This window comes from Moschus berezovskii, chromosome 16 (genome assembly GCF_049115385.1).
Source record: "Moschus berezovskii isolate FMDL1 chromosome 16, NW_MosBer_1.0, whole genome shotgun sequence".
NCBI lineage: Eukaryota > Metazoa > Chordata > Mammalia > Artiodactyla > Moschidae > Moschus > Moschus berezovskii.
Genome location: NC_142475.1, coordinates 11,359,654 through 11,431,742, shown reverse-complemented (window position 1 = coordinate 11,431,742; position 72,089 = coordinate 11,359,654). Strand labels below are relative to the sequence as shown.

Below are 72,089 nucleotides of genomic sequence, written 5' to 3'. Positions count from 1 at the left end.
CGCTCAGTCAAGTTCGACCCTTTGCGACCCCATGGACTGCACCACCCCAGGCCTCCCTGTCCATCACCAACTCCCGGAGCTTGTTCATACTCATGTCCATTGAGTCGGTGATGCCATCCAACCATCTCCTCCTCTGTCGTCCCCTGCTCCTCCTGCCTTCACTCTTTCCCAGCATCAGGGTCTTTTCTAATGAGTCAGCTCTTTGTATCAGGTGGTCAAAGTATTGGAGTTTCAGCTTTAGCATCAGTCCTTCCAATGAATATTCAGGACTGGTTTCCTTTAGGATGGACTGGTTGGATCTCCTTGAAGTCCAAGGGACTCTCAAGAGTCTTCTCCAACTCCACAGTTCAAAAGCATCAATTCTTTGGTGCTCAGCTTTCTTTATAGTCCAACTCTTGCATCCATACATGACTACCGGAAAAACCATGCTGCTGCTAAGTCACCTCAGTCGTGTCCGACTCTGTGCCACCCCACAGATGGCAGCCAACCAGGCTCCCCCATCCCTGGGATTCTCCAGGCAAGAACACTGGAGCGGGTTGCCATTTCCTTCTCCAGGAAAAACCATAGCCTTGATGAAAGTGAAAGAGGAGAGTGAAAAAGTTGACTTGAAGCTCAACATTCAGAAAACTAAGATCATGGCATCTGGTCCCATCACTTCATGGCAAATAGATGGGGAAACAGTGGAAACAGTGGCTGACTACTTTTCTGGGCTCCAAAATCACTGCAGATAGTGACTGCAGCCATGAAATTAAAAGACACTTACTCCTTGGAAGGAGAGTTATGACCAACCTAGACAGCATATTAAAAAGCAGAGACATTAATTTGCCAACAAAGGTCCATCTAGTCAAAACTATGATTTTTCCAGTAGTCATGTATGGATGCAAGAGTTGGACTATAAAGAAAGCTGAGCGCTGAAGAATAGATGCATTTGAACTGTGGTGTTGGAGAAGACTCTTGAGAGTCCCTTGGACTGCAAGGAGATCCAACCAGTCTATCCTAGAGGAGCTCAGTCCTGAATATTCACTGGAAGGACTGATGTTGAAGCTGAAGCTCCAATACTTTGGCTGCTGCTGCTAAGTCACTTCAGTCGTGTCCGATTCTGTGTGACCCCATAGACGGAAGACCACCAGGCTCCCCCGTCCCTGGGATTCTCCAGGCAAGAACACTGGAGTGGGTTGCCATTTCCTTCTCCGTGATGCAAATAACTGACTTATTTGAAAAGACCCTGATGCTGGGAAAGATTGAAGGTGGGAGGAGAAGGGGACTAGAGGATGAGATGGCTGGATGGCATCACCGACTCAATGGACACGAGTTTGATTAAACTTCAGGAGTTGGTGATGGACAGGGAGGCCTGGCGTGCTGCAGCCCATGGGGTCGCAAAGAGTCGGACACGACTGAGCGACTGAACTGAGCTGAACTGACTAGACGGACCTTTGTTGGCAAAGCAATGTCTCTGCTTTTAATATGCTGTCTAGGTTGGTCATAACTTTCCTTCCAAGGAGTAAGCGTCTTTTAATATCATGGCTGCAGTCACCATCGGCAGTGATTCTGGAGCCTCCCCCAAAAAAGGGAGTTATGCATCTCAGAAGCGTAAGAGGGAGTTCAGTTCAGTTCAGTTACGCATCTCAAAAGCTGAAGTGGAGGTTTGAGGACGAGGTGAGGGAGTCGAGGAGAGGCAGACTTACGGGTAAAGAGCCAGAAGCGGGCACAGAGGAGGCCCGCGCACCGGCGCTCCCGCCGCTTCCCAGCGGCGAGCTCTTCGAAGGCCCAAGGCCTGGGAGGAAACAGATGCGCCCTCCGGCGCCACCTTCTGGTCACCGCGAGCGTGTGCGCCATACCGTTTTCTGCTCACAGACTCCGCTTGCTCTTCTAAACGGTTAGAAGACCTAGCGAAGGAATTATTACAGAAAATAACCAAAAGGTTCAACAGCGGAAGAGACTGAGATTTTTGCCTGGAAGACTGTTGCAGATGAAGGAAAGTAATTTTCCTTTTACTCTTCTAAGCCCTTAGCTGAGATCCCTGTAAAAAAGACATGAACAAGAGAAAAACAAACATTTTATTAACATGTATTATATGTTATATAATATATTATATATATTATAATATATAGCATGTATTATATGTCATGTATGAGGCTTCCCTGGTGGCTCAGTTGTAAGGAAACCGCCTGCTAGTGCAGGAGACTGCGGTTCAGTCCCTGCATGGGGAAGATCACCTGAAGAAGGAAATGGCAACCCTTCCGAACCACTCATATTCTTGCCTAGGAAATCCCAAGGACAGAGGAGCCTGGAGGGCTACAGTCCATGGGGTCACAAAAGAGTCCGACACGACTGAGCGACTGAACGACTACATATGTTGTGTGTGCATGGTAGGTGCCCAGGGGAAAGTAAGTGACTCCTTGAGGTGGCTCTTGGAACTCAGACTTAAACGCCATTTGAATAGAGAAAGGGGAAAGGAATGTAGCCCTCTTAGCAAGCAGTGAATGATTTTTAGGAGCGATGACTAGGCACTTAGAAGAGCCTAGTATGATGGTTTGTGACAAAGCTTGTCTGGTCTTCCTTCCTGTGTAAAAGTCAATCTTCCTTGGTTGATGAAACTCCTGGGGTGGGGACTTCTCACAGCTGAGTTCCTTTTGGAGGCTCTGTCTTTAGGCAGATAAAGGGAGTTCAGAGAAAGTGTCTCCTTGCATTTGTGGCTTTTCCAGTCCTTGCAGCTGAAAATAATCAACATTCAAAGTGGCATGTTGCGGGGGTGGCATATTCTGCCTTTCACTATTTATTAACATGAGATGACATTACAATATGTAGTTGAGTGAAAGAAAGCAGATTACCAAAAACATGTGCATGTTTGCATGTGTCATTTCACGGCTGTAAAAACAGCAACATGCATGTCGTATATTGTAAGTAGGCAGTCACAAACATGGAAAAAAAATAGGAAACGGTACCCTTTCAGGTGTTAGCAGAGTTCTAGGCACCGGGGTTAGATTCTGCAGCAAATAGGACAGACAAGGCTCCTGCTGATGGACATTTCATTCTTGTGAAGAAATGTATAACTTAAAAAATAAGCTTCTAATTAAGAAATAAATTTAAAAAAATATGTGCTGCCAACTGTCATCAGCTTGTGCAACTGTGTGTACAAGATGGGCCGGTGCGGCCCCTGTCCGGGCAGAAGCCTCAGTCTTTCCGAGGAGGCAGAGCTGAAGACAGGTTTGGTCCATACTATGGTCTGTGGAAGGGGAAGTGAGGATGCTGTCGGGGTGAGGGGAAGTGATGCCTGACCTGGTCGTGGGGGTCAGGGGAAGCTTCCTGAGGAGGGAAGTCCAAGCTGGCAGCTGAAAGATGAGATAGGATTTAGTTGAAATATGGAGGAGCTTTCCAGAAAGGGGCCATTGCAGGTTGGAGGCCTCAAGGCTGCAGGGGAGGTGGGAGAACAGAGAGACAGATGGGCTGGATGGTGGACTGAGGCGTTCTGAGAACCGAATCTGGAGTCTCCGGTGCTGAGAATTTGAGCTTGGACAGAGCAATGAGAAGAGAAGAAAATGGAGAGGCAAATAAGGGAAGACCGTGAAACCCTGTAAAGGGGCGTTAGGACTTGACCTTGCCTTTCCTCTCAAAGATAACATCATCAGTAATTCAAGGGATCGGTAAATGAGGTTAGCCCTAGCATGTTTCTCTTCAGTAGGAAAACATCATTTTAAATAATGAGGTTGTTGAAATCAATTTCTGAAGAATATTTAATCACATTTATTCAAGGTAGTCTTTAAAAAAGTAGACTACAAAGCAATATGTAGCATATAATCTCATTACAGCAAAAGGTATAAATATGGTATCTTTTATTTAAAATACAAAGAAAAATGTCTAGGGAAATAAAACTGAAAATTTTTATTTGCAACTCATGGACTGTAACCTGCTAGGCTCCTCTGTTCTGGAATTCCTCTTGTCTCTCCAGGCAAGAATACTGGCGTGGGTTGCCCTTTCCTTCTCTAGGGGATCTTCCCAACCCAGGGATCGAACCTGGGTCTCCTACATTGCAGGCAGATTCTCTACCACCTGAGCCACCAGGGAAGCCCTTCTAGGGAAATATGTGTGTGTGCTTAGTCACTCAGTCGTGTCCAACTCTTCTCGATCCCTGGAACTGCAGTCCACCAGGCTCCTCTGTCCATGGGGATTCTCCAGGCAAGAATACTGGAGTGGGTTGCTGTGCCCTCCTCCAGGGGATCTTCCCAACCCAGGGATTGAACCCAGGTCTCTTGCATCGCAGGCGGATTCTTTACCATCTGAGCCCCTAGGGAAACGTGCTATGGTTAAATTGTAATCTGTGCTTATCTCTGGTGATAGAATGTCAGGTAGTTTTTGCTTTCCTATCTCTATGCTTTTCTCTACTGCCCAAAGTTTAAGAAACAGGTATTATTTTTATGATCAGAAAAAAAAAATTTAAATGCATTAGAAATATGATTTGGAATTAGAGAGCAGTATCCTAAGGGTCAGAAATCTCCAAGCATCCTAATGATGTGAAAGAGATATGGGCAGTGGGAAAAACTCAGGCTCACCACTGAGGGTCCATGTGATTTTACTCTCATTTTTTGGGTAGCAATTTGAATTGTAATCTGAGCAGCCCTAAAGGAAGGTGTTTATCTTTTGGCAATATAACAGAAAATTCACTATTGGCAGATAAACTTCACCTGTACAACAATCTATATATGCATATTTTTGCATGTCTAATAATACCATTTGCATGAAGTTTAAAACCATAAGTCGTGCTTGTAAGAATTTGAGCCTTAGTGGTTGTACTCAACAAGCAAGGGAAACAAATTATATTCTGTCTCCATCTAAATTATTATCCAACAGTGGATGTTCTCTGTGCATGCCGTGCTAGGTCACTTCAGACTTCTGTCATGTCCGACTCTTTTCAACTCTATGGACTGTGGCCCACCAGGCTCCCCCACCCATGGGATTCTCCAGGCAAGAATACTGGAGTGAGTTGCTGTGTCCTCTTCCAGGGGATCTTCCTGACCCAGGGATCAAACACGCAGCTCTTAGGTCTTCTGCATTGACAGACATGTTCTTTACCACTAGCAACACCTGGGAAGTCCTGAGGAGGCTTTAATCTCAGCTCTCCATTGAGGGGCTTGCCAGTGACCTTGAGTCTACCACAGAACTCCTTAGGCTTCAGTTTTCTGATCCACAGATGAAGGAAGTGAGTTACTACAGCTAAGGTCTTCCAAGTATACCTGGAGGGGGCTTTTGGGTTATAAAAGGTGGACTCTGAAAGGCATATTCTGGAAAGAGGTATTTTGACAGAGAATCTAAAGTAGAGAGATTGTGGATTTGCAGTGTAAAATGAGTGTGACTGTCAACAGAAGTGGCTTCAGCTGTTATCCTATAATCTCCAGTGAAAGTGAAGGTTGCTTAGCTGTGTCCGACACTTTGTGACCCCATGGACTATACAGTCCATAGAATTCTCCAGGCCAGAATACTGGAGTGGGTAGACTTTCCCTTCTCCATGGAATCTTCCGGACCCAGGGATTGATCCCAGGTCTCCTGCATTGCAGGTGGATTCTTTACCAGCTGAGCCACAAGGGTAGACCCTCCAGTCTACTCCGAGTAACATATAACAAAGGATGCTTGGGCAGAGAGCCTTTAGCCCTCACCTCCAATCCAATTTTTCTCCCTAACCTCTTCGTCCATATAGTCTGAGAGTCACCACCAGCCGAAGAAAAAGGTTTAGGAACGCTGGGGACTCCAAGAAGAAGATAAACAGGAGAAAAGTCAGGGTGGAGAGGGAGGTAGGTCCCAGCAGCACACAGCAGGCCAGGGCCTGAAGTTAGGACAACAATGTAAATTCCCCCCAGTGGGGAGCTGGCTGAAGGACTCTGAGAACGACAAGGCCTGATATTCAACTTGAAGTTGTTTTCTGATCCATGCTATGCTGTAGCCTCTGCTATTCCAGACCTTCAGCAAAGTGTTAAAACACACAGTTGTCTAGCAGGGATCAAATGGACGCAGAAAGGTATTAACAGATATAATCAAAGAACGAAAATCCTCAAATCAAAGCTTTGAATCTTCAGAACTCTAAAATACACATTCTACTTAAAGAAAATTAATATCAGTATGTTTAACTCTAGGGTAAGTAACTGAACTTTAAAGATACAATTCTTTGAGCATCCAGGCAAGAAAAAAGTCACCCACAAAAGAAGGAAGTTAAACTGCCCTCAGATTTCTCTACAGCATTACTAACTGTCCAGACATAATGGAAGCGACTCCAAAATTTGGAAATAAAATTTGACTTGAGGATGTTAGACCGAAGTAACCTGTCTTGAATTCAAAGTTTGAGACAAACATCTCCAGACATGAAGGAACTCCATGTATATGACATTCACAATCCTCTTTGAAGAAACAAAAAAAACTAAAAATTATTCAATAATGAAATTCAGCCAAGATAATGCAAATGATGAAAATATGATAAAAAGGATTAATGTAAGGTTCAATTATAAACAATAATGTCTCTTGGTCCTGAACAAAACTAAATATAATTCAGTAATTTTGTATGTAGTCAGACTTTTCTTGAGTCTAAAGAGAACAAATATTATAAAACATGGAAGCAATCAAGGAATGGATCATCCATGAGACTTTTCTAGAAAGTACAATTTGCTAACGGAATTAATTCAGCTGACAGACATATAGCATGTAGACATTAAGAGATTTTGAGTATTAGAAATACTGCAGAATCATGGGGGAGTTTCACACTTTTTAAGTGGAGCTTAAATTAGTAAAATTGTTCTCGGTAATAACTTTAAAAATAGATCTGAATATTTCTATCCTCTGTTCCAATAATTCACTTCTAGTCATTTATTCTGATGACATTATTAAGGATTTGAAAAAATATGCTGATGAAATACAGCAATGTCAACACCACTCATGAAAGGGTAAAATTCTCTTTGGATCTTCTAAGACAAGAATAGTTACAGAACACCTACAGTATTACACATAAAATTTCTGAAAATATATGCCTTGCAGTTTTTTATTAGCGTAAATTATGTTCTTTCTGGATATAGAAACAGTCTCAGGGGCTTTCCTGGTGGTGCAGTGGTTAAGAATCTGCCATGCAGTACAAGGGACACAGGCCCGACTCCTGGTCCAGGAAGATCCCACATGCAGGGGCCAACCAAGCCCAAGCGCCACAGCTATTGAGCCTGTATTCTGGAGCCTGTGAGCAGCAACTACTGAAGCCCGTGTGCCCTAGAGCTCATCTTTCACAACAAGAGAAGCCGCCGCAATGAGAAGGCTACACACACTAGAGAAAGCCCCACACAGCAACGAAGACCCAGCACAGCAAAAAAAACCCAAACATTAAAAAAATAGAAATAGTCTCACACTGGATAGGTAGATAAATAGATAGATGACTGATCTGAGAAACCCAGACATGTAGATGAGACCCCCCAAACTGGCGATCACACACTCAACAATTAGATGTATAGGGTAATAAACTAGTCTTTGAAATTTGAAATAGAGAAATGAAAACAACTTTTCTATCCTGGTGAATTCTTTTAGATATTTTATTTAAGTAATATAAATCTGCCTGTAGTATAGTTGTTAGCCCAAATTTGTCGTCAGTTTGAGTTACTGGAATGAAATAAACAGCTAAGGAAATTTATGAGTAAATTTATTTTTAACATATTTTCAAAAAATAGTTTGAATGTATTTTGTGTTTACAAAATGTCAAAGGGCGAAAAAGGAACTCATGCGTAAATTTAGTTGCTATGTGAACTTTGATGTTGTTGTTCAGTTGCTCGGTCCTGTCCGACTCTTTGCGACCCCATGGACTGCAGCACGCCAGGCTTCCCTGTCCATCACCAACTCCAGGAGTTTATTCAAACTCATGTCCATGGAGTCGGTGATGCCATCCAACCATCTCATCCTCTGTCATCCCCTTCTCCTCCCGCCTTCAATCTCTTCCAGCATCAGGGTCTTATGTGAACTAGTTGACTTAATAAAAAGGCTGGCAAATAAAACACTTGGAAATAGAAAATACAGATGTCTAGTGTTACTAGTACTTGAGGAAAGTTTGGAAGAGGGGTGGGGTGTCCAGAAGGGAGAAGTGATGGGGGCGAGACTTGAAGCTGCGGGAGGCGAGGGCAGGAGCAGAACTGGGCAGGAGCAGGACTGCAGCAGAGCCGCGGAGGGGCTGGGCTGGGAGTGCTCCCACTCCCACGGCTCCGCCTCGCCACGCGCTCCAGGCCCTCACCCGCGCACACACGCAGGCACACAGAAGGAGCGCCCGGCCCACCCCACAGGCCGCCTCCCCGAATCGCCACTGCTGTCTTCATTTAAATGATTGAGTTTTAGTATTGGATGCTCTGTGTACTCCCCATTCAGCGTATGTTAAACCAGGAACACTTAACATGTGACTCTAACAGAAGTAAACATACGAGAGGTTACTTGGATCTTGAGAGTCTTTTTATCTGGTTTGCTCTGAGTCAGCTGAAGAAAAATGAACAACCTCAAAGCTGCCAGTTAAATTCTGTTTGGGGCCTTTACTGATGACTGTAGTCTGGGAGACAGGCTCTCAGATGGCTCTGAGGAACTGTTCTGAAGAGATAAGTGAGGAGCCAGTATATATAGGAATTTTTACTGTTAAAAAAAAAACGTAGTTAAACATCAAAAGATTACTGCTAATCACAAAAAAACCAGACATCTCAAGTTAATGATTTCAGGGCTTCTCCATGCACGGGAAGATGCGAGAGTCTGGGCTCATTGAATGATTCCTTAGCGAGGCATCTTAACGATTTAGGGCCAGTGTCCAGAGCCCAGAACGTTTCTTGTGGCTTTCTCCTTCCTGAATTCCCCTCAGGGCACACCGTCAGGGCGCAGCTGCCATGGCTGATGACTTGCTGGTGGGAAACATGTGTTGTTTCTTTGGGATGGCAGAGGACATTCCATCTCCACATCTGTTAGCTTCCATGACAACCGCAAGCTAGAGAAAGATCCAAACCCTCTGTCTGTACTCTTATTGTCCTTGTAAAAACCAAGGTTAAAGGACAAGACCATGAAGCCGTTCTGTGAAACAGAACATTCTTTGGTTATCCATGAACATATGTGAGCAAATGCCCTTCGGGTGTGATGGTCATAAGTGTCACAATAGGAAAGGAAAATTCTATTAGCCACTGATGCAATTCCCCTCCCAGGGAGAGCTTGCTTTTTCCTTTAGGAAAATGCCATTCTTGCCCGAAGTAAAAGCTGAGTCTAGGGTGGTGCGGGTTTGTCTTGCTTTTCTGCAAGAAGCCCCTTGGGAGGGGTGTGGGGAGAGAAAGGGAGAAGCGCAGAGACAAAGTTAAGGAGGAGCTGCTGGGTGCTGTGCCACGATCAGAACCTCCTGAGTGCTCAGAAAGCTGAAAGGAACCCACACACAGAAGGCTTGGTGTGGTTGCATTTTTCGTGGAAACTCTCGGTGGGACTGAGATGCCAATGAGCTGGCATGCAGGCAGTCACCATCAGAGCCCCTGAGCAGGTGACAGACAGGGTTGGCCTGCGAGGGATTGGGGGAGACAGAGGAGGAAGCTTGGAGAACAGAAGGGAAGGTCTGCGGCGGGCGTGCGTACTTAGGACACAAGCTGAGAAGGTTGGTGAAAAGACACACAGAACAGAAGAAGGAAATGCTACCATTTTCAGGGAAGGCGTGAGTGGGAGAGCTCGTCCTGTTCAGAATGGACAGAGGAGCCCAGTCCTTAGAGGAAGAAGAAGAATATGCCTACTGTATGCTCCTACTGGAATGCAGGCATTCCTGGAAACTGAGGCATAAAGTGGAATACTACGAAACAGAATCTATTTCCCCCCTAGGAAAATGATTAAAATAGAGGAGCATTCTGAGAACTCAGCATTATACAAACCAGACAACCAACACATATCATGAACAGATACACATACAGTTCAGTTCAGTTCAGTTCAGTCGCTCAGTCGTGTCCAACTCTCTGCGACCCCATGAATCACAGCACGCCAGGCCTCCCGGCGTTCACCAACTCCCGGAGTTCACTCAAACTCATGTCCATTGAGTCGGTGATGCCATCCAGTCATCTCATTCTCTGTCGTCCCCTTCTCCTCCTGCCCCCAACCTTTCCCAGCATCAGAGTCTTTTCCAGTGAGTCAAATCTTCACATGAGGTGGCCAAAGTATTGGAGTTTCAGCTTCAGCATCAGTCCTTCCAATGAGCACCCAGGATTGATCTCCTTTAGAATGGACTGGTTGGATCTCCTTACTTGAGCTTTAAAAACTGCAATGTTATTCTTGAGTTCATTAAAACAGGCATAAATGTAAGATACAGAGAATTTTATAAAAGACTCCAATAAGCTATCAAATGAATAACTGTAAAAACAACTAGTGTAACCAATTTAACATAACATGTGCTGGTTATACAGGAAGGCATAGCAACCCACTCCAGTATTCTTGCCTGGAGAATCCCATGAACAGAGAAGCCTGGAGGGCTACAGTCCATGGGGTTGCACAGAGTTGGACACGACTGATGCAACTTAGCATGCATGCACACATCGGTTATAATAAAAAAAGCAATTAATACTACTGTGTTTGTCTTCTTAGCACTGAAAAGTAGTTTTATGGAAATTTGTAAGCCTTAAAGGAGTTATTCAAGAAAGTTTGAGCTAGTGCCTTCTTTTCTCTGTTAAATATCCCTGAATTAAGCAATGCTGCTGGCAGTCAGTCGGTCAGTCAGTCAAAAGTTGCTTAAGGAACAGAGTTGATACCACTTATTTACTAAGGGGCTTCCCAGTTGGCACAGTGGTAAAGAATCCACCTGCCAATGCAGAAAATGTAAGAGACACAGGTTCAATCCCTGGGTCAGGAAGATCCCCTGGAGAAGAAATGGCAACCCACTCCAGCCTTCTTGCCTGGAGAATTACAAGTACAGGGGAGCCCGGTGGGCTACAGCCCACAGTGACGCAGAGTCGGACACGACTGATCACACACACTTGTTTGCTATTCTTTTTGCTGAGGGTTATGCTGATGATGGTCTCTTGTTAAAAAACACTGAATAGAATATTTAGAAGAAAGAAGCAAGGTGTAAGAGGAGGATTCTCCAGTGTTTCACTGAGTTGATTGGGCTGCAGGTGGTTGCATACACTTGTAGGAGGCAGAGATTGTGGAGGGTATCGAGTGAAATTCCTCCTGTGGTTTAGTTAGTGTGGGATGACCGGGAAGAAGTTTAGGGGTGTTTTATCAGCAGCATTGGATTAGGTTGCGTGTAATGAATTCAGTTCAGTTCAGTTCAGAAGCTCAGTCGTGTCCGACTCTTTGTGACTCCATGGACTGCAGCACGTCAGGCCTCCCTGTCCATCACCAACTCCCGGAGTTTACTCAAACTCGTGTCCATTGAGTCGGTGATGCCATCCAACCATCTCATCCTCTGTCGTCCCCTTCTCCTCCTGCCTTCAGTCTTTCCCAGCATCAGAGTCTTTTCCAATGAGTTGGTTCTTCACATCAGGTGGTCAAAGTATTGGAGCTTCAGCTTCAGCATCAGTCCTTCCAATGAATATTCAGGGTTGATTTCCTTTAGGATTGGCTTGATTTCCTTGAAGTCCAAGGGACTCTCAAGAGCCTTCTCCAGCACCACAGTTTGAAAGCATCAGTTCTTCAGTGCTCCACATTCTTTATGGTCAAACTCTCACATCCATACATGACTACTGGAAAACCATAACTTTGACTAGATGGACTTTTGTCAACAAAGTGATGCCTATACCTTTTAATATGCTGCTTAGGTTTGTCATAGCTTTTCTTCCAAGGAGCAAATGTCTTTTATTTTCATGGCTGCACTCACCATCCAGATTGTTGAGATTATCATCTACCATTTAATACATATATAATTCTCAAGAATCTTCTCCAACACCACATTTCAAAAGCATCAACTCTTCGGCGATCAGCTTTCTTCACAGTCCAACTCTCACATCCATACATGACCACTGGAAGAACCATAACCTTGACTCAACAGACCTTGGTTGGCAAAGTAATGTCTCTGCTTTTTAATATGCTATCTAGGTTGGTCATAATTTCCCTTCCAAGGAGTAAGCGTCTTTTAATTTTACGGCTGCAATCAGCATCCGCAGTGATTTTGGAGCCCCCAAAAATAAAGTCTGACACTGTTTCCACTGTTTCCCCATCTAATTCCCATGAAGTGATGGGACCAGATGCCATGATCTTTGTTTTCTGAATGTTGAGCTTTAAGCCAACTTTTTCCCTCTCCTCTTTCACTTTCATCAAGAGGCTTTTGAGTTCCTCTTCACTTTCTGCCGTAAGGGTGGTGGCATCTGCATATCTGAGGTTATTGATATTTTTCCCGGCAATCTTGATTCCAGCTTGTACTTATTCCAGCCCAGCGTTCCTCATGATGTACTCTGCATATAAATTAAATAAGCAGGGTGACAATATACAGCCTTGATGTACTCCTTTTCCTATTTGGAACCAGTCTGTTGTTCCATGTCCAGTTCTAACTGTTGCTTCCTGACCTGCATACAGGTTTCTCAAGAGGCAGGTCAGGTGGTCTGGTTGGAGAAGACTCTTGAGAGTCCCTTGGACTGTAAGGAGATCCAACCAGTCCATTTTAAAGGAGATCAGTCCTGGGTGTTTATTGGAAGGACTGATGCTAAAGCTGAAACTCCAATACTTTGGCCACCTCATGCCAAGAGTTGACTTACTGGAAAAGACTCTGATGCTGGGAGGGATTGGGGGCAGGAGGAGAAGGGGACGACAGAGAATCAGATGGCTGGATGGCATCACCGACTCGAAGGACATGAGTTTGAATGAACTCCAGGAGTTTGTGATGGACAGAGAGGCCTGGAGTGCTGTGATGCATGGGGTCACAAAGAGTTGGACACGACTGAGCGACTGAACTGAACTGAACTGAATTTTAGGCTAGGTGGCTCACCCAAGGACAAGCAAGCTCGATACTCTTTATCCAGCATTTTACATGGAGAAAGTTATCAACTGGGGATCTTGTACTTAGAGATAGAAGGGGCCCTGGAGATTACTAGGAGTACAGATGAGGGAACGGAAGTCCAGAGGGCATAACTGGTTTAGTCAAGGGCTGGTTACCAACAAAGAGAACTAAACACAAACCTTTAAAATTTTTTTTTCTATTTATTTTTGGCCACACTGGGTCTCTTGCTGCACACACACCTCCTCTAGTTGCAGAGAGCAGGGTGCTCATCGGCTGCCGAGGACGGCCTCTCACTGTGGCAGCCCCTCCTGCTGTGGGGTGAGGCTCTGAGCGCCTGCCGGCTCAGTGCTGGGGTGCGTGGGCTTCGTTGTCCTGCGGCACGCAGGGGCTTCCCAGACCAGGAATCAGACTCACGCTTCCTGTGCTGGCAGATGGACTCTTAACCCTGGACCACCAGGGAAGTCCAAACCCAAACCTTTGGACCTCAGTCTCACATACTTTCCAAGATCTGCCTGATAAATATTCATCTAACCTTTGAGCGCCTTTCTTTTGTGAGGAAGAAGAAATGAGTTTCAGACCTTTCATTTGCTCTTCCTCCATTTCAGACCCTCCTAAACCGCTTCTTGTTTACAGAGCCCCCTCCAAGACAACCCTAAGAGCAAGGCTTGTTACTTTACGGACTTAGACACATACATCATGGGATAAATTCTACTTCCCAAAGCGGTAGGACTATATAAATAAGAGCCTGGTATAATCCGGTCAGTCTCTTACCCTTGAGCTTATGCTGTATGCAAGAGTAACTGTTCTTTAGTCTTTTAGTTCTCAAGGTCACTAACCAATGAGCCAAAGAAACAACCTCCTTTGATGTGATGATTTTGTCTGGGAAGGCCTTTTTTAAAAATTAATTTTTCCTGGTGTATAGTTGATTTACAATGTTGTATTAGTTTCTGCTACATAGCACAGTAATATACATATTATTACTACAGTTATATATATACATATATCCACTTGGTTTTAGATTCTATTCCATTGAGCAGAGTTCTCTGTGCTATATACCAGGTTCATGTTAATTATCTATTTTATATACACTAGCATCTATATGTTAATATCAATCCCTCAATTTACCCACCCCCGCCTGGGAAGGTTTTGTGTGCACACACAGACGTGGCAGACTGGGAAAGGACCGTGGAATCCACGTGGTCCATACTTTTCCCAAGGAAGGTAATCTCTCCCTGCATCCCAGACTATTGCCATAGGCGCGTGCAAGAAGACCTGAATGATGAGAAACTACTGCTATTCAGGCGGTTCCAAATTATCTGAAAGTTCTTCCCTCGCTTAAGCTGAAATCCACTGTTTCATGGCTTCCATTCACTGATTTCAAGTCAGCGGTTGAAAGCTAAATGGACGTTAACTCCATCTTCCATGGGATAAGTATTTGAAGAAGTATTTCACCGTGGTCCTGGTTAATCTTTTTCAGTTCCTTCCTGGGGCATTTCTAGATCCTTCATCATCCTAATCACCAGCCTCCAAATAAAATCCAGTTTGTCAGGGTCCATCTAGTCAAGGCTATGGTTTTTCCCGTGGTCATGTATGGATGTGAGAGTTGGACTGTGAAGAAAGCTGATCACCGAAGAATTGATGCTTTTGAACTGTGGTGTTGGAGAAGACTCTTGAGAGTCCCTTGGACTGCAGGGAGATCCAACCAGTCCATTCTAAAGGAGATCAATCCTGGGTGTTCATTGGAAGGACTTATGCTAAAGCTGAAACTCCAATACTTTGGCCACCTCATGTGAAGATTTGACTCACTGGAAAAGACTCTGATGCTGGGAAAGGTTGGGGGCAGGAGGAGAAGGGGACGACAGAGAATGAGATGGCTGGATGGCATCACCGACTCAATGGACATGAGTTTGGGTGAACTCCGGGAGTTGGTGATGGACAGGGAGGCCTGGCGTGCTGTGAATCATGGGGTCGCAAAGAGTCGGTCATGACTGAGTGACTGAACTGAAGAACCAGGTACATTTAGAACTAGACACCATGGAGAAGATGAGTGGCACCTAGTAGGGCCACTTCCTCCTTCCTTTTGGATACTCAGTTGCAGCGGCCAGAACCTGCATCAAACACCTCCTCCTAGTGTTGCTGCCTCTGGAGCTTGCTGGTCCAAAAGAGCGCTTCCTCCTTCTCTGGAGTACCATTGTGTGGCCAGGTCTTGCCCTCCGGATTGTCGTCTCTGCTCACCTTAGATACACACAGAGGCACTCAGAGAAGTGAGCACGTCACATCGATTTGTCTTGAGGCTGTCAAGACAATGATTCGGTCTCGGTGATGTACACTCACTGTGCACTTACCTGTTCCGGGCTCTGTGCTAACTTGGCATCTGTTACCTCCTTTGATCCTCACAGTGACCCTCCTGAGACAGTGATCATCGAGTCTGACAGATGCAGAACAGACCCAAAGGGTCTCCCTGTGATCCCACACAAAGGAAATGGAGTGGGGAGTTCAGATTCAGATCGCTCAGAATTCAAAGCTTTTGCTCTTTGCTACAATTCTATTCTGCCTCTTTATGCTAGGCACACACACACACACACACAAAGGATTAAATGAGCGCTCTTTCTATAGCTTTATAAAAACCAAAGAGAGAGGACATGATAAGAAAAATAGGTTTGAAGTTCTGGTTTTTTTAGTATCCAGGATAGACAGATACTCTGGTCCTAATATCTCCTAATCCTCTACACACTAGGGATTAGAGCTCCAGTGGTCTAGTAAGTTACAGAAGTTTTGAAAATGTCAATTTAATGAGTTTCCCTGGCAGCTGGCAGTGCTGTGCTCATATATGAGGCAGCTAAAAAGGATACATGGAATGACATCCAAATATTAATTAAAATATGGGAATCAAAATGTCATGCAAACACCGGTTATAATTATTCCCAATGAGAGCTGGCTTGAGAAAAGTTCAATAGGGACATAAGGGGGAAAAGAGCTCTATGATTTAAAATTATTTTTTAAATGCCCTGGTCTACTAATAGCTGTTTTTTTCCTGCTGTGTCAATTCTGTCCTTCAGAGACAGAGAATGGCTGCAAAAAGAAAACTGCCCACATGAAAACATGATTAGAATAATAGACCCCCAGCAAGGAGCAGACCATCCCCAAGTAGGACTGGGGCCTTGGCTTTGGCTTTGTGACCTTGGTCTCTCTCACTTTTAAGTAACAACAAACTTTGAAACTGCATAATGATGGCTTCAAGAAAGGCTCCAGAAAACCAGAACTGTCCAGTGGATGGAACCACATTTACCTAGTTAAAACAAAAGACCTGAAATCTTGTGCTGGTTTCTGCAATGGGAAAGTAGATGGAATCTAGAACTTAGTTTTTTCTTCTTGGACTCTAAGCAAATCCTCTCTCTACTGTCGGTCAGTTCCATCAAATGGCCAACCTGAGCTTCTGTAAACAGAGTTACTCCTACCTCAGGGCCTTTGCTGAAGCTCTATACAGTCACCAAAAACAAAACTGGGAGCTGACTGTAGTTCAGATCATGAGCTTCTTATAGCAAAATTCAGACTTAAATTACAGACATTAGGGAAAACCACTAGGCCAATCAGGTATGACCTAAATTGAATCCCTTATGATCATACAGTAGAAGTGACAAATAGATTCAAGGGATTTGATCTGATAGAGTGTCTGAAGGACTATGAACAAAGGTTTGTAACATTGTATGGGAGGCAGCAATGAAAGCCATCTCCAAGGGGAAAAAAAAAATGCAACAAAGCAAAATGACTGTCTGATGAGGCCCTACAAATGGCTGAGAAAAGAAGAGAAGCAGAATGCAAAGGAGAAAAGGAAAGATACACCCATCTAAATGGAGTTTCTGAGAACAGCAAGGAGAGATATGAAAGCCTTCTTAAGCGAGCAATGCAAAGAAACAGAGGAAAACAATAGAATGTGAAAGCCTAGAGATGTCTTCAAGAAAATTGGAGATACCAAGGGAACATTTCATGCAAAGATGGGCACAATAAAGAACAGAAAAGGTAAGGACCTAACAAAGCAGAAGAGATTGAGAAGAGGTGGCAAGAATACAAAAAAGAGCTGTATAGAAAAGGTCTTAATAACCTGGATAACCACGATGGTGTGGTCACTCACCAAGAGTCAGACATCCTGGAGTGTGAAGTCAAGTGGGCCTTAGGAATCACTACTAGGAACAAAGCTAGTGGAGATGATGCAATTCCAACTGAGCTATTTCAAATCCAAAAAGATGATGCTGTTAAAGTGTTGCACTCAATATGCCAGCAAATTTGGAAAACTCAGCAGTGACCACAGGAATGGAAAAGGTCAGTTTTCATTCCAGTCCCAAAGAAGGGCAATGCCAAAGAATGTTCAAACTGCCATACAATTGCACTCATTTCACATGCTAGCAAGGAAATACTCAGAATCCTTCAAACTAGGCTTCAATAGGTTGTGAAACAAGAACTTCCAAATGTTCAAGTTGGGTTTAGAAAAGGCAGAGGAACCAGAGATCAAATTACCAACATCCATTAGATCATAGAAAAAGCAAAAGAATTCAAGAAAAACATCTACTTCTGCTTCATTGACTATGTCAGAGCCTTTGTGTGGATCACAACAAACTGTGGAAAATTCTTAAGAGATGGGAATACCAGACTACCTTACCTGTCTCTTGAGAAATCTGTATGCAGGACAAGAAGCAACAGTTAGAACCAGACATCGAACAACAGACTGGCTCAAAATTGGGAAGGAGTAAGTCAAGGCTGTATATTTTCACCCTGCTTATTTAACTTATATGCAGAGTACATCATGTGAAATGCCGGGCTGGAGGAATCACAAGTTGGAATTAAGATTGCCAGGAGAAATATCAAACAAACTCAGATATGCAGATGATACCACCCTAATGGCAGAAAGTGAAGAGGAACTAAAGGAGCCTCTTGATGAGGGTGAAAGTGATGAGACTGAAAAAGCTGGCTTAAAAGTCAACATTCAGTAAACTAAGATCATGGCCTCTGGTTCCGCCACTTCATGGCAAATAGATGGGGGAAAAATGAAAACAGTGACAGACTTAATTTTCTTGGGCTCCAAAATCACTGTGGACAGTGACTGAAGCCATGAAATTAAAAGACACTTCCTCCTTGGAAGAAAAGCTATGACATAACTAGACAGTGTATTTAAAAGCAGAGACATTACTTTGCTGACAAAGGTCCATATGGTCAAAGCTATGGTTTTTCCAGTAGTCGTGTATGCAGGTGAGAATTGGACTATAAAGAAAGCTGAGTTCTGAAGAACTAATGCTTTTGAACCGTGGTGTTGGAGAAGACTCTTGAGAGTCCCTTGGACTGCAAGGAGATCTAACCAGTCAATCCTAAAGGAAATCAGTCCTGAATATTCATTGGAAGGACTGATGCTGAAATTTCAATACTTTTGGCCACCTGATATGAAGAACAGACTCAGAGTTTGAGAAAACTCTGGGAGATAGTGAAGGACAGGGAAGCGTAGCATGCTGCAGTCCATGGGGTTACGAGTCAGGCTCAACTGAGGTACTGAAGAACAACAGGTCCTTTGCTCATGTTCCTTCTCTGCAAATTTTCACCGTCATTCCCACCCCATCATCCTGGCTGATTCCTGCTCATTGTTTAGGTCAAAGTTAAAATATTCCTCCTACACAAGGCCTTCAGTTCAGTTCAGTTCAGTTCAGTTCAGTCGCTCAGTCGTGTCCAACTCTCCGCAACCCCATGAATCACAGCACGCCAGGCCTCCCTGTCTATCACCAACTCCCGGAGTTCACTCAAACTCATGTCCACAGAGTCGGTGATGCCATCCAGACATCTCATTCTCTGTCGTCTCCTTCTCCTCCTGCCCCCAACCTTTCCCAGCATCAGAGTCTTTTCCAGTGAGTCAACTCGTCGCATGAGGTGGCCAAAGTATTGCAGTTTCAGCTTTAGCATCAGTCCTTCCAATGAACACCCAGGATTCTACAAAACAATTTTAGGTACTTTAACTTCTATGTTCTTGTACCCTATAGATTTAATTGTTTGTGGTAGGCAGAATAATGCCACCTGCCCCCAAAGATAGTCACATTCTAATCCCTAGAATCTCTGAATACATGACCTTACATGGTAAAAGGGACTCTGAAGATATGATTGGGTTAAGGACCTTATGATGGGAATTATCTGGTGGGCCCAATAATCACAGGAGTCCTTATAAGTGAAAGAAGGAGGCAGGAGATTCAGAGTCCTAGAGGGATTTGAAGATGCTATGCTGGTGGCCTTGAAGACAGAGGAAGGAGCCAAGAGGCCAAGAATACAGGTGGCATTCCAGAAGCTGGAAAAGGCAAGGAAGCAGAGTGCACGCTTGAGTCTCCACAAGGAACACAGCCCTGCTGACAACTTTGTTTTAGCCTGGTGAGACCCACTTCAGCCTTCTGCTGTCTAGAACTGTGACATCATAAGTTTATGTTGTTTTAAGCCACTAAATTGTGGTGATTTGTTACAGCTGCTATAGGAGACTAAGAGAACACTTATTTCAGTTGTATTTTTTTGTTATTATGCCTTTTTTGTTCACCTTTAAGTTTTATAAAAGTAGAGCCTAGTATCTGGCATATATAAGCACTGGCTAAATACTTGAAAATTGACTTTGCTCCACAGGGGCAAGCAGTGATGGCGTTGTGAGATCTCCCCCGGTCTTTGTGACAACAGACAGTAGCCCTGAGCAGAACACCCACTCACTCACTCATCCTCCCATTTTCATCCCTTCACACATTTGCTGTTATTTTTGAGGTGCGATGTCAGACAACTAGAATAAGAAAGTAATCAAAACAGACCTGACCTTTCACTTAAGATGAATTTAAGTGGTGCCTCTTGCTACCCAAGAGCTTTCTTTTATGTCTCACGGTTGTGACCAAGTAGCCAAAATAACTGATTGTTGGCGGGGAGGTAGTCCAAATCTTTGGTGAAAAAGCTTGTTTATATTTGCTATGTCATTTAAACGTGGATTTGTAATTGGAAGATGTGTATAAGAAAGTTGTTTGTAAGTTCATACAGGTATGGGATATAGTTTTAGTGAATGCAGTAAAATTACATCAATTCTATATTGATGTAAATTCCACTATTCTCTCCCCATGGAAAAGAAACAGGTACAAGTTAAAGATGATCAAATTGGTAGAGACTAGGCCCAGTGGAGGAGCCTGGTAGGCTGCAGTCCGTGGGGTCGCTAAGGGTCGGACACAACTGAGCGACTTCACTTTCACTTTTCACTTTCCCACATTGGAGAAGGAAATGGCAACCCACTCCAGTGTTCTTGCCCGGAGAATCCCAGGGACAGAGGAGCCTGGTGGGCTGTTGTCTATGGGGTCGCACGGAGTCGGACACGACTGAAGCGACTGAGCAGCAGCAGCAGCTTGTTATCTTGCTTAATATAGGGGCCTCACGTAAAGAGAGTGGGCTTCACGGTTTTGGAAACTATATTGCCTTTTGCTGAAGGTTTAAAGTAGCCACAATTAAAGTATATAAAATATATTATTAACATGTCATATTTTACGTTGTGATATATCATCTATCATAGCATACAAGGAAAATACCATAGTCTCATTTGATGAGATTGTATGTATAAAAGAGACCTTACGTACTCTGGAAAATGGTTTGATTTTAAGATTTTAATGTGAAGGTGTAGCTTATTAAAAATGGTGGGAGGGGGATTCCATAATCATTAAATGAGCTCTTTTTTTCTCCCCGGAACATAAGCTGTTTTGTGAGTCTCTCGCTTCTGTTTCTATTTTTAGCACCCAGTTCCTAACCCTGGGTTGGGGAAAACCTCAGCGTCACGTATACAGGGGGGACAGTAGACGTGAGGAGCGGCAACGAGGTCGAGGTCGTGCAGCCGGCGGCGGGGAGCGCAGCCCCGCAGCCCCGCAGCGCGGAGGGCAGAGGGCGGCCGGCGGGCCCAGCGTGCGCTCTGCCGCCACCTGCGGGCGGCGGGGCTCAGTCAACCGGCAGAGACGTCGAGTCTCCACAAACAGTCCAGCCCAGTAAGAGAAATCCTCTCACTTTATATAACAAACACAGTATCAACGGTCATTCGCTCCACTTCCTTACCCTGCCTGTTATTTTAAGGCTTAACCATTTTGGTGGCCTGGTAGTCAGTGGTACCTTGACTTTATTTTGCCTTCTCACGATGACTAAGGCTGAGCCCTGTCCCTATGTGCCTGAAACCCCTCTTTCGGGAGATGCATACTTGTTTTTTTTACCCATTTTTCCATTGGGTTGTCTGTTTTTTCCTTACTGGTTTGAGTTCTTTAATTCTGAATGGGAGCTCTTTGTCAGATATAAGTTAAAAATTTTTTTTTCCTCATACTTGAAGTTTCTCTTTTCATTCTTATAAGGGTATCTTTTGATGAACAGAGCTCCTAATTTCAATGTAAATAGAAATTTCACATTTATTGTAAATATGCACAATTGTAAACTTACTGTAAATTGTCAAGTCCAACTTACCAGTGTTTCTTCACGGGCAGTCTTTTCTGGGTCTTGTTAAGAAATCTTGGCCTATGCCAATGTTATGAACAATTTTCCAGTGCTGTTTTCTAGAAGCTTTATCATTTAACCTTTCACATGCTATTTTCGAGAAACTTTACCATTTAACCTTTCACATTTAGATCTACCATCTACCTGAGACTGATTTTTGTGTAAGTGTGACATGGGTAAAGATTCATTTTTTCTGCTGCACTGTTCAGCTGACCATTGAGAAACCACCCTTTCCTCGCCGACTGCCCTTGTCATAAATCAGGTGGCTGTCTGTGTGCCTGTGGCTGTTTCCAGTCTCCATCCCACTGTGATTTGTTTATCCTCGGGCCACAGACACGTATTTCTTTTGGAATGTAACTATAATAGAAGCAAAGTTATTTTTTAAGATCCACAGTCTGTCTGCTGTTACTTCTAGCATTCCAGCACTGTGTCTTAATGGAGACTCCTGAGGGACTAATCTAGGTCTTTCTTTCAGAATTAAATATTAGTGGGATTCACTACTTACTAAAGAGCTAAAGAGCCTCTTGATGAAAGTGGAAGAGGAGAGTGAAAAGGTTGGCTTAAAACTCAACATTCAGAAAACTAAGATCATGGTATCCGGTCCCATCACTTCATGGCAAATAGATGGAGAAACAATGCAAACAGTGAGAGACTTTATTTTTTGGGGGGCTCCAAAATCACTGCAGATGGTGACTGCAGCCATGAGATTAAAAGACGCTTGCTCCTTGGAAGAAAAGCTATGACAAACCTGGGCAATGTATTAAAAAGCAGAGACATCACTTTGCCAACAAAGGTCCTCATAGTCAAAGCTATGGTTTTTCCAGTAGCCACATATGGATGTGAGATTTGGACCGTAAAGAAGGCTGAGTGCTGAAGAATTGATGCTTTTGAACTGTGGTGTTGGAGAAGACTCTTGAGAGTCCCTTGGACTGCAAGGAGATCCAACCAGTCAATCATAAAGAAAAAAAGTCCTGAATATTCATTGGAAGGAAGGACTGATGTTGAAGCTGAAACTCCAATACTTTGGCCACCTGATGCAAAGAACTGACTCATTTGAAAAGACCCTGAGGCTGGGATAGACTGAAGGCAGGAGGAGAAGGGGACAACAGAGGATGAGATGGCTGGATGGCATCACTGACTCGGACATGAGTCTGAGCAGACTCCGGGAGTTGTGATAACAGGGAAGCCTGGCGTGCTGCAGTCCGTGGGGTCGCAGAGTGGGACGTGACTGAGCGGCTGAACTGATTGACTGCGACTACACAGAATTTACTGTGTGCCAGGCACTCTGCTAAGCACCGCACACATTAAACCCTTTTAATCTTCCCAAGAGCCCTATGAAATAGGTAGAGATGAGGATGAGATGGTTGGATGGCATCACGGACTCGATGGACAGGAGTCTGAGCAGACTCTGGGAGATAAGTGAAGGACAGGGAGGCCTGGCGTGCTGCAGTTCGTGGAGTCACAAAGAGTCAGACACGACTGAGCGACTGAACAACAGCTGAGGAAGCCATCCCAAATTACCCAACTAGTAAGCGGTGGAGCCAGGACTTGAACACCAGCAGTAGGCCCCAGAGTCCGTATTCTCAACCACTAACTACCCTTCACTGCCTTACCGCCTCTCTTAGGCAATATATTTTCTTGTTAACATGCAGCCAGGCAACAAAGGGGCAGGAGCACCAACGTCCCAGCCCCAGAGCCTCAATACCAGAGCAAGCTGACTGTGGAAGGCCCTCTCTCGCCCCATCCATTCACTCATTCGCTGGGGTACTGAATATTCATTTGAAGGCAGACCGGGAAACTTAGCTTGGCTAACCCTCCACACACTGGGGCTTGACACAAAGACCTTTAGAGATACGGCTCCTGTTTTCCTTTCTGACCATCTCCCTCCAAAACCCCCAAATGTGCTGTCCTGGGTTCTTTTACAGGAATCAGTCAGATTCAGCCCCAAGAGGAGACACGGGAGAGGCTCAGGAAAACAGAGTTTATTATACTCACAGGTCCTAGGAATAGGACCCACGCCACACAGAGCCACGTGGGGAAGCACCCGTGTTGGTCAGAAGGCAAGAGACAGGAGCGAGGGGTGAGCCTGGGTCCTGGCCTTTATCAGTTTCTGCATTCTGCAGGAAAGGCAAGGCAGGGCATGGTAACAACTTGGGTCTGGCTAGCTCGAATCATTCCAGCAGGCCCTAGGCTAAAAGAGTTCCCTGATTGCCTGGGTGATGAAGGCGGAGGGATGCTGCTTTCTGGGGGATTAGGGCCAGATGGTGCAGGTATGGCTCTGGATTGGTGAGTTTTGCTATCAGAGGCCCGCTTCTGGCTGAGCCCTTTGCTACCTCTAAGAATTGGCTAGTCCCTACAGGGCAGTCTCTCCCTAGCCAGGAAAAAAAAAATTAAGATGTTAAAATATAATATACAGAGTATTTGTAAAAAGCATAAATATACCTATTCAAACTACCCATAGTACTCAATGGCCACGCGCTTCATCTCAGAGCTTACACTTTGCCTTTGACTGCACTTGTCTAAACCTTAGATCAAACACCACTCTGTCAGGTCAAAGCCCTGAGACCAGACACCTAAGGGCTTTCGGCACATCACAGCCTGGTGGCTGCAGCACTTCGCAGATCACTGTCATCACTAGCTGACATGCCTGCTTCCTCTGCTCACTGTCTTGCCCTCTGAGCACCTCCAGGGCAGGAACAGGAAAAACGTTGCGTGAATGAGCGTGTAAGAGAGAAGCCCTCCCTCCCAGAGACGATCCTCTCTGCTCCTTGGTTCTAATGTGTACCACAAAGCACACTTACAACACGGTGTCAAAGCTCCTTCTTGCCTCCTTTCATTAAAGGCTTGACATCAACCGAGGCCTCTTCCTCACTGAGGCTGGGGTGACTGAAGCAGAAGGCCCAGCATCTTCATTGGCTAACTACTGAAATCAGTAACCACAGTTTTAATATCATAGAATTTATTAGCAAGAAGGCACAAATTTCAAACTAAAGTATATAAAAATTCCAGTGTTTATGGTTTACTATTTTAAGTCTATTCTAATGAACTAATCGTCACAAGTGGTAAGCAAAGGATATCATTTCCATTGTAACGATGTGGAATGAAACTCAAAGATGCCAAATGACTTGGTGTAAAGTCACAAAGCTAGTGAGTGACAAAGGGCAAAATTTTAATTCAAATACATAGCTTCTGCTATTAAATTTGAAGCACTTTACATTAAGCCACACTGCTCTTTCATGTACATTGATTTCCTCTCAGCTTTTGTTGTCAATGTTTACAGACAACAAAAAAAGTACCTGTTTACCTGTTTCATGCCTGCAAGCACTTAATTAATGGGTACTTTGAATGCTTCTCAATGTAGATAAGCAGCAGAACCTTCTCAAAAGGCAGTTTGATAGGGAAGCAATACAAGAAATAAGCAAACATAAACATCACAATAATAGAGACTGATCTGCAGACTTATTTTAAGGGCCTGTGCATTTCTAAGAAGGGTACAAAGCACATAGCAGCTTGTAAAGGACCTCTAGGTGAAGCTAGGGTTGTTTCATTATAAAATGACCAAGAGATTTACCAAATGTTTCTATGTAATCAGAAAAATTAGGGATATAAGATACAAGGTACAGTGGGTGGGGAGCTTCCCAAGAATCTGCCTGCCAACGCAAGAGACACAGGAGACGCAGGCTCAATCCCTGGGTAGAGAAGATTCCCTTGAGGAGGTAATGGCAACCCACTCCAGTATTCTTGCCTGGATAATGCTGTGGACAGATGAGCCTGGCAGGGTACAGTCCATAGGGTCGCAAAAGAGCTAGACACGACCGAGCGACTGAGCACACACGCACAGTGGGTTGGTGTTACAGAAACAGACAAAAGACTGCAGGTCTAGCAGAGAATTAAGCACGTGATCCCAAAGTTTAAATCATGCAGTGTGAACACAGGAGTCAATAATACAGGAAAACCCGAACGTACTCTTATGTACCTAACCAAAGTAAAAATAATACTGTACAAAACTACTTCAAATGTCTTTCCTCTGCCTTAATTTATCAGCAGATGAGCCAATTGACCTGTTTTTTTAAATTTCCACTTACAAACATTCACATGAATATTAACTTCTCATATGTGGAACAAGAGCTGTTATTTTTTTCATAAGCTTCTGAGTAGGTGGCTTTACAAATCCAGGCGGGTATGTTTACTTATCTCTGAGCCTTTTAGAAAGGCATCTCTGTACGCTGACCCTTAAGAAAGCGGAGTTTCAGATCCTCAACTTATTAGCTTCCCCTCTTTCTCCTCAGTCATCCTCAAGGTTCCAGTAACGCTTTTAAAGGATTTGACTCCAGCAGTGGCCAGGGACACCAGATCCAGTAGAGTTGTATTTCTGAATGCTATTTCACAAAATACATATTAAATAAAACAGGAAAGAGAAATACTAAATGCTTTATTCTATATTTTCAATTTAGTAATATAAACAATATTTACATAGCAATACATTTAAGTATTTACACAGCATTAACCAGAAGGCAGAAAGAAATGTTGCTTTGGGCATTAATGACCATTATACTTGAATAAGGTGACTTTCAAGTTCATAGTACACAATGAAAAGGATTATTAAAGAGTATTTTGAAAAAAATGATATCATGAAGAATTATTGGCTACGTGGCTCAGGCCTAAGTTTGCTTTCAATAAACCACTTTCACATAACATGATAACTTACAGTTCATTTGTTATTTATAATCTTTAAACACAATTGAAGAGCAAAAGTTTGGAAGTGCTTTTAAAATGTTGAGTAATTAAAATGTATAAACTATTTTGGAGAAAATGTCATATATTGCAGCTCAATAATATAAATGATATTTATATATTATAGATATAAATATACTTCAAGGAAACAGGATATTGACCTAATAATGCAGGTAAACAAAGGAATGAGAATGCACCATTTCACAAACTTCCTATTAATCCAATAGTGAATCAGTTCACTGCCAGAGAGAGCAATTGAGTCAGCCCACATATAATTTCAAATATCTAAGTAAACTTGAAAATATTTTCAACATTTATTTAACCATAAAATATGTAAAACAAAATGAACTGAAAACTAGGCTTGAACTGGAATCAATTTTTTTTTCAGTGTGAGAAAATATACACAAATCTAGTTTATAAAATAATCTTACAGACACAAATGATGGGGACTGTTTTGATTATCATTTTAAAAATGTTATGCTGAAAGCAATTTAGAGTGTTTTTTTTGGTCGCATTGTCAGAGCTATCTAGTTTACGAGCTGGTGAATTAAATACCATGCGTAACAGGAAAACAGTATTTTTCACTGTATCATATTACATATTCACAAAGCAAGTTTATGTTTCTACGAGTTATAAAAATAAATCTTCCTGTAGATTAAAAAACAAATAAAAATAGAATAATTTGTATTACAAGTTTTAAAAAATATGGCAAACTAACTTGATAATCATGACCATTTTTTGCCATGATTATAATTATCTTTATCTATTCAATAATTAAATTAGGAATCTTTGATCCACCAGTGTTTTGGATGCCAAATTCTTCTGTCCTACTGCATTACGAATAAATCTAAAAATCTGAAAAAAAGAAAAGTAAAAACAATTCAGAGGGAAAATACATATAAAGGAAATTAAATGTGTATGTCAGTTAAAATATCTAAATTAAACTAGCCATCTAAATTAAACTAGCCAATTCTTGCAACTATTTATTTTCATGTGTCAGACAAATGATTTCCATGGTGATACACAGAACTATTTCAAGACTATCATCTTTCATAATACTGAAGCAGTATATGTCCCTATTCAGAATATGTTTTATTACATTAATACAAATTCCCTTATGTTCATAGGAATATACTTTTAAATATTTGGCAAGACAAATTCCCCCTAGCTCTAAAATCTATGGAAATATCAAAAGAACTGTTAGGAACAAAATTTTTCATAATTCTAGATCTCTATCAAGAACTAACCCATCATACCACTAACTCATACGGTACTTTGACCTAAGTGGGGAATATATGGGTGATATGAACGCTAACATTTCTAGAACAAACTTGGCTTTTCTTGAAGTCTCCATTTCAGGTTCCACGCTGATCCACGCAGCTGTTTTTTCATCCAAGCAGGTAGGTGATGTGCGAATTGAAAGTGACACAGGTTGAGCCCTGAGCTAGATCTCAGAGTTTGCCTTTTTGTTATGGTAACATCTGGGGCAGATGGTAAATGGGATTCTAATTCTGCTCAATGCTGGCATCTAAGAGAGAAGGGTAACTTAAATGTCTTCCTACTGGATTTCTTTGACATTTGCTCAAGCAACTTATGCCTTCCACAAGTCCTTGGTATTTCACTGACTCTGAAGGACAGTGTAGAATGAACTTGGTTGAAATGTTTTTCCTTTCTTTGCCACGGCTAATCAAATTCTAAATCTTTATAAATTCTGAGTGAAAGTAGACAGTTACTCTCTGCAATAAAAATAAATATCTACTTCTCACATATTACTCTTCAAAGAAATTCACAAAAAATTCTTAAATTTACCTCTTGTTGTAGGTATGTAAGGAAGGCTGCTAAAGTAAAATTCTGGCAAGCCAAATCCACAACACAGAAGAACATCAGATCATAAATAAGAAGAGTAGCTTCATTTCCATAATACAGAACACTGCTGAAAGAATATCCTTCATCTATTAAAAAAAAAAGCAATTTAGAAGATATAAATTAAATTTAAAAATAGAATAATAAACATGTGATAAATTTCTGGTGATAAAACTTGGACATTTAAAAACAACTAGTTACTATAATAACTATATATACTATACTATATACTATAATAACTGCTTTATTGACTATGCCAAAGACTTTGACTGTGTGGATCACAATAAACTGGAAAATTCTGAAAGAGATGGGAATACCAGACCACCTGACCTGCCTCTTGAGAAACCTATATGCAGGTCAGGAAGCAACAGTTAGAACTGGACATGGAACAACAGACTGGTTCCAAATAGGAAAAGGAGTACGTCAAGGCTGTATATTGTCCCCCTGCTTATTTAACTTATACGCAGAGTACATCATGAGAAATGCTGGGCTGGAAGAAGCACAAGCTGGAATCAAGATTTCCGGAAGAAATATCAATAACCTCATATATGCAGATGACACCACCCTTATGGCAGAAAGTGAAGAGGAACTAAAGAGCTCTTGATGAAAGTGAATGAGAAAAAGTGAATTGGAAAAAGTTGGCTTAAAGCTCAACATTCAGAAAACTAAGATCATGGCATCTGGTTCCATCACTTCATGGGAAATAGATGGGGAAACAGTGGAAACAGTGTCAGACTTTATTATTTTGGGCTCCAGAATCACTGCAGATGGTGATTGCAGCCATGAAATTAAAAGACGCTTACTCCTTGAAAGAAAAGTTATGACCAACCTAGATAGCATATTAAAAAGCAGAGACATTACTTTGCCAACCAAGGTCTGTCGAGTCAAGGCTATGGTTTTTCCAGTGGTCATGTATGGATGTGAGAGTTGGACTGTGAAGAAAGCTAAGCACCGAAGAATTGATGCCTTTGAACTGTGGTGTTGGAGAAGACTCTTGAGAGTCCCTTAGACTGCAAGGAGGTCCAACCAGTCCATCCTAAAGGAGATCAGTCCTGGGTATTCATTGGAAGGACTGATGCTAAAGCTGAAACTGCAATACTTTGGCCACCTCATGCGAAGAGTTGACTCACTGGAAGAGACTTTGATGCTGGGAGGGATTGGGGGCAGGAGGAGAAGGGGACGACAGAGAATGACATGGCTGGATGGCATCACCGACTCTATGCATATGAGTTTGGGTGAACTTCGGGAGTTGGTGATGGACAGGGAGGCCTGGTGTGCTGTAATTCATGGGGTCACAAAGAGTCGGACACGACTGAGTGACTGAACTGAACTGAGTTACTATAATACTCCGTGGCTATCATTAATGTAAATTATACTTGAATTTAAAAAAAAGAAAAAATACTTCATGACTTATAAAAAATAAACAAGGGGTATTAAATTTGCTAATCTAAAAGGTTAACCAAGGAAAAGTAGTTTTAACATTTGCAGCAAAAGCTTGGTAACTGCTAGTAATTTAAGTATACAGTCTATATTTTTCAATGACCAGGTAATGAATGTCCTTTCTCTATTTGTTTATATAACTAAAGGTTAAAGAATCTCAGAAAAATTCTTGAAGATAAATTTAAAAAGCAAAACACACTCTTCTGTACAGCAGAGCATTGTAAATAAAAACATAGCATATAATCAATTATACAAGTTGTTTTTTTTTTTAAAGGCAAAACAAAATCAGCAAGGACCAGAAGAGTGTGTTACAATTTATGCCTCAAACAGTTCCCCAAGGTTCTGCTCTGAGACCTCTTTTCACTCTCCAAGCAGGGGTGGGTTCATCCTTTTGGGGATGTGAACACCCTTTTAAGATTCTAATGAAAGGTACAGACCCGTTCACAAGAGGCAGCGGGGAAAGCACACATGTATGATTCTCGCACACAATTTCAGGGAGGGCCAGAGCCCCTTCAGCGATGCAGCAGCCCATGAGCACCCAGTTAGGACCCTTGTTTTAAGACAAGAGGGCATCTGGCTTGCTTATAACACCCTTTTTTGATCAGGATGCCAGTTACAGGAATATATTCAGTTGTTGGAAATTCACTGAGCATTAAGCTATATCCTTACAAGATGTGCCCTTCTGTACGTATACTTGCATCCATATTCTAACAAACGAACAAGCCAGCTCTGTACGCTCTTCCTGGGCAATCTCTCACTGCTGCTGCTCCAGCAATGACCTCCCCTATGAGGTTTCCCAACTGACTGTGCACTTTCACTCTCCCCTCAGATCCAGTCCCCCAGCTCCTTACATTTAATGGCTGATTGGACATCTCTTCCGAGTTGTCCCAAAGGTACCACAAGACACAACATATTCAAAACCAAACTCATCCTCTTCCCCTCACAACCTGATCCTCCACCTGCACCCCGTGTCTCAGAGAAGGGTGGCACCACCACCAACCACCTCGTCAAGCTGGAAGTCCACGTCATTTCTGACTGCTCTTTCTCTCCTACCCCTTCTTTTCCTTAACATTTCTGGCAATCTTTTCCTCTTTATCCCCATCACTACTGCCTTTGCTCATATTCTCATTTCCCAACAGAGATGAAGATGATGATGATGATGACTGTATTATTATTATTAAAAATGGTAACAACCTCAGTTTACTGAGTGCCTACGCATACCAGGTTCTTTACACAACGATTACACATGTGTAAAGGCAACAACCTTTAGAAGGCTATACTTTACAGAAGTTTAATAATTAAAGTTCAGAAAGGAAAACAACTTTCTCAAGTTCACAAAACTAGTAGCAGACTTCAAACCCAAGACCAGAAGACTCTGAAAACTATATTCTTAATGACTAAGTTATATTATTATAGTCTTGCATCTGTTTAACTCCTGCCAAAATAATTCTTCCAATTTATGAATCAGATATGAAGGCTTTCTGGTGACATCCATGTTCATCAGAAGTGGTTTCCAAATTATTCTGATCATGTATCCCTATCAGAATGAAATGCTGAGTATGCATCTCATAATAGGCATAGTTTATGAATTACGACTACATATAATTTTTAAAATGTATAAATTAAGAGTGATGGAATTGCAAATATACAAATAGACATTTTAATAGTTTCTTCTCAGATCTTCATGGCGCAACCAGTGCATGTCTTGTAGGACAAAACATTTTTAAACAATGGTTTTGAAAACACGTGCTCTACAGGATAAGGTAAAGCCAAACTCCTTAAGGTGCCAGACAAGGCCTTTGGGATTCGGTCTCTGCCCTCTTTATCGTTCACGCACTCTCTCACCCCATTCCAGGCTTCAATCATGAAGCCCGCAGTGCACAATGCCCTGTCCCCCTCTGCCCTGCTGTCTGACAGCTCACTTATCTTTAGACCCAGTTCAAGCTTCACCATGTTGCCTGGCCCATGATGTCTGGCTTCACTCTGTGTTTAGCCGAGTTTCCTTTCCACACCCAGGCTAACTTGTGTCTGCACACACTTCTGTCCCAGTGCACTCCACTCGTCCATCACACGCCTGCCTTCCACAGTCTGCTATCAAGATGCCCAACGGAGGGACCACGGGTCTGTGTATCCCAGGACTGGCACCACATGTGGTTCTCAACAGCACCAGGGTTAGTGATATCCAGGCCAGGACACTGGGTATAGCACACCATTTCCACTCTTCCCAAGCCACACAAGAGGTTACTAACATATATATTAAAAGTGACATTTATACTTTCTTTTTAATGATAAAAAAAACATTTTAGTCACTACTCCTGTCATAGATATGTGCCATTTTAAAGAAGTTAGAGAAAATGAAAACTTAAGATAAATCATGAACATTATTCTTCTTTAAATGTTTCACAAGTGTGCCACTGAATGAATATTTCAACACATAACTATGTATTTGTTTTACTATCTCTTCCATGTGTACAATTGATTTTAAAATTCACCTTCATTTTTTACTTTTTGTAGAATAATTATCTTGTATATATGTTTCTTCCTACACGACCTATAATAAAATGGGACATAGAAAACTACTATAATTCCTTGAAGTTTACTAAGGTTCCTAGATAAACTTAGTAAACTTCAAGAAATTATAGTAGTTTTCTATTTCCTAGATAAAGGTATAAAATCAAAAGACAATAACTACAATTATATTCTTTCAAGCTTGGAAAATAATAATAAAGTTCAGCAAAGGCATTTGAAGGATACCATTGTAAAAGATGCTTTTTTCCATTGGTTCCATGAATTCCATTCCAAGAATTCTTTCAAGAAGCAATTTATCTTTTATAAAGTAGTCCATTTCCTTATGAACCTAATATAAAAAATAAGAGTCATTTGAAAATAGCAGTGAAATAAATGTTTCCCAATGTTTATAAAATCAGAAGGAAAGAAAAAGAAAACTGAAAGTACCCAAAGAAAATCTTTGGGTTTGGTTCTTCAAAGACAATTTATTACACTGGACTTTATAACAAAATTCTCTTTAAGAATATTTTAAATTTTAAACGCTGATAGTAGTACTTAGGGCTCAGTTCAGTTCAGTTCAGTTCAGTTGCTCAGTCATGTCCGACTCTCTGCGACCCCATGAATCACAGCACGCCAGGCCTCCCTGTCCATCACCAACTCCCAGAGTTCACTCAAACTCATGTCCACAGAGTCGGTGATGCCACCCAGCCATCTCATTCTCTGTCGTCCTCTTCTCCTCCCGCCCCCAATCTTTCCCAGGGTAGATGTACTGAAAATCAGTTTATAATGAATATGACCACAGCATATTTCTACAATAAATAATTGATAATATTTGGTAACAAAATTCCAGTATAGACACATTTTAAGGTAATCATCATGCTAATAGACATGTAAAAATCTCGTTTTACTTTTACGTAACCTAACTCCATCCACAAAGTATTAATTTTTTCAGTCAAAACAGTATTAGTTTTTACAGCAAAAACAACCAACCAACCAACTCCACAAGGGTTCTAAGTTCGTTGACTTGGCTGACAGAAGAAATAACTGACATTCCTGGTTACCCTTTTAAATACTGCATTCTGACTCTAGCTTAAAAACAAATGATGATACATACATGATCGATGAAAGAGCCAAGAAATTTATTCATAGTATGATATGCTTTTACACTCTGCTCAAAAGTACTTCCTGATGAACTCAAGAGTCTAGCAGGGCCATTTTTCTAATGAGAAAAAGAGACAAGGGTAAATGAAACATGCCTTATGTTCTTGGCACCTAAACAACACGAAATACTGAGAAAATCTACCTGAACTACATTATACAAACCCTTGTGAGTGTCTCATGAATTCTGTCATAGTGTTGTCTCATCTGGCTAGATATTGCAATCTGAAAAGTCTGACCATCTGTATTCGGTACCAAACCTCTTTGGCTACACAAATTTTCCTGAAAAGTTAAAAAAAATTATGTTAAGATCAAGATAATGAAAATTCTGCCTATCTTAAAAAGAAGATGCAATATTTAATATTGTAAGACATGGAATCAACTGAAGTTGTACTGAAACTCTATTTGAGACAGAGCAATTTTAATAGTATCCAAGGCTGCCACTACCCTCCAGGTCTTATTAATTTCTACTTCATCATACATCTGTGCAGGTGGCTTTACTCCTCCCTACTTAAAAAAAACCTTATACTAAGTTCGCCACATATTGATATTCTTAGCTTTCTTTATAATCAATTTATTGCTCTTTAATAAATGATAAAAAGTCTAGTCTTAGAATTAGCAACATTTATAAATGGTCTTTTTTTTGTTCTCGAAACACTTTGAATACACTTCCTTGATTAATTTCACTAAAAAGGTATGACCCAATGGTTAATGTTACAAACCAGATATCTACTGCAAGTCTCTTTGACACAATTTGATTCCTGAGAACCATGTCTGTAACATTTTACCCTACCCCTGATCTAGCCAATTCTTATAGATGCTTCATGGTTCAGCGTAACTATTCCTGCCTCCATTCTTAACTTTATTTGCCTACTCGGGAGCTTAACATTCTCCTCCTTTGTCTAAACCTAAGCTGCAAACGTGACACTTGGTTTTCTACTGACTTAAAGGCAGTCTTTGTGTAGTGAATTTCATTATAAAAAAAAAATTTCTGATACAAAGAATTTATAAAATACAGAGAAATACAAAAAGAAAAAAAAAATTCTATAATTTCAACACCAAGAGAGGCCAGTATTTTAAGGTATTTCATTAGTTGTTGTCTAGGCATATACATAGAGATGGCATAAAATCTGGATCATACTGATTTCTTTTTCATGTGACAACATATCCTGAGCAACTCTTGGTATTATTAAATGTTCTATAAAACATGGGTTTTAAGGTTTACTTAAGGTTTCACTAATAGATAAACCAATTTACTTAATATTCTCTCATTTTTATGCCTTCTTTGTCCTTATAAATAACCCCTGTGATAAAGACCCTGAAGGTAATCAGTTATTCACATTGTTAATTATTTCCTTGAGTTAGTTAGATTCATAGAATCAGTAAGTCTAAGATAATGAACTCTCAGAAAGCTCTTGGTATATACTGTCAAATACTTTCCAGCAGGTTTACAAAAATGTATCCTAAGATCAGTGCCCATTACACCCTGTCCTTAATACTACTAAGTATTAGCTTTTTTAAATAAAAGTTTTGTAATTTGAAGAAAGGAAATATGTTATTTTTACATTCATTTCCTCCATGATTTGTGAGTTTAATTATTTTTAGAGGTTTTTAGTCTGTTTATTTACTTATTTTAAAAAATCTTTTTGTCATTGAAAAGGGTTTTTTTTTTTTTTTTTGCTAGCTTGTTTTTTTCTTTTTCTTGTCTGTGCTACAAGCAGAATCTTAGTTTCCCAACCAGGGTCAAACCAGTCCCTCTGCAAAGGAAGCACGGAGTCTTAACCACTGGATTGCCAGGGAATGCCCTTTATTAAGCTTCTAACTTAGTTTGCTTATTGATTTATATGATTTTCAGTACTGTGATCAATATCTTTTGTGTCATATTTACTGTGGAAATTTTACCCTATGTCTTTTATCTATATAATTGTGGCTATATAAATATTCTATACATTAATAAAGTAAAATCAAGAAATAATAATTTTTTTGATACTTTCTATATTTTATGCTTTGTCATCTCCCAAACTGCATTCAATCCAGGTATAATTTCTCACAGTTAACCAACTGATTCAATTCAATGTATTAAATAAATTGTTCCTCTCTGAGATGTTGTGACCATGTATTAAATTCTTGCAAGTCACAGGTACAGTCCCTTAATCAATAAATCCTCTTGGTTTTTCCTCTTAGGTACATATTTTTCTTTTTTAAATTTTCTTATGAAAGTTTTCTAAAATATATAGTAGAGAGAACAGTGAACCATCCATCACTCAACTTCAACAATTACCATTTTACCAATTTTGTTTCATCTATCTTCCCAACTTTTTTCATTCAAAGCAAACCCCAGATATCATGTCATTTCATTTGCAAATTAGTATCTCTAACCAATAAGACTTTGAAAAAAAATGCCATTTTCACACCTAATAAAACTGATCTTTCCTTAATATAATATTCAGCCCATTAAATCACCAAGATTTTTTCCAAAGGTTTTTTTAATTTGATATTTGGTTCTTGGAATCAGGATCCAAAGTCGACACGTTATATTTGATTGTTTTTTTCCTGAAAGTTAACATCTAAAAACTTTCTTCTACTGTCACCATCACTTCTCCTTTTATTTTCATGCCTCTAATTTGTTGGGGACACCGGGTTGCTTGTCCTAAGAGACATCCTAACATTCTGCATCTGGCTAAAGGCTTCTGTGGTATTACTTATTTTGTCTCTCTATGCCCTCTATTTACTGCAAACTAGAGACTTGATTTCCTGTTAAAGCTAGAGGCTTGATTACATTCAGGCTCAACTTTCTTAGGCAAGAGTATTCCATGGATGATATTATGTACTTCCTCACTGCACCATATTAGGAAGTACATAATGTCAGTCTTCCTAATTTTTACATGTTGTAAGATTGAGCTAGTGTGTTCAGATAATGTCAACCTGATTATAAAGTTCCCTATTATCCTTCACTTAATTGTTTTAACATCCACTGATGATTGTAGCCTATATGCATTAATTCATTAGTCAATACAAAAAGGTTATTTTCTAACTTAGAATTCTTTTACTTGCTTCCATTAGGAAGATCTTTCCCTCATGAATTATTCAGTTTACCTTGAAATACACTCCATAAAGGAACTGCAGGATGATATGTGATTCGTTCCCTTTTAATGTTCAGGGTAATGAACTGATATTCTAGCATCGTTTAAAAGTAATCAATAAGGATTTTTAAAAAATACTACTACAAATCTCAGATTACGAGAACCTCTCAGCTTAAAAAAAGAAAAAGATGTAAAATATACCGCTTCTCTTTTAAGGTTCATATTCATTTCTTCCATATTAGTATCAGCATGCCCATGTACTGATCTACCATGAATGTAGTAGCCAAAACATCTGTGGGATAACAGAAACACTGATATCTATAAAAAGAGAAGGACCAGTTAGCAATTCATCTGCAAAACAATAAAAATTAAGTTCTTGAAATTGCTTCCTTTCTCTCAAAATAATGAGAGTTGAATTCTTAGAAAACATATATAGGGAATAATAAGGTAATAAAGGATAATGAGGTTATTTTAAAAAGTAGATGGAAAAGAGACTGAAGACAGTTTTAAGAAAAGAAGAAACCGGAATGATATATGAAAACCTTTCAGGGATTTCAGGCTAAGCCAACTATTTGGTAGCATAAGGGATTTATAATTAAGAAGTTGCAAATAAAGAAGGAAAATTTAAGGTAGCGAATATTAACTTGTAGCTCATTATAACCATCTCTGGAATTAACCACCAGTGGAAATCAGACTAAAAATCCAATCAGAGCAAATCACTTTTAAAGCCTCTTTTAATGTACTCATGACCTTTAAAAAGGGGGAAATAACAGTTGCAAGATAAAGTCAGAAAGTACTTACATTACTCATACAGCACAAATCAACAAACTGTCGAATTTTATCTTCTATAAATCTCTCATAGAAGACAGCAAAGAACACAATCTGAAACATTAAGCCAAGTTCATGCTTATTAGATTTTAGGATTCAATTTTCTTTTATAGCCACAGTATAGTATATTAAGAAAAACTAAGTTCCAAACAAGAACATAGGGGCCAATAATGATTCCTGTGGGATAAAATCCTACTTAGCATTTCCTATTCTTCTGTCAAAGGAAGAGTGTTTTGGAATTCTGTTAAGATTCACTGAGGGGGCTTATTTTGAATTTAAAAACTTTTTTGTGTCATTAAAATAAGATAGGACAAATACAGGGAGAAGTAAGGGGCTTTGAAAACCTTAGGATAAACCAGTGCATTATGGCCAGTGTAGGTGTAGTTCTGCAATTCTGCTCATCTCCTAAATTCCAAAGTCTACTAGAGAAACTGCTTGTTTTTCAAATTAATCTTTTCTGATAGAGTAGCATATAAAAGGCATATGTAAAGTATTCTGTTTCAACTACAGATAATGTGTTAAACACAAAAATGGAATGGTTTCAAGTGTTTTCTTAGATTTAATACTACTGCAAAGGGAAGTTATAGAAATCAAAAGAGAAGAGTTTACAATATAGAGCTTAGATATCCTTCAGAGAAAGACAGCACTTCCTAACCACCCTATTCAAAGCTGTCCCCACTTCTAACTTTCCTTCCCCTTACCTCCCTCTACTTCTGTCTCATCTGCCTGCTTACGCTCTTCACAGCACTTGTCACAACTTGTAACTTGTTCTTGTTAAAGCGTTATCTTTGGGCTTGCCAGTGCCTCCCACATAAAATAGACTCAGATATGGAAATGAATACATAAATGAATCTACAGCAGCCGAATACTGAAAACCCTTTCCTAAATACACTATGTACTTATTCTAAAGCTCCTTTAAATGACATGAAAAACAGTAACAAAATTTTAAAACTAAGAGATACCATTTAAAGAAGAAGATGGACTGGGGAGTGAATAATAAAACCTAACCTTATAAGAATCAAGAAGAGTTTGTAGAGACAAATTTATGGAACTGCTACAGGTTAAAGGAACTCTTAAGGATGCATAAACACTGATCATCTGAGGATGTGACCATGGAGAGACATACATCTCTGTCAAATGACAGCAGAGTGAAAAACAAAAAGCTAGGTTAGACGGTAGTGCCCAGGACGGCCAGCTGCTGCTCCAACGAGCCTTTCCCCTCTCTCCCAGGGACAGATCCCTTGTGGGCACGCTGCTGTCTAGCGGACATGCGGGGAGGAGTGGCCATGTGACCAAGTTCTGGCCAAGGAGAGGTAGAAGACACCTCTGAAAAGGCTCTCAAGGAGGAGGGGGTGAGCGGCCATCACACTCCCCAGCTCAGCCGGCCCTCCAGTCTGCAGGGAGGACCAGCCCCCGGCCCACACGGCCCCCGAGCTGGGGCCCTTGTCCCATGCCCGCCCACTCACTCCATCATCCCGGAGCATCTGGACTCACTGCTCACACTCAGGGATTACAAGGGCCGGACGCTAGCTGAACACGTTTCAGGATCTGACTATTTTCTACAGCACTTGGATTTATCTATGGGTATGTGGCTAAACAGTCTGGGTGGACTACACAGTTATGGCAGGATTTGCCTTATTGCGTTTGCTGATGTTTCCTTCACGGCCCATTTATTGCCGACACCCCGTCAAGGGGTTACCTGTTTAAGACTCCAGCACACAAGACAAGAAACCAGGGGGAAAAAAAAATTAAGAGGCATGCTAAAAATAATTGATAGGGGTTTTCATGGTTCAGCTTTACTACTTCACCTGCTTGTTTCATGTGAAATGAGCTAAACAGTTTTCATATCTAAAATATGAGCTAAAAACCACCTACGCTCAGATTCTGTTCTCCCTGTGTTTTACTTCTCAATTAGGTTTTGATTTATAAAACTTTTAGACTTTATGTTCATAATCTTCCTCTGAAATGGAGAATAGAAAACACAAGTATGCAAAGTTTCCGCAGGTCTATAAAAGACGGAAGAATAAATGCCTCATAAATGATAATAATAATTTAACTAATAAAGTTTCATAACTCATTATGGGTAGTTCAATTGTTGAAATGTTTTCAATTAAAATTCATAGTGGGAAAAAAAAAAGAGGAAAAGGTGAGGTCTTCTCCCCTGGTTCACACCTGAAACCCCTATCAGACATTATGGACCACGCGGTGACCTTAGAGGTGAAGTCCTGAGGCAAAGCGAAACAACAGGCCTCCAGGTCTGACGGCAGCCACCCTGCTGGCCCTGCACTGCTGACCCCTGCTCTTCTTTCTCATGAGACAGAGAAAAGCTACTTTGATTTCAGGCCCTGTCAGTCTGGGTTTTTTTTTTTTCAGTTGTTGTACTCAGCCAATATGAAAAGCTTCAGATGGCATTCCTTTACATTCTCTGCTGCTGCTGCTGCTAAGTCACTTCAGTCGTGTCCGACTCTGTGTGACCCCATAGACGGCAGCCCACCAGGCTCCCCCGTCCCTGGGATTCTCCAGGCAAGAACACTGGAGTGGGTTACCATTTCCTTCTCCAATGTGTGAAAGTGAAAAGTGAAAGTGAAGTCGCTCAGTCATGTCTGACTCGTAGCGACCCCATGGACTACATCCAGATAAATCTGATCTGTTCACAAAAACTGTATTAGTGGCATACAGTGACAAACAACAGTCACTGTCACTGCTGTATGTCACCAAGGCCTCCCTTGTGGCTCAGCTGGTAAAGAATCCGCTTGCAATGCGGGAGACCTGGGTTTGATCCCTGGGTCTGGAAGATCCCTTGTAGAGGGGAATGGCTACCCACTCCAGTGTTCTGGCCTAGTCCATGGAGTCACAAAGAGTCAGACACTACTGAGCAACTTTCATGTAAGTTATATCTCAATAAAACTGAAAGGGAAAAAAAAATCAAACCCCATATTATTTTAATCTAATTTTATTTCAAATCCTAATTTCTGTTTGTCTTTCTTCTGTGATTGTCAAACTATCCCTCACTAGCTCTATTCTGCCGGAGTAGGCAATGGCAACCCACTCCAGTACTCTTGCCTGGAAAATCCCATGGACGGAGAGGAGCCTGGTAGGCTGCAGTCCGTGAGGTCACTAGGAGTCGGACACGACTGAGCAACTTCACTTTCACTTTTCACTTTCCTGGAGAAGGAAATGGCAACCCACTCCAGTGTTCTTGCCTGCAGACTCCCAAGGATAGCGGAGCCTGGTGGGCTGCCGTCTATGGGGTCGCACAGAGTTGGACACGACTGAAGCGACTTAGCAGCAGTAGCAGCAGCAGCTCTATTCTGCAGCTTTAAGTTTGAACAAGTCTTAACAATTTAAAATAAATGCAAATTTAAAGAGTAGTCTCAGGTTACAGAATGACACCTAGATCCAATTCTGTAGGAATTTGGGGACTTCAATTCCAAAATCTTTTAAAATTTAGTTTTAAAGGCAAATATAAGCTCTCCAGTTTATAGGAAGTCCCACCTTCCTTTGCTTATTTAAAAGTTAAAGAAATCTTAATCAAACTGAAAGGCTTTTGCCACTCATGGGAGTGTCTGTAAGCAAGAGAAAAAAATGCAGAGACTAGAGTTAGTGCTGTAGCTCCTGTTTCTCTCTTTTTCCTTTCATTCTTTTTATTTTCTTTTAGCTATAAGAAGATAAAGGAAGTAAGCATAGCAAAGATCCTCTGCTAGAGCCGTGGGTCGTCAGATTTATTTTTAGTTTCAGCTATTTCAATTAATATTTTAAAGAAAATTTCAGCAGGGGTACTGGTAATTTGAGTGAGATTTAATGATATATAAATGAATGTAAACAATATGTTAGTTTTCAAAAGCAAAGATTGAGGGTACCTTCGCAATTCCTATCATTATATATAAACTAAATCCTGCAGACTCTGAAAGACCCTTCAGAGCCCCACTATTGATAAGAAATGAAATCTCAAATCAGATTGCCTGAGTTCAAATTTCTGTTCTGCTGGTTTCTTTTTCTTTTTTCTGCTCTGCTGATTTCTAATTGTTCTGGGTTCAAATTCCAGTTCTGCTCATTTCTAATCGATTTCTAAAATAATATTTGGGCAAATATTTAACCTTTCTGTGCCACCATATCCTCATCTAGAAAATGAGGATATTTAAAAGAATCTATCTCTGAGGGTTACTATAAAAATTAAGTTAAGTTCATTGTGTAATGCAATTAACGGTGCCTAGATTAGCATAATATGTAAGAATTAGTTATTTGCTATCTTTATTATTGTTCTTGTCACCTTCTTTATACTATAGAAATCCTGCTGTGGTCAACAGCTGACGATCAGTATATAAACAGTTAAAAATATAGAGAGGTGATGTTGCTTAAAGTATAACCTCCTGTTACCTGTATAATTCCAATGACCAGCCAAAGAGCAGACGACAACGCATATCTCAAAATGCGGCTGTAAGGAGCTATGTAGCTAGGCGGACTTCTGGAAAGACTAGACGATGAGTCCATTAATGCTAAGTTCTTGAATCCCACAACCTTAAATAAAAAGGACAAAATAATTTTAAAAGATATGGATAAAGAAAACCCCTGTAGTCTGAAAATGAGACACCTCTCTCTACTCCTTCCCTTGAAAACCTAAAGTATTCAAGTTTGTACAAACAGTAGAAAATCTAGATAAAAATAATTTTCCAGTATTTTAATTACAAAGTATTTAATACAAAATTTTAGCTAGTTCATTAGGCAGTCTCTTCAATATGACTCAGGGCCAGTTCAGTTTAGTTGCTCAGTCGTGTCTGACTCTTTGAGATCCCGTGGACTGCAGCACATCAGGCTTCCCTGTCCATCACCAACTCCTGGAGCTTGTTCAAACTCATGTCCATAGAGTCAGTGATGCCATCTGACCATCTCATCCTCTGTCGTCCCCTTCGACTCAAGGCCAAATATAACCTTATTATCATATACACTGACAAAGCTTAAAAATTTCTGTCAAAAAAATAAAGCTGTGGCTCAGCTGGTAAAGAATCTACTTGCAATGCGGGAGACCTGGGTTTGATCCCTGAGTTGGGAAGATCCCCTGGAGAAGGGAAAGGCTACCCACTCCAGTATTCTGGCCAAGAGAATCCCATCGCAAAGAGCTGGACACGACTGAGCGACTTTCACTTTCACTTTTCACTGTCAGTAAACTACCAATGAACAACCAGGAATCCATGCCAGGCACTACGCAAAATACTTTTTATACTTTAAAACACTATTTTCCAAAATGCCTTTTGAGGAAGATATCATGTTATACTCACCTCTATGCCTTCAACTCTTATATATTAAATGCTCTGGAAAGTTTTATGGTAAAGGAAGTTACATGACTTTGTGGGATCCAGTATTTTCCAAACTTACTTGATTATACAACTACTTTCTCACACAATCCCTTTTAAGCTTTAAAAAACAGGACTGTAAGTAAGTTTTTGAGATAGTGTTCTTATGTCCCAGAGATACACATGTTCTTCTAGGTTCAAAAAAGGAAAGGAAGGAAAAAAGCAAGAAAGACGGAAAAAGGAAGGCAGCCAAACAAAGGAGTCTGACAAAATTTCTATCAAACCTTACTTAAGCAGCTACTCTAGAGAAAACTGTTACTTATACATTTTCCATATTTCAGTCTCATATTCAGTACTGAATACTTCCTTTGATAATTCTACGGAGGTCCATCAAATAACTGTAAAGGGATCATAAGCATGTACCCATTCAGTGTGTCTTGTCAGGCTGTAGCCCCAAATCCTAACACAGGACATGGTCCTTAGTAGGAGTTCAAGGACATAAAGTAGAATGGGGGTTCCAGGTCTGGGGAGAGGGAAGAAGGCAGGCACAGAATTTCAGTTTTGCAAGATGAAGAAATCTAGAGATGGACTGTACAACCACAGGAGTGCACTTAACAGTACTGGACTGTACACTTAAAATGATTAAGATGGTAAACTTCAAGTTATGTTTATTTTTTAATGGCTCGATAATAATATTTTAAACTTTAGAAAACTCTCCCACTGACAGGAAAACTTAGCTGGAATTATATTAAATTAACATTTACGAGATACCCATAAATTGCATACAATTATGTCAAATAGTTTATACCTCCAAAAGGAATAGGACAGTAAGTACTTGAAAGAGTGGGTTAATTTTTCTCACAGTCTGAATTTCATTCCATTCATTTGCCACAAAATAAGTTCTCCATATGCTCACAGGAACAGTAGCACTCCGAACACCACCCTCACCTGGTTGGGGAGATAAAATGAGTAAAACGTTTCACCTTCTTTGCTTTACAATGGTGGCAAAAGAAACTTGGTACAAATGGTTACTTTCATTACCTTCAACAGCTTTAAGAACCTTTCCTTTAGGCCGCTCCCAATCGATAAAGAATATGTCTATGGTAATCTGGGAGATGAGCTTATGCAAAAATTGCAGAGCCTGAGAATGACAAACAAAACACCTTAAAGGACTACTGGCATTAACCCTCCTTATGAAACCAACCCTGATTCTTTAAGAAACAAACATCTGTAATCACAAGATATATGGGGCTTCCCTTGTGGCTCAAATGGTAAACAATCTGCCTGCAAAGGGGGAGACCCAGGGTCAACCCCTGGGTCAGGAAGACCTCCTGGAGAAGGAAAAGGCAACCCACTCCAGTATTCTTGCAGAGAATCCTAAGGACAGAGGAGCCTAGCGGACGATGGTCTATGTGGTTGCAAAGAGTCAGAGTGACTAACATTTTCACTGTAAGTTTCACAAGTGACAAACTCGTAATACCATCAGGGGCTCACCACAAACTCATCAAATAACAATCACCAAATTCACAGACTTTTTACACACATATTAATTTCGCCTTCCCTTCTTCTGTCTTTCTTAGGAATATGAAAGGAGACATACTACCTCCCTCCTCACACAGGGATCCTGCATAAATGACTCTTTCCCACCGTTTCCAAAAGCCTTTAACTTCTTTATAAGGAAAGATATCCCCAAGTGTAATTTGTTTGTCCTAATGAAAGTTTTAGGATGCTCTTACTGCCTTTTTCTCTATTTCTACTATTAAGATTTCTGATGAAAAAAAAAATCCTTTTCATTTACAGAATATGTTTAAACTGAGGCTTCTTCCGAGAAGGTGCATTATTGATCAAACAAAGGTTAAAAATCTAAGTATGGGATGATTCCTCTCTTCCTGGGGCTCACAGATCAGTGGGAACAGTAGTCACTTAATAATCACAAGATCACAAGACAACTGGACGAGATGTATGGCAGAGGCACGCAAAGAGCGTCACATCCACTGAAAGAACAGTGAAGCAGGGAGGGGGGCTCCCACGGGAAAGGAGGAAAGGAAAGTGGAGGCAGAGAGAACCAAGGCTGAGAGTCCAGCGCTTTGTCCAGCATGGCACCGTTCACGCTCGATTAACAGTCTACATTACATAATAAAAAATTATTTAAGGCAGATCTTCAGAATGAGATACCTATTATAAATGCAGACTTCCTAGTAAAATAGAACAATTCATACTTTCTTCTAAAATTAAACGAAATTTTACACCAAAGATTTTGAAAGCATTTTAACTCTTGTTACGTGCTTATTACTTTTTAAGCAGACCTTTAAAATTCAGTAACCTGTGCTTTGAAACTTACCTTCAGAGCAAAACCACATCCCACATAAGTAACAAAACGTTCTTCTTGAGCTGGCACTGGCAGCAAAACAGAGACAGACTTCTGTGCCTGTGATGAAAATTACACTAAGTGTGACCATACAGGTTTTTACTAGGCGCAACTTATAACCCAAAGAAAACAGAAAACAAACTCAACACACTCAGGGAATGGTGAGTTTAGAACTTGCCCCAGTACTCTTGATTAGTACTCTTTACCCTCAAGTAAAGACAGTTCCTTTATAAAGAGAGCTTACAAGTTATTCAGGTTGCGGCACTAAGGTTAAATTCAGAAAATCACTTACTTTAAAGAAAATAAGCCAGTAAAGACCTGTTCCTACAGTGATGATAAAGAAAACGTTGGCCAGATCACCAGCATAGTAAACCAAGAATTTCGTAACTGTCTGCAATTTAAAAAGAGAATCACAGCTGTTATAGACTCAATCTATTTATACTACTTTTAACAACATATTATTATTAATAACATTATTATCAACCCAGTTTCTCAAGCTTGAAGTCTTATTTCATGTATCCATGGATCAGTCAGAAGGACTGACTGCAGCCACTTCCTAGATACCTTTAGGGTCCTAACCTTTTGATCCATTCCAATAACTTCTATCTTATTCAACCCTTCTCCATACTACCACCAGAGCTGGCTTTCTAAAATGTAAACTGGACTGTGTCATTCTCTTTCTTAAAAATGTACAGTGATGCCTCATTAAAATGTAAATTCCTGATCCACAAAGTCCTTTTATAACCTAGGCCAAAATTAAATTTTAGCCTCATCTGTCAGTTCGAACAACTTGTTCAATAATTAACCATTCCACACATTAATCCCAAATGTTTTGGGGAATGAAATAATGAGTATTATTTCAACAGCCATTCTTCTCTTCTCTCTGGCAAACTCTCCGGAGCTCTGAGGGCAGAGACCATGTCTCCCTTTGCCCATCATCACATCCCCCAGCACCTCACAGAGCATCTGGCACTCAGACAGCAGGCCATCAGTGACTATTTGTGGAATGCAGATTGTTGCTGCTGTTCAGCTGCTAAGTTGTGTCTGACTTTTTGCAACCCTGTGAACTGCAGCATGCCAGGCTTCCCTGTCCTTCACTATCTCCAAAGTCTGCTCAAACTCAGATACTGCATAGATAACCCAGCTTAAATTTCACTTCTCTTGGATGCCTTTCTTGACTCCCAAACAGTAAATCAAACCCCCCGCTGATTTCTGGGTACATTAGCTCTGGAGACAGGAAGATAACCCAGCACAAACCAGTTTACTACATTGCCTTTCTCATGTTCTTAATCAGCTAAATGGAAATACCACCTATTACTTTGATATAGTAAAAATTAAATGAATAGGAAATTTACTTAATCTCTACAATTTCAGCACATATAAAATGGGAATGATCACGATATCTAACTTCACAGAGCTATTGTGAGGACTAAATGAATTACACATGTCAAGGTTAAAAAAGTACCTGGCTTATAGTAATACTCAATAAATGACAATAAAAATAAAAACAAGAACAAATGTAAAAACAATTAAATGAGAAGTGAAACCATAAAGTTAATAGAATAAAATATGGGAGAATATCTTTTTGATCTTGACATAGGGGAGGATATCTTAAACAAGATCCTAAAGCACACACCATAATAGGAAAACTTAGTGAGATCTGACAGTAGTAAAATCAAGAGTTTCTACTAAACAAAGTAACATATAGATAAAATAACAGATGCATTTGCCCTTTGAGAAGAAACTTCAACATCAAAACCAAAAGAAGATTTATATTTAGAAAATACAAAAAACCTAAATAAAATAAAATATAAAAACTTGTTTAAATAAACAAGAAAAACTGGAAACAGTAGAAAATGAGCAAGTGATATAAATAAGAAGTTCACAGAAGGGGAAGCCCAAATGATTAATAAAGTATATGAGGAGTAATCAAAGAAATGGAAATTAAATCCATAATGACATACTACTCATCCCACCAGATCAGCAAACAAAGGGAAAGGGTGGGAGACAGCAAGTGTTGGTGAGGGTGCTAGGAGACAAGAGGACCACTGCTGGTGGGTGCAGCCTGGCCGCCAGCCGCGCTGCACACTGCGGGGAGAGCAAGCGCACATCTCCGAGTCACGTGCGTCTCCCAGTCACACACCCCAGAGAAACTCAGGGCAACTGCTGACGCATTCGCCAGCTGCGTCTCATTAGAAGGATATAAAACATACTGATAAAAATATACTTTCAAAAGCCCTGTGATTATACCTGTAAATCAATCATGGGACTCCCAATGCGTCTCTTCCAACCTGCTGTCTTCAAAAGAGATGATAAAACAGCGAGTCCACCCAACACACCCAAAGCAATCTAAAATAATTAAAAAAAAATGGGGATTTATGTAATTTCATAATGCAATTTCATCAGTGTTCAAAGATACTATAAATAAAAAGTAACAAAGTACTCAAAAACAGGCTCAAAAATCAGAAGGTACACTAAAAGGACACAGGCGCCAAACTGAAGAAACTCCCGATGGACAAACCTGGGGCAATTTGAGCAAGAAAATAGAAGGCAACGAATTAAAATTACTAGAATAAATAAATTTTCATGAGTCCACACTGACTTAATAATAAATGAATAAATAAACCCACGTGGACAAGGGGAGAGTTCCTTTTTACTGAATTCTAATCAATATAGAAGAAATGATGGAAAAACACAACCACCACCAGACAAATATCACAGTAATAGTTTTTACTGGCCAAGAATTATCAATGGATGCTAAAATTAGACGGCAAAAGAATAATGAGCAGAAGATTTGCATAATCTCCAGTATCTCCCCACAAGACACTTATTAATTATAAGTGGAAACATACAATGGAGAACTCTGCAGATACCATCTTAGCCATACGATCAAGGTTGACGTCAATGTTAATAAGACAGGTGTGTGCTAAGCAGCTTCGGTCGTGTCTGACTCTTTGCAACCCTATGGACCGTAGCCTGCCAGACTTCTCTGTCCATGGGATTCTCTAGGCAAGAGTACTGGAGGGAATTGCCCTGTCCCCTTCCAGGGGATCTTCCTGACCCAGGGATCGAATCCAGGTCTCTCATCTCTCCGGCATTGGCAGGAGGGTCTTTACCACTAGCACCACGTGGGAAGTCCATTAATAAGATATACTGACACCAAGTATCTTCTGATACGACTCACTGAGAAGGGTACAACATCAGTTTCATGGTATGTATGCTAAAACTACATTTAATCATGGGAAAATACAGATAAAACCAACTGAAGGAGAAAATACCAGTGTTAGGGTCAGTCATGAGACAAAGAATGACTGACGACCTGTCACAGACCTAAGGAGACTAAGGAGACACACAATGGTTGGGTCCTGAAACAGAAAAAGGATAGTGAAAAAAAATCCGCAAAATCCAAAGAGTATTCACACTAGTTAATTTGTTGTTGTTTAGTCACTAAATCGTGTCCGACTCTCGTGATCCCATGGACGGAAGCCCTCCAGGCTCCTCTGTCCATGGGATTTCCCAGGTAAGAATACTAGAGTGGGTTGTCATTACCTTCTCCAAGGGATCTTCCCAACCCAGGAATCGAACCTGCGTCTCTGCGTTGGCAGGTGGGTTCTTTACCACTGAGCCACCAGGAAAGCCCGGATGAGTTCACAGGACCACATCAGGATTAATTTCCTGATTATGACCACTGTACTACAGTGTGCAGCCTGGCGTGCTGCAGTCCACGGGGCCGCAGAGTTGGACACGACTAGTGACTGAACAACAGCGACTACAGTTACGCAAGATGATGATGCTAAGGGAGACCTGGTGAGGGTCATGTGGCAAATCTCTTTATTTTGACAACTTTCCTGAACATGTAAAAAAACGTTGTTTTAATTAAAAAATAAACTGTAAGTATTCTGACAGGTTAAAAGAAACTCACATCTGTCTGGACATGTGCTTCTCCTTGATCCATTTCATATGTGACTGAGAAAGAAACCTGATGTTTAAAAGAAAGCAAATTAGTCATACTGAAGCTATACGATACAAACCTATTTTTATTATAAAAATACATTCACAGCTGCATTTTACCAAAAATATCATACTTTTAAGCTATCAATATTACTAGAGTTGACCTTTACTTATACATAAATAAATACACTTTGGGGAATTTCCCACACTACTTTAAATATCCATTTAGAGCATATATTAAAGAAAGAGGGTTTCAGTAGAAGGTAGATTCGGTTCATTAACAGCAGTCAAGTCAAATTAATCATATTTCATTTTCTGATAGGTTTCTGTAACTGAGGCATGTGACCTATCTTGTGTATCAAGAGTTAGCAACTGGCGAAACAATCACATAGGAAGAAGGCGGATTAATCAACGATGTAGACAAGAATCTTAGGGACACAATTATACAGAGACAGGAGAGAGAAGAATCATAAAGGATTACGAGAAACAGCAGCATGAGAAACAGGAGAGGGAAGACACCTAAGTCTTACCAGGATCACAGAACAGGGTCAAGGAGGAGGTCACGAGAAGAGTCAACTGTTGTACAACTGACCCTTGAACAATACAGGGGTTAGGGGCACCAATTCCGATGCAGTCAAAAATTCAGATAGAACTTTAGAGTCGGTCCTCCACATCCATGAATTGGCCAACTTTGCCGAGTGCGGCAGTACATATTTAGTTACCAAAAAAAAAAAAAAAAAGTCCACATATAAGCAGAACCATGCAGTTCAAATCTGTGTTGTTCAAGGGTCAACTGTATAAGTGTAAAGTTAAAGAAATAAAGCCAGTGTATGTGGAATACCTTGCTGACTTCATGAAACAGGTTTTCAAAGAAGCAAAATGGCAGGGCCCAAACTGCAAATGACGAAAGAATAAATGGTTGGGAAACCAAGGAAAGACACATGAGAGCAAGCTGAACTGCTGGCAGAGTTGACAGAAGAGTTTATGGTTTGGTTGCGCTAATTTGTTTTTAAGACGGGGCAACCTGAAAGGCAAAGGAAAGGAAGCAGCAGAGAAGCCGGCCGAACAGAAGGTCGGGGGTGAAACAGGAGAAAAGACACATTAATACAGTACAATAAAATATGTAAAATTAAATAGAAGAAAATATCCTAAACAAGTAAGGGCTGAAAATTCACTTAAGAAAGTGGGAAGAGTCCTTTATTCTTAGAAATAGGAACCAGAGCCAAGAAAGATAATGAAACAGAGATACTGAAGTATTAAAGAGGAAATCTGAGGGAATTCACATTGGATGGCTTTGATCTGCTCAGAAAAACAGGAAGATAGGTTATTTGCAGAGATGGTAAGAGAGCAGAGATACAGCTGGATGCTCAAAATGAATGTAGAACTTTTGCAATAGCTGTCATGAGAAATTAAGAAATGATGAAAACTGTGCATTCTATAATTAGAATGATTGAGGTGGGCTTCCTTAGTATAGTTTTATGATTCTCTCAACTTTTTTCCTATCGCTTATTTTCCAACTTGTCAAAACAGTTTAGATATATTTTGGACAAGAAAAATATTTAAAGAAAACACCAAGAAGTGTTTTATATTAAGATAAATATACTCTTAACCACCCAAAAATGACATTCCAGGAAAATTTAAACAAGGCAGTCTTTTGTTGTTACTAAGCATGTTCCTGGATTTTCTCCTCTCGTTACAGTGTATATAAATTCAGCCAATAGAAACAAATTTTAACATCAAATCAGGTAATAAAACTGAGGATGTGAAACCTTTCAGAGAAAAGTCGTATTGTGTGCCTATTTTTCGCTTTATGAAAGCCTGAATCCAACAGCAGCTGAGTAGAAGTGCAAGCACAACAGAGAGGCCAAAAACACTGGCTGAAGAACTAGAATATTAAAATTCAGCAAAGTAAAACAGTAGAAATGAAGAGCTATTCGTGAGTCTTGGAGGTAAGGAAGGTTCACCTTCCAACTGTCATGCTTCTGGAGGAGAGAGGGGATGAGGAAGAAGTCTAGGAGCATTAGCTCTGGTCCCGACCTCCAGCCTCTCTCATCGACCCCTCCTCAGGCAGGGACGCTTCAATTGCCTGGCGAGGCAGAGCTCGGCCTTTGCCAGGCTCCTTCTTTGGTGCAGCCGGCTTTCAGTGCGTACGTGGTCTCACTTCCACACACAGGCCTTCCAGGCAGGGGAGGACTCGGGTTCTGCAGTTAAGTTTAACTGAGTTGGGAAACAGTCGGAAGACTGGCAGAAGGTCCAAACTGCATTCTCTATTTCACTTTAGTGCTACTAGTTATAAAGCTAATAATTAAATTATCTTTCTGCCTGTTTAAGTATGTCTCTGTCGAGTGGGCAAGACTGGTGAGAAGAGAAACACACATGCCCACTTAAGGTTTGAGTTCCTGGTTTAGTTAGGCAAGGAGACAAAATCTTAACAGAAGCAAGGTGGCCAAAGAGAACGAGAGGAGATGCCATATGGCTCAGCGTGTCCTGGCATCCAGAACAGGGAGGCCCAGTGGCTGGTGACACTATCTGCTGACAAACTTAATTCCTGCCTTTTTATATGCAGAAGCCACAAGAACTCACCTCTTACCACCATTAGTAAAAAATAACTATCTTGACTATATAAAGTGCTATGTTTATTTAAAACTCTGAAAAGGACTAATAGTCTTTTGATCATAATGCAGACTCTCTCAGTTTTGCACTAACACAGAGAGGCAATGACCAAGAAGGAACTCACCTGCACAGACTGGCTGCTGGGATCTTTGATATCAATGTCACTGTAGGCAATGGTAATTAAGGGAGGGTAAATGTTTCCATTTTTTGTGTTGGGTACAAGGTGGATGCTGTTTAAAAGAAAATTCATTTTTAGTTAAAAATACACTGAGGCCCTTAAACACACATTTAACTTACTGTTTCTTCTGAATGTGATATGAATAGTCTTGGTGATCTCAGACCACCAGTTATTAAAAACTAGAGAAAGTTAAACATAAACTAATGGTACCAACACAGGCTATCTGAAGTGATCAAAACTTTATATTAAAATACACACACCCTCAAAAAACGCTTCTTGGTCTAGGTGCTACAAAGTTTACAATTAAAATCAATCAAGTACTGTGCACCACTTTCGAGGACTTAAAGTAACGCCTAGAGAAAGGCAGATAATATCCTGATTTTGAAAAAAAGATGAATTCTTGGTGACTTCCCTGGTGGTCCAGTGGCTAAGATTCCACACACCCAATGCGGGGGCCAGGTTCAATCCCTGATCAGGGAACTAGATCCCACATGCCGCAACTAATGATTCCACGTGCTGCAACTAAGATCCGGCACAGCCAAATAAATAAATAAAATAAAAATAAATATTAAAAAAAGATGAATTCTTAAACAAAGATAACGTGTCATATCTAGTACTATTTATGGCATATAATAGGGTACATTTTGCTGAATTCAACGCATTAGTAACATATCGTCTGTAAACTCAGAAAGGAAAATGCCAAGGACCAGTGACCAACATGGTTTCATCAAGATAAAGTCAGGCCTGACTAGTTTCAACTTCATTTTCACTGGGGAATCTACATTGGCAGATTGAGGGAATGCTAAACACAGCACAGGTAGGTTTCAGAAAGTAATAGGACAAAGCTTCTGCACTGCCTGCCTCATGAAAGATTACCGAGAAAACCAAAATGAAACAATGAAAACATAGTGAATGTTGAAACACCATAAAGATGATGGTGTTAGCTTTCATCAGGGTATTCGAGGTGCACATCATAAGACAGTGGAGTGGAACAGCCGGGTAAGGTTAGAGACAGGAACCTCACAGCGGAGAAGAGACAGTGAGAGCTGCATGGCAGCCTACTACCCTACTATCCTACTATCACTAGCCTACTACCCTAAGGCAGGGTCATCATCAAAGTATCCGAGGAAGAGCGAGGTGTTGGTAACTAATGAGGGCCAACCTAGAGCAGTAGGTGCTAAAGCAGATGGAGCCACAGGAGGCCCGCCTGTTGCAATCATCTGGCAGGCTCTAACACACCCGTGTCAGCCCACTGAGCTTCACTGCTCCCCACCTCTCAACTCATTCTATCCTAAGCCCCACTTAGGATGCAGATTTTGGCAAACTCTTTAAGGTCTTCTGAAGCAATTATCCCCTCTACTAGTCTATCCCAATCTACATAGGCATCTAAGAACACATTATGTATCATTCCAGTTCAGGTATTCTTACTGTTTTCATCTGATAATTACAGGTCAACACTTTCACTATGACATTTTCCCATATACTCCAATCCTCATTCAGTAAATTAGACATTTGTTTACCTCAGTGATATCTGGGTGGCGACTCTAATTAATCTTGGCTGGCTCCCTAAGTCATTTTCCCGTCCACTCAGTGCATCCACTAAGAAAATGCGCCGAGTCAGAAGCCACTTGCCCGAACTGCTGTCTTTTATCAATAAAAAAAAAAAAAAGAGATGGTTATCAAAAAATACTTTCAATTGTTCAAGATGGCACTCAAAGTGAAGATTACTGGACAAATTTAAAACATAAAATTAGTACACTTTGTTTTAATAAGATGGTTGCAAAAACAACTCCTGCTATAATAAATTCCTAGTAATAGCCTTCCCCATCTGCACTTGAATGTTTTCTGATTGTCTGGACTTTTCATCAGTGTGGAAGGATTTTCCCTGCAAATTACCTGAATAAATAGGATTCTGTAAACTCAGAAACAACAAAAGAAACTAATTTGTCCATAAAGCAGCTCAAGGATGGTTTGCAGAAGCCGTGATTTTACAGTTCTACTGTTTTTTTCAGGATAAACTTTCAGGAATGATAAAATTTCTTAATAAAAAGGGTGATATATTTAGTAAATAAGGCTTCCCTGGTGGTTTAGACAGTAAAGACTCTACCTGCAATGCAGGAGACATAGATTTGATCCCTGGGTCAGGAAGATCCAGGGAGAAGGGAAGGGCAACCCACTCCAGTATTCTTGCTTGGAGAATCCCATGGACAGAGGAGCCTGGCGGGCTACAGTCCATCGCATCGCAAACAGTCAGATACGACCGAGTGACTAAGCACACTGAGTAAATATACCAGCAACCTTACTGTCTGACTGTGGGGCCTGCTGTATAAAACCTTACAATCAGGGGCTTCCTTGGGGGTCCAATGGCTAGGGCACCGTGCTCCCAAGGCAGGGGGCCCCGGTTCGATGTCAGGGAACTAGATCCCACATGCTGCAAACTAAGACCTGGTGCAGCCAAATAGATAAATATTTAAAAAAAAAACAAACAAGCTTACCATCATGGAGAATCCATGACTTTTCTTGTAATCCATGGTTTATTAAGCTATGATGGTTGACTTAATTATTGATTTCAGCTCAGAGAAAGAGTGGTGTGTATGGATGCCTTACCTTGGTTCACAAACACTTTCTTGTGCTGAAGATTTAAGTTTAACACAGGCACAGCCCAAATATATTGGTGTTGATTCTCATCAGTATATTCAAGGTACACATCATAAAATGTAGGAGTGGGAAAGTCAGTTAAGATCTTAGGGACAGGAATCTCACACTGAAAAATAAAATTAAAAGTACCCAAATTGAAAGTTAGAAAGCATATTTATTATCTTTAAAAGATTCGTAATTGTAAAAAAAGTATCTTCCAAATATACTGTTTATACACATTTTCATACGTCTTTTAAAACATGAATACTATATATGATTCTTTTATAAGGGCCAAAATAACTAACAGTAAAGAACCACCTGAATCTTGTCCTACAACCCAGCTGGAGAGGCTATACATTTATTCTCAACTGTAACTGTACAGCAATAAAAAAGTTTAAAAACTCCTATCCTGTGGGGTGAGGTCCCAACTCTTTCTCCTGATATACACTGTTTATGGTTTGACTCCCCTTAATAGCACCAGGTGTATCTCCCACTGCTTCCTCTTTGTCTCTGGTTCAGTCACACCAGTCTACTTACAGTCTCTAAATATGCTATGCTATTCTCCATCTACTATAGATGTAGCTATTCTACATTCTACTTACAGTCTCTAATATGCTATGCTATTCTACATCTCTCTGACACTGCAAATGGTGTTCCTGCCTGGTATTCCCTTTCCCAGGTGCTCCCTGGTAAACTCACATTCATTCTGCAGGCTCAAGTGTCACTCACTGTGTAAAGCCTTTCTGAACTTCCCTAGGAACTGTTAAGGTAACTGGCTTCTTTGAACCAACACGGTTCCCTGTTCATATCTATAGACCAACACATCACATTCTTTTCAATTCTTTGTCTATATAGCTGCTTTCTCTACTAGGCTGTGAACTCCCTGACAGCCAACTGGGTTCGATGGAAAAACCAAGGTTTTCAAGCCTAACAGAACATTTACTTGATGAAAAAATTTGAACAAATTACCTAATCTTACTGAGCAACATTTCCTCATCATAAAACACAACTAGTATGTATTTTACAAAGCTATTTCATGGATCAGATGAGATAAAAATGATAAAATGGTGACGACAGAGCAGTGAGCATTTAACAAGTATTGATTATTCTGGCCCAAAGTAGACACACAACAGTTTTTTAAAGTAACACAGAAGTCATTTCTGATAACAAAAGCAAATTCAAGTTCATGATAGAAAATCTGGAAAATATAAAAAAGAAAGAAAATAATCTGTAATCCCACCAACCAGAGATAATCACTGTTAAAAATGTTTCTTTTTCTCATCTGTTTTCCCCAATGGTGCTTTCTGTTGTTTTAACAAAGCTGGAATCACAGTTTTGTTCTGTGGTGTGTGTACATGCATTTTATCAAGAAGTATTTTTGTAGACTATTGAAGGCCTTTCGAATGTTTAATGGCTCATAATGTTGCTCTGTCCCATACTGTAGTTTTAAAATGCATAGAGTCGGACACGACTGAGCGACTGAACTGAACTGAAAGGAAGGAAGGTCAGGGAGGGAGGTGAGCATGGAGGGAGAGAAAAGGAAGCATTCTGTTACTGGAGGGAGTAGGGGGGAGGCAGTGAGAACACTTTATTAAAAATGAAGTGCTTCTGCTTCATTCTAAAATGCTCAAAAGTAGTAGAGATTATTTTTAAGACCTATATGCCAGAAGCAAATACACAATTATGATGTTTAAGACTATAGATGACAAGGTACTATCTTCATGCTGATTATATTAATAAAAATCATTCATAAATTATTCATTAGCCCACAATGCAGGAGACCCAGGTTCGATCCTTGGGTCAGGAAGATCCCCTGGAGAAGGAATGGCAACCCACTCTAGTACTCTTGCCTAGAAAATTCCATGGATGGAGGAGCCTGGTGGGCTACAGGCCATGGGGTTGCAAAGAGTCAGACACAACTGAGCGACTTCACTTTCACTTTATTTTCACAAAAAATTACTAATTTCAAGAATTCAATAATTATTCCAATTATTGCTGATGTGAAAAATGAAGCCAACATGTAGACTGTCGAAAATGGTTCCAACTTACACTTTGTTGATAGGTTGTTCCAAAGGAATAAGCAGCATTTAGTCTCGTCTCTGTGTCTGGACAAAGCTACAACAAAAGAACAAAACTGATAAATATCTCTCACAAATCTTTTCTTTGCTTATAGTCAAAGGTTCTCAAGACTTAACATGGATATATACTTTATATAATACTTACTTAATGTTATCAAGGGAGTGAAAAGTTAAGGGGGCATCTCTGTTATAACTTAAAGTAGTTTTAAGAAATTCCAATTTAAAACAAAACAAGAAAAATCAACTCCAGCAAGCAAACTGATGCTCTATTCAAGCAATAATCTAGTTTTTTCCTCATCTTTGCCTCAAGTCAAAAATAAGACATGTTAGGGATTCTCTCTAGAATCATACTCACCTGTAAAACCCCTCCTTCTAAAGTTTGCCACTTGAGAAAATTTCCTTTCACATCATAGGAAGCAGCAACAAACTTCAGTTTTGTATTCTGCTTAAAGAAAAACAAGAATAAAATAATGTCACATACTCTGAAAGTCTATGAATATATATAACAGTCTATAAAAAATTCCAGAGTTTAGACTTTCAGAGTATGTATAATAGTCTATACAAATTTTTTCATTGCCAATTGATCTTTTCTTTTTCTAGAGATCAAATATTGAATTCATCAATCATTCCGTTCCGTTCCGTTCAGTCACTCAGTCATGTCCGATTCTTTGCGACCCCGTGGACTGTAGCCTACCAGGCTTCTCCGTCCATGGGATTCTCCAGGCAAGAATACTGGAGTGGGTTACCATTTCCTTCTCCAGGGGATCTTCCCGACCCAGGGATCAAACCCGGGTCTCCTGCATTGGAGGCAGATGCTTTAACCTCTGAGCCACCAAGGAAGCCCATCAATCATTACTTTGAGGCAAAATTAATTAGTGTATCTCTCTGATTAAACACACTTAATATAAATGGACTGGGTTTTTGCACAAAAACTATTACTTCAGAATTGAGAGGCAGTGACAGATAACTTCTTTCAATCTGTTAAATGAGTATGTGTGCGTGAATGGGGAATAAACAGAGGAGGAAATAATCTATTCTCTCATTCTAGAAGGTCAAACAAATGCAGGTAAGAATTTGGACCTGTGGCATGCTGAGGAAACGCACAGAATCCCACTCAATCCTTGGCTGTTTTTAAAAATGTGGAGATATTGGACAGAGAAGGCTTTGCATTTGGTGATGAAACCCTTCCCAACCGACAAGTCCTTCCTGCTGCCATAACGCACAATCCAGAGGAATCCACACACACAAGTAAGAAAACTGAACTCTATACAGTTTAGTTCCTCAGCAGCTAATATTTAGATTTAGTCAGTAAAATTTTTAAAAATCTATCAAGAATTATGCCTAGTAATATTCTTGTTACCTTTCAAAATTATAAATCAAAATAGTTAACCTTCAATAATATAGAGATTTGTACCTGGTTTTCCCCTTTAAAACTGAAGTTTGTAGGAAGAGGTGCAGTACTAAGTATTTGAGGTGCTAATCCTAGCTGGTCTCCATAGAACAGCCATGGAAGATTCTGTCTCCTATAAACAATCACAACTGTTTTAATAATGGGGGAACGGTCTTAGTACATATTTGTGAAAGTAATTGCACTGAATTTGGTCAAAATGACGGTTCATTAATTAGAATAACTTTACCAAAAGGAAACAGAATGAACAGTGCCCAGTGCAGCAGTATTTTCAAAGATAACCTGAAACAATCCACATGCATCAAAAGTAGAGGAGTCATAAGAATTCATGTTCATTACACACATATTTCCGAGAGCTTGGCAAGATGTTAGATTGCCATACACCTATAGGAAAACAATGACAAAGAAACATATGAATTTTAATATACTAAACAAAAGTTGATACAAAAATTATGCTCAGTTTTAATTTAATTATGCTTAGAATTTGAATTCTGCAAATTCTTTTTTTGGATATTCTTTTGCTTTTAATAATCTTTCCTCTAATTAAAGTAAAAAAGAACTTTCCATATGGCAAATTAATAATTTATAAATTTTACCTGAAATTTTAGGTGAAAATATAAAGACAAACAACTGAACGAAGAAGCACCAACTAAAAACTTACAACGTGACATTTAAAACAACTATTACATGAAATAATTATATTTGAAAGAATAATAATTGGCTCCTAATATTAGAATAGAAATCTAACCCAATTTTATTTAATCTATTTTATATTTATTGCATATAAATCTAATCTATTTTAAGTAATTTGTTTTATGAACAATAAAATATCATCTGTTGAGTTGACCCTCAAACTTCTTTCTCAATTTTCCCTTTCAGGAAAAGACCACTTCATTTTTACAGTTATTCAAATAAAAATAATTCCAGTAATCTTCTTTCTCTCCCTTCTCATATCCAACTCATCACTTGTTGGCTCAATTTTAAACATACATATCCAGAAGCTAAACAGTTCTTTCATTTCCATGGAACCACCCTTGTCCAAAGGTCCATTTTCTCTCACTTGGATTACTCTAGTAACCTCCTAATTGGTCCCCTTGCTTCTTTGCCCTAACAAAACCTACTTTCCATGTTATAATGATCTTTTTCAAAACCTGAGGCTGACCACTGTCTTCCTTTGCACAAAATCCTCTACATCCCTTCCAGTAAACGCCATGTCCCATAGTTACTCCCTTCATCCTTCAACTCATTTCTCCACTTTCCCTGCTCACTGCTCTGGCCACTTAGGTTTCCCTCCTGTTTCTTTAGCATGAACATGCCAGAGAACCCCTGCTTTGGGACCTCTGCACTTGCTGTGGTCTCTGCTTAGAATTCTCTTCCCCTAGATATTTTCATGGCTCACTTCCACTTCCAAGTCTTTGCTCAAATATCATATTCTCAGAGACGCCTGTCCTGACCACCCTGCGTAAGTTAGGACCACCTTCTACTCTCTATGCTCTTTATCCTGATTTGCTTGTCTTACAAGCAAATTACTTACAATTCCACATGGGATTTTTCTGTCTTTTCCTAAAATAGATAACTTAAAAGATTTCAGAACAGGGCCTGGCATACAGTAGGTCATCAACAAACATTTACTAAATGATAGTTTGAACCAGTTTCCCTTAACATTCAATTTCAGCTAAGTAAGTTTGGACATATTTAATTTATGTATAATAAATGTGAAATGAATTAACATATTCTTTATTAGTCTCTTTCAGTCCACTTAGAAAGGGTTTTAATAGAATATGACCAAGGAGATATATCTACTTAGAAAAGTTTTATTAACTGGGGAAAAAAATTGGTATCACATTTTCCTCGAAATGAAATAAAAACTACTTTCTAGAAATTCAAACATACCCAACAAGCAGCTGCTGATGACTGCAAATACTTTGCAAACCATTCTGAAGTGAAAGATATGCCCTGTAAACAAAAAGATGAATTTTAGTTTTACATTTAAATAGAAATTCCTTAACCCTACACACTTAGGAAGACATTACTGTGCACATTGCTGAGTGGGAAATAACCAATATTACTTTCCCAGTGTTATCAGAAAAATAGACTCTAATAAGAATAAAAGAATTAATTCCAACCAATGTCAGTAATTACAAGTAGGACTGAATTACAAAATTACATCGCTCAGACAAAAGATACAAGGAAATAAAGCATGTTTATAATAATAAAAAAAACTATTATGCCCATTTCACTAAAATGAAAATCAAAGTGCAAAAGAATAAAAGAAAAATTAGACCTTGACTTAGATTTGGTTAATATTTGGTGATTTATTTGCAAATCTGGAAAGCTCAGTAGTGGCCACAGGACTGGAAAAGGTCAGTTTTCATTCCAATCCCAAAGAAAGGGAATGCCAAACAATGTTCAAACTACTACACAAATGTACTCATCTCACAGGCTAGCAAAGTAATGCTCAAAAGTTCTCCAAGCCAGACTTCAACAGTACGTGAGCCATGAACTTACAGATGTTCAAGCTGGATTTAGAAAAGGCAGAGGAACTGGAGATCAAATTGCCAACATCCGCTGGATCATTGAAAAAGCTAGAGAGTTCCAGACAAAATCTATTTCTGCTTTATTGACTATGCCAAAACCTTTGACTGTGTGGATCACAACAAACTGTGGAAAATTCTTAATGAGATGGGATTATCAGACCACCTGACCTGCCTCCTGAGAAATCGGTATGCAGGTCAAGAAGCAACAGTTAGAACCGGACACGGAACAACAAACTGGTTCCAAACTGGGAAAGGAGCATGTCAAGGCTGTATATTGTCACTCTGCTTATTTAACTTCTACGCAGAATACATCATGAGAAATGCTGGGCTAGATGAAGCACAAGCTGGAATCAAGATTGCCAGGAGAAATATCAATAACCTCAAATACGCAGATGACACCACCCTTAACGGAATAAAGCGAAGCACTAAAGAGCCTCTTGATGAAAGTCAAAGACAGTGAAGAAGCTGGTGTAAAACTCAACATTCAGAAAACAAAGATCATGGCATCTGGTCCCATCACTTCATGGGAAATAGACGGGGAAACAGTGGAAACAGTGTCAGACTTTATTTTTTTGGGCTCCAAAATCACTGCAGATGCTGATTGCAGCCATGAAATTAAAAGACGCTTGCTCCTTGGAAGGAAAGTTATGACCAACCTAGATAGCATATTAAAAAGCAAAGACAATACTTTGCCAACAAAGGTCCATCTAGTCAAGGCTATGGTTTTTCCTGTGGTCATGTATGGATGTGAGAGTTGGACTGTGAAGAAAGCTGATCGCTGAAGAATTGATGCTTTTGAACTGTGGTGTTGGAGAAGACTCTTGAGAGTCCCTTGGACTGCGAGATCAATCCTGGGTGTTCATTGGAAGGACTGATGCTAAAGCTGAAACTGCAATACTTTGGCCACCTCATGCGACAAGCTGACTCAGTGGAAAAGACTCTGATGCTGGGAGGGATTGGGGGCAGGAAGAGACGGGGACAACAGAGAATGAGATGGGTGGATGGCATCACCGACTCGATGGACATGAGTTTGAGTGAACTCCGAGAGTTGGTGATGGACAGAGAGGCCTGGCGTGCTGTGATTCATGGGGTCACAAAGAGTCGGACATGACTGAGCGACTGAACTGAACTGAAAGAGATTTAATTTCAATGTGGGATCTTTCGCTGATCCTGGGTCCCTTTGCCAAAAAAGTGGGCAGGGATAAAAGACTTTATTGAAACAAGTAGTCAAATTTGGATATGAACAGTATATCAAATAATTCTATTAATCTTTTTAGGCGTGATACCAGAAAAATGCCGTTTTCCTTCAGTCAGTTCAGTTCAGTCACTCAGTCGTGTCTGACTCTCTGTGACCCCATGAATCACAGCACACCAGGCCTCCCTGTCCATCACCAACTCTCAGAATTCACTCAAACTCATGTCCACAGAGTCGATGATGCCATCCAGCCATCTCATTCTCTGTCGTCCCCTTCTCCTCCCGCCCCCAACCTTTCCCAGCATCAGAGTCTTTTCCAGTGAGTCAACTCGTCGCATGAGGTGGCCAAAGTATTGCAGTTTCAGCTTTAGCATCAGTCCTTCCAATGAACACCCAGGATTGATCTCCTTTAGAATACACTGGTTGGATCTCCTTGCAGTCCAAGGGACTCTCAAGAGTCTTCTCCAGCACCACAGTTCAAAAGCATCAATTCTTCGGCGATCAGCTTTCTTCACAGTCCAACTCTCACATCCATACATGACCGCAGGAAAAACCATAGCCTTGACTAGATGGACCTTTGTTGGCAAAGTAATGTCTCTGCTTTTTAATATACTATCAAGGTTGGTCATAACTTTCCTTCCAAGGAGTAAGCGTCTTTTAATTTCATGGCTGCAATCAGCATCTGCAGTGATTTTGGAGCCCAAAAAAATAAAGTCTGACACTGTTTCCACTGTTTTTCCATCTATTTCCCATGAAGTGATGGGACCGGATGCCATGATCTTTGTTTTCTGAATGTTGACCTTCAAGCCAACCTTTTCACTCTCCTCTTTCACTTTCATCAAGAGGCTTTTGAGTTCCTCTTCACTTTCTGCCATAAGGGTAGTGTCATCTGCATATCTGAGGTTATTGATATTTCTCCCAGCAATCTTGATTCCAGCTTGTGCTTCTTCCAGCCCAGCGTTCCTCATGATGTACTCTGCATATAAGTTAAATAAGCAAGGTGACAATATACAGCCTTGACGTACTCCTTTTCCTATTTGGAACCAGTCTGTTGTTCCATGTACAGTTCTGACTGTTGCTTCCTGACCTACATACAGGTTTCTCAAGAGGCAGGTCAGGTGGTCTGGGATTCCCATCTCTTTCAGAATGTTCTACAGTTTATTGTGATCCACACAGTCAAAGGCTTTGGCATAATCAATGAAGCAGAAATAGATGCTTTTCTGGAACTCTCTTGCTTTCTCCAAGATCCAGAGGATGTTGGCGATTTGATCTCTGGTGCCTCTGCCTTTTCTAAAACCTGCTTGAACATCTGGGAGTTCACGGTTCACATACTGCTGAAGGCTGGCTTGGAGAATTTTGAGCATGACTTTACTAGCGTGTGAGATGAGTGCAATTGTGCGGTAGTTTGAGCATTCTTTGGCATTCCCAAAGAAAGGGAAAGCCAAAGAATGCTGTTTTCCTTAGGAGCTACAAAATATTTAGGAGTAAAATGTTATACAGCTACTACTTATTTTCAAGTGGTTCAGAAAAAAATATGAATGCATGTGTGTGTGTGCATGTTTACACACACAGAGAGAAAGCAAATGTGGCAAAACATTAATAATTGGTTATACTAGGAAAAGATACATACACAGTCACTGTCTTTGTTTTGTTTTTTAACTTTTTGGCAATAAAAATTTTTCAAAATTAAAGTTGGGAAAGCAAACCAAGACGTAAGCTCTTTGTCTTTGGGGAAAGGGAATGTGAAGACACTGACTCAAATATTTGGAAATTCTTTATTAACTGTCTGATATATTACTATAGAGGATTGGGCGTCTCTTAGAAATTACATAAAACAATAAGATAAACACAGAAAGAGTTATAGATCTGAGTTTGGATACGCATGGCCTTCGCAGGTGGTGCAGTGGCAAAGAAGCCGCCTGCCAACGTGGCAGACACAAGAGCAGTGGGTTCAATTCCTAGGTCAGGAAGATCCCCCTGGAGTAAGAAATGGCAACCCAATCCAATATTCTTGCTTGGAAAATTCCATGAACAAAGGAACCTGGTGGGCTTGAGTCCATGTGGTCCCAAAGAGTTGGACACGACTGAGCAACTGAGCACACACATACACGTTTATACATAATGTGTGTATATATTTTCTAGCTACATCTGTTAATGAGGGCATATTAAGCATGGCAATCTTTGTTTCTAAATATTATCCTTAAGAGCTTCTTAGAGAAATAGCTGTTTCGAGGACCGAAGCAGGAAAAGTATTAGATGAGCCTGGAAATCCTGTTGTGCCAGGCAGGAAATGCTCCAAGAAAGACACAGTTATGTCCAAAAGACACAGGAACAAACTCAAAGAGCTTCTAATGGCCAAACCTATGACAATTTGAGCAACAATGGACTGCAGCTCATTTTAGCCCCAAATTAATTACCAAAGGAAGAAAAGTAGAAATATCCTTAACACTAGAACAAAAAAACTGAAGCATACTCACAAGCTCTCCATAACGTGCAGTTGAAATCATACGTAGAGGAAAATTCCCTGTGCTGCTGAAACACAATCCCCCTGTCTTCATAAATAAATAAGAAAAAAAACAAACCAAAATCGTTTATGTAAGAATATCAGCTATTCAATTTAAAAATATATACATTATCAATGTAATTAGCCTTACTAAAATGTTAGGTTCTGAACAAGCACAGGACCTGCTGGTATTAATGAATGTTGGTTCACATCGGACACACCTGTCAATACAACAAAAATTATTTTTAAAACGTTAATGAACTAGCTCTAATTTAATTGAGAGTTTGTCTTTCTAACTTAATAGATTAGAATAGATTCATTCAACTAAGGAATTACTTACAATAAACATATCAAAAGTATACATTACTCTTTGTATTATAAGGCAAAGTATAAATAAAATCAATATATATAAATATAGTACCTAGAAAATACTAAGTAGATTGCAAATAAAAGTTCTTATTATATACTATATATTATAGATTATGTACAAATTATACATCAATAATAAAAATGGCTAAAAAGGGCTACCTTCTACTGAGCAATTACTCTATATCCGTTCCGTTCCGTTCAGTTGCTCAGTCGTGTCCGACTCTTTGCGACCCCGTGGACTGTAGCCTACCAGGCTTCTCTGTCCATGGGATTCTCCAGGCAAGAATACTGGAGTGGGTTACCATTTCCTTCTCCAGGGGATCTTCCTGTCCCAGGGATCAAACCCGGGTCTCCCGCTTTGGAGGCAGACACTTTAACCTCTGAGCCAAACTTTAGGTATGTAAAGTATGTTTCTGAGCTGTGGTAACAGCCTATGAAGTGGATGGTATGTCCCGTTTCTGAAGACAAGAACACTGGCTTAACAAACAAAGGTCAAACAACCAGTAAGAGACAGAAACAAGATTTAAATCTTCTTTGTGACCCCATGGACTATACATTCCATGGAATTCTCCAGGCCAGAATACTGGAGTGGGTGGCCTTTCCCTTCTCCAGGGGATCATCCCAACCCAGGGATTGAACCCAGGTCTCCCACATTGCAGGCAGATTCTCAACCAGCTGAGCCACCAGGGAAGCCCATTTAAATCCTATTCTGTCTCATTCTCTGGACCTTAGCTTCTTTACCTGTTAATGCCTACTTCTAGACTAAGGAGTATGATATGAAAGACACAAATTCTATGTAAATAAGATATTAATGAAGATAACACCCAGCATACTGCTTACCTGTTTCCTAAAGCATTTGCTACCGTAAAAGAGTTTTCACTTTCATCACAGAGCTCACAAGTTGCTTGAGACAACAATGTTCCATTGACATTTCTTTCCACTAAACAATTTAGAAACAATAAGATGTAATTCATAATCAATATATGTTTCTATACACTTAGTAAAACCCACTTGTAATTATTCTAATAATTCTCAGAACACCTTGTTAGAACAAAATGTATTTCAACACCTTACATAAAGTATTGAAAAGTGAAGCCTTCCCCATTCCCACATTAAAAAATAATAATAATATAGAAACTTCCAAATCATCATCATCACCATAAATTAATATATTTTCCCTAAAAATTTTCTTTCCTCTTACCTGCATACTCTAGTTACACTGGGTTTGGGGAAACAAGTATTTTCACAGACTTCTGGTAAGTTTCTCAACTTAAGAAGGCTTTTGGTAGTATGTATTATAAATTCACATACTCTATAATACTAAAACTTCATTTTTAGATACCTAACCTACAGAGACACTTGACTATGTACATAAGAATATTCATCAAAACATTACTAGTTAGAAAACAATCTAAATACTTAAAATAGCAAAAAGTTATAAAACACATGGAGTGGATTAAAAAGAATGAGGCAGATCTAAAAGATCATACCATTAACTGAAAACAGGATGCTAGACAACAGTATTTGCCTATGAAATAGCTACATAAAAAATACCACTTATATTTCCTGTGGTTACAATTGAGTGTACTCCGGGAGTTGGTGATGGACAGGGAGGCCTGGCGTGCTGTGATTCATGGGGTCGCGGAGAGTCGGACACGACTGAGCGACTGAACTGAACTGAACTGAACTGAACAATGTATACATTAAAAACAGGAAAAAAAAAAAGAGTCTAGAAGGACACATTCTAGAATCTACTTCTCACCTAAAATATGGCCAATGGGACAGTGGCATTTTCCTTCTGCAGTTAAACCACCAGGGCAAGAAATACAGTTCCAGCCATCTTTAGTAACACCTTTCTAAATTAAAAAAAAAAAAATTATTTCCCCTTTCTTAATTAATGTTCTCCTTCTTAATTGATCATGTGAGTTTGAAAAGTCACAATAAGGTATAATTTGTAGGCAATATATAAATAAATTATACACATATGAGCTACATAAAAATTTCCTGGAAAGACAATTTGTGCTTATATTCAAACATTAAGCTATACATTATAACTATGTACTATTAACCACTAAGAACTAAAGGCAATAGTTCTTCTTTGTGATTTTCAATTCAAATGAACTTTTATTACCATGATTAATATTGTCATCTAGTTTTTCAATTTACCAAGATAAAATGCAACAAAATTCAACAGTATTGAATCAACAAATAGCTAATTAATAGTTTAGCCTTACCTGTTCTAAAATAATTATTATAATTTTTAAAAATTCAAATAATTAGCTTTTAGCAATTAAGTTATGATCCAAAATGGAGGAATTTTATGGTAAATGAATATACTTAAAGTTGTTTAAATTATGAGATCTTTTTTAACCCACTAATAGTTTGTACTAGTAAAGATTTCTGATAAAACATGACACCATCCAAAACTGGACTTACATGATTTAGAAAAAAGCCTGGGGTAAAAATACAGTAATTTTATTACAAACATGGATATAAACAAAATAAATAGAAAACAATGGTAATAACAAAACAATGATACAAATTATGTTAAGTTTTGGTTGAAAAGAATGGATATATCATGAAATGCCCCTGTATTTGTTAATACTTTTATACATATAGGACTATTTAAAAATTATGATAGCTTAGTTGCATGTGTGTGCATGCTTCGTCACATCTGATTCTTTGTGACTCAATGGACTGTAGTCCACCAGGCTCCTTCATCCATGGGACTTTCCAGGCAAGAATACTAGAAAGGGTTTCCATTTCTTACTCCAGGGGATCTTCCCAACCCAGGGATAGAACCTGCATCTCCCGTGTCTCCTGTATTGCAGCTGGGTTCTTTTCCACTTGAGCCGTCAGGGAAGCCCCACAAGCTTAGTACCATCACTGAAAAATTAGTCTGCTTTGGCACCATTTCATATTAGCAGGTTTTTCTCATCGTAATTCAGCTAGGGTCAATATTTCCAAAAACATAAAGTGTGAAAATGATCATCAAACCTATAAGTACTAGTCATAAACCAGGACAAATGGTAAATATTAAATTCCCAGATTAATTTTTTTTAAATACAATAATGAGAAGAGGTAACATTGCATTTTGAAAAAAAAAATTGAAGAAATATTACTATGAAAGTCAGAACTGCCACACTAAGACTCTTAATTATTCAAAATGATTGGAAGATACATTTCTGTTAATCAAGACTCATCATATATAGTAACTATTAATACACTAATTTTCCAAAAATTATGATATAATGAAATGATTAATAAAACAGCATCAGATATTATTTAATCTATTTAGTGATGAAATTGGCATTTGATGAACTTATCACTCAGGTATCATTATGAACATGAATCATTATATAAAACTGTTGACATAGTAAGTCTAAGACACTGAACTCTGTGTATATATCATTCATTCATCTATCTTCCTTTATAAAGTAGTTTCTCTATGAAATAGAAATAAAGACAAATTGTCATGTCTTTTTTTTATTTCAAGGTTTAAAAATACCTTTCTGTTTTTCTCCAACTATGCAAAATTTCACTGATCTCCCAAAATTTATTCTAGTAAAAACAAATCTGGCTTAATAATTTTAAAGTATGTGAGAAAACATTAGAATACAGCATGAAATTACGGTTTAAAAAATAATGATATTTGCTATTTTTTACAGTAAGATTTTTTATAAAAATAAATACTCCTTACCATGTGTTCTGGGCACTTTTTACAAGTAATATCAGGTCCTCCATTATTAGAGATCATCTGAAATCCTGGTAGACACACACATGAAGTTCCTAAAAAGAAGAGCCCATTTTGACCTTGAGAAATAAAACTCCAAGATAAGAAAATTTTAATAACTCTTAAGATCTTGAGAAGCAGGAGCTATGTGAGAAGATCTTGTGAGAAACTTGCGAGAAGATCTTGAGAAGCAGTGGAGCCAGTACTGCCTGGGTTCTAATCTTGATTCTGCTGCTTAGTTTTGTGACCCTGAGCAAGAAACTGTTCTGTGCCTTGGCTTCCAATTAGGAACAGTAGGTACCTTGTGGGGTTAATGTGAGTACTAAATTAGTCATTATTAGCATATAAAAAGTGCTACATTTACATCTTACAATGTATTGTGTTTGCTACACTTTTAAGTGCAAGCATAAATAAACTATTAAATTATAAATACTAAACTAATAACCAAACTACTGACTAACCACTATGGGAGATTTTACATGTCTATTTCACCCAACCATACACATATACTCACTGAATTCAAATTCTGTCAAAACAAAATCCTATTAGGAAAGTTATCTTGATTCAAATAAACCACTGTTTTCCTGTTTGGAAAGATTAAACTTTATAAGATAATCACTATTCAACTTGCTGGAGAGGTAAGGACAGCATCCTTTAAGAAGGCATTAAGTGGACACTTAATAGGAATCCATGTAGTAGAATGCTTATGATATCAGGGTGCATGACTATGAACCTTACACTTTATAGAATGAGTCTGGGAAATGTTTTCTTCTTACTTCCTCACCTGAGAAGCCTGACTTGTCCTACACAATGACGTAAATCAATTTCAAGATGGCAGAAAGTTAATACCATGGGTGACCAAAATGTGAGATTAAAAACATCCTAGACTTTAGAATATGGGGAAAGTCTTATCCTGAGCAGTTTCAGAGGACCGTCCGTCCGTTCCGTCGCTCAGTCGTGTCCGACTCTTTGCGACCCCATGGACTGTAGCCTAACCAGGCTTCTCCATCCATGGGATTCTCCAGGCAAGAATACTGGAGTGGGTTACCGTTTCAGAGGACAACTAGGACCAAATGATGAACATCTCAAGAAAAAAATAGTTTAAAGAGACTTTGGAGGGAATTAGTAATATTCAACAAAGAAAGGGCTAAGTAAATCTATACTATTATGGACGTTTTGTACAGTGGAAATACAGAGATATACGAGTTCTTCCTGTCTCCGATTTACAGGACAAAGAAGACTTGACGACCTCATCTTGACTTCCATTTCTTTATCCGTAAAGTGAGAAGGCTGGAGCATAAATGGTTAAGGTCCCTTCCAGCTCTACATTGCTGAATTTGAGAAGATTAAAAAAAAAAAAAAAAAACTACCAAAGTTTACAAGCGCTAATTTTCATTCCTTCCCAAACAGGTCCTGTCACCTGCTCTTAGCACCTCAGACTGTCGTGGATGTTGTTCAGTCGCTCGGTCGTGTCCGACTCTCTGCGACCCTAAAGATTACTTCACTTGTCTTTCTTCGGTAGTCAGCTTTCAGGGGCCTCCCTAAAGCCCCCCCGATGAAGGGTAGGAGCCAAAGAAATTCATTACGAGGCCAACGGGGTAGCGGACTCAAGGTTTCCCCAACTTCATTCTTTGTGTGTTTAAGCTTCAATCCTCCAAGGAGACCCTCCTCTGAGGCGTTGGCAGTTAACCTTTCTGAAACATTCTTCCCGCAGGAAAAAAAAGACGTTTCAGGGCCGGGATCTGGGCATAGCACCAAGGCAGGACTGCTCCTTTGGCCAGGGCCCGTCCCGAGCCGTCTCACCTCGGGCATCCTGCCTCTGATTGGCGCCACAAGCAGCACAGGAGAGCGCCGAGGTATCGAAGTATTGGTTGTGGCCGCACGCCTCCGGCTGCTGGAAAGGGAGAAAGAAGGTCTGAGCTTGTGAGACGCGAGGGAGGACCAGCAAGAGGAACAGAGTCACACTCGCAGCCGACAGGGTGGACCCAGCGGCCATCGCCACCAGAGGCCCGCAGCCGCCCGTCGCCATGGTGCAGACGCCGGCGGCCAGGCCGTCGCCGGCGGCCCGTCAGCCTCAGCGGCGACTCAGCAGAGCTGATTGGATCGCGGCGCCCCGGTGTTCCGGAAGTGTCGGCCTGCTTCTCCTGGTTGCTAGGTTACCAAAAGCCGCGGGAAGCTGGCGATCTGGGAAAGGATGGGTTCGGTTCAGTACAGTTCTGTCGCTCAGTCGTGTCCGACTCTTTGCGACCCCACGGACTGCAGCACGCCAAGCCTCCCTGTCCATCACCAACTTCCGGAGTTCACCCAAACTCATGTCCGTTGAGTCGGTGATGCCATCCAACCATCTCATCCCCTGTCGTCCCCTTCTCCTCCCGCCTGCAATCATTCCCAGCATCAGGGTCTTTTCCAGTGAGTCAGTTCTTCGCATCAGGTGGCCAAAGTAATGGAGCTTCTGCTTCAGCATCAACCCTTCCATTGAATATTCAGGACTGATTTCCTTTAGGATGGACTGATTGGATCTCCTTGCAGTCCAAGGAACTCTCAAGAGTGTTCTCTAACACCACAGTTCAAAACTATCAATTAGAGGCAAGCTAACCCTGGTGCCTGGCAAGCACGACCAGACTTCAGACTCCATGAAGCAACCCGTTTGACGGACGTGAAATCAATTTCAGAAGTCGCGAAATAGGTAACCGCGGCCAAGAAAATATCTGATTTTATCACACAAATTAAAAGTACTGTTAATTCATTAAGTCTTTAAATGATATTTACATCAAAACTTATGGTCATTTTCATGTTAAAAGACACAGCCCAACAATGTATTTGTCAAAAAACACTTGTCCAAAAAGTAGGAAAAAACCACAGATTTGAAATATGCAATGTTGAATGATTGGCTCAAACACTGAAAAAGAGGGCTTCCCTGATGGCTTAGATGGTAAAGAATCTGCCTGCAATGCAGGAGACCCTGGTTCAATCCCTGGATCAGGAAGATCCCCTGGAGAAGGAAATGACAACCCACTCCAGTATTCTTGCCTGGAAAATCCCATGGACAGAGAAGCTTGGTGAGCTATGGTCCATTGGCTCACAAAGAGTCAGACACAACCTAGTGACTTTCACTTCACTGAAAAAAGATCTTTCCTGACAGACCTTTCTTTGTGTTTCTATGTTCTTTGTTTTTAGCATAGAAATCATTTTCATAAAATGAGATCTTTAGTTCAGTTGTAAATAAAAAGAGAATCTATTTTTTAAGTCAAATATACACATCCATGATTGTTGTCTTTCAAAATGGGCACTCTCTTAGAGGCTGTTAGGCCCAAAACATTTTAGAATTACCTTCAAAGCCAGTTTCTGTGTCATAAAAGAAAAAGCTGTTTCTTACATATAAATTTCATTTCTGTTTTTGTTGTATTCTGTTTGTTTTATTGCTTTATTTTGTCCTTCCTCCCCAATAAAACTGGCATATTTTGAAACCACTTATTCATCAGTATACCTTGAAATGACTTTCAGCTTTCCCAAAAAAACACAAACTTTGTAATGAAAATGATCACTATTAAGGAGAATACACACACACACATGCACACACAAACACACACAAACAATATTCTCAGTATGTGTGGGAAAATACATCTAATAAATTTAGATAAATTTATTAACCATATTTAGGCCTACTGTTGATGTGACCATCTTCAAAAGACCAGCATTCATTCTGTCGCTAATATCTATGACAAAAAGAGGTGTATGTTTTGAAAATTCTTCCTTAAATAGGCATTATAAAAGATGTTTTTGAGTAATTACCATGTTGTTAGAGTCTCTAATTTGAAGTAGAAGTTACTTAGCTGAAATAACTTTTGAAAAACATGTGACTGTACAAGTGTTAATAGGGGCTCAGAAAGGGTATGGTCAGAATAGTTGAGATTAATCTACAAAAGCTTCTTATGGGTGAATTTTAACTCGTCTTTTTTAATGCTCTGTGGGAGACTTCAGGGTGGTCATATTCACTCACTGTCTGCTATATAATTGAAGCAGTTCCAAACCGTGCACTGTGCCAGGCACCTGACAGCATTAACGTTAACTCTTCATAATAACCCTTTGCAGGAATACTATCCCGCCTTTTTCGGATACTTTATAATCAAAGAAACTGAAAATTGAAAAAGTTACATTTT

General features: G+C 40.1%; 1 protein-coding gene and 1 pseudogene across 4 annotated transcripts; one reads left to right on the top strand and one right to left on the bottom strand.

Moving 5' to 3' along the window:
• Window positions 1-26,656: 26,656 nt before the first annotated feature.
• TMEM67 (transmembrane protein 67) lies at window positions 26,657-69,976 on the bottom strand. 4 transcript variants are annotated; one of them, XM_055432453.2, is made up of 28 exons: window positions 69,733-69,976; window positions 67,897-67,985; window positions 65,959-66,052; window positions 65,037-65,136; window positions 63,979-64,048; window positions 63,802-63,876; window positions 59,486-59,548; window positions 57,822-57,976; window positions 57,599-57,707; window positions 56,540-56,629; window positions 56,156-56,221; window positions 54,077-54,233; window positions 52,990-53,113; window positions 51,416-51,521; window positions 48,650-48,706; window positions 46,978-47,076; window positions 45,020-45,118; window positions 44,701-44,787; window positions 43,401-43,500; window positions 43,168-43,307; window positions 41,446-41,586; window positions 37,042-37,122; window positions 36,442-36,558; window positions 33,323-33,439; window positions 33,114-33,218; window positions 32,246-32,348; window positions 27,998-28,140; window positions 26,657-27,043 (listed from the first exon to the last, which is right to left on the bottom strand). In XM_055432453.2, exons 1-28 carry the CDS (start codon window positions 69,956-69,958, stop codon window positions 26,963-26,965), a joined length of 2,994 nt encoding a protein of 997 aa, XP_055288428.2. In that variant the 5' UTR covers window positions 69,959-69,976; the 3' UTR covers window positions 26,657-26,962. The 4 variants fall into 4 exon arrangements, with proteins under 4 accessions (XP_055288428.2, XP_055288430.2, XP_088700790.1 ...); XM_055432455.2 differs by having other exon boundaries at window positions 43,195-43,307; XM_088844664.1 differs by having other exon boundaries at window positions 43,222-43,307.
• On the top strand, window positions 37,434-38,842 carry LOC148775210 (signal peptidase complex subunit 1 pseudogene; annotated as a pseudogene).
• Window positions 69,977-72,089: the final 2,113 nt, after the last annotated feature.

Excerpts from the sequence above, each read along its gene's own strand:
- TMEM67 (XM_055432453.2), bottom strand. The coding sequence starts at position 69,958 with ATGGCGACGGGCGGCTGCGGGCCTCTGGTGGCGATGGCCGCTGGGTCC. Across the intron at positions 47,077-48,649 it reads AAGCACATGTCCAGACAGAT|ATTGCTTTGGGTGTGTTGGG; the intron begins GTGAGTTTCTTT and ends TAATTATTTTAG. Across the intron at positions 32,349-33,113 it reads TTGGCTCTTTCATCGATCAT|GTTCATAAGGAAATGGACTA; the intron begins GTATGTATCATC and ends TTTTTATATTAG.